At 45.0% G+C, this 70,124-nt stretch overlaps 3 protein-coding genes across 12 annotated transcripts in view; 2 read left to right on the forward strand and 1 right to left on the reverse strand.

The window, feature by feature from the left end:
- Positions 1-1,438: 1,438 nt before the first annotated feature.
- Positions 1,439-23,406, reverse strand: KLHL6 (kelch like family member 6). Its single transcript, XM_079315553.1, has 7 exons — positions 23,063-23,406; positions 18,633-18,798; positions 13,419-13,868; positions 10,846-11,083; positions 7,368-7,570; positions 6,238-6,451; positions 1,439-3,187 (listed from the first exon to the last, which is right to left on the reverse strand). Exons 1-7 carry the CDS (start codon positions 23,320-23,322, stop codon positions 2,886-2,888), a joined length of 1,833 nt encoding a protein of 610 aa, XP_079171679.1. The 5' UTR covers positions 23,323-23,406; the 3' UTR covers positions 1,439-2,885.
- Positions 23,407-41,061: 17,655 nt separating this feature from the next.
- On the forward strand, positions 41,062-62,484 carry KLHL24 (kelch like family member 24). Of its 3 annotated transcripts, none has more exons than XM_079315272.1 (8): positions 41,062-41,239; positions 42,920-43,008; positions 46,577-47,561; positions 52,438-52,622; positions 53,526-53,644; positions 54,708-54,896; positions 55,170-55,358; positions 56,515-62,484. In XM_079315272.1, the coding sequence occupies exons 3-8, from the start codon at positions 46,642-46,644 to the stop codon at positions 56,713-56,715; spliced, it is 1,803 nt and encodes a 600-aa protein (XP_079171398.1). In that variant the 5' UTR covers positions 41,062-41,239; positions 42,920-43,008; positions 46,577-46,641; the 3' UTR covers positions 56,716-62,484. The 3 variants fall into 3 exon arrangements, with proteins under 3 accessions (XP_079171398.1, XP_079171397.1, XP_079171399.1); XM_079315271.1 differs by having other exon boundaries at positions 41,062-41,233; positions 42,912-43,008; XM_079315273.1 differs by lacking the exons at positions 41,062-41,239; positions 42,920-43,008; positions 46,577-47,561 and adding an exon at positions 48,871-51,089.
- Positions 62,485-64,632: 2,148 nt separating this feature from the next.
- The window catches only part of YEATS2 (YEATS domain containing 2), a 48,280-nt gene continuing 42,788 nt past the window's right edge, over positions 64,633-70,124 (forward strand). For 6 of the 8 annotated variants that reach the window (XR_013775547.1, XR_013775548.1, XM_079315737.1 and 3 more), the window contains exons 1-4: positions 64,672-64,804; positions 65,939-66,051; positions 69,105-69,202; positions 69,302-69,394. Coding sequence is in view for 6 of the 8 variants with exons in the window: in XM_079315737.1 (XP_079171863.1) it covers positions 65,952-66,051; positions 69,105-69,202; positions 69,302-69,394 (291 nt within the window). In the remaining 2 variants the exon portion in view is untranslated. Of the gene's footprint in view, positions 64,817-64,894; positions 65,074-65,938; positions 66,052-69,104; positions 69,203-69,301; positions 69,395-70,124 lie in introns of those variants that run through there. The other 2 variants (XM_079315742.1, XM_079315738.1) reach the window with 2 other exon arrangements.

Genomic DNA, 70,124 nt, shown 5'->3' on the forward strand with positions numbered 1-70,124 from the left:
GCATACAGGAAACACACCGTGTGCCTGAACTGTTTGCCTTTGGGATTTTCCCCAATCTGTATGAATAGGATCAAAGGGCTCACCAGGAAAATGTCACAAGCACTTTGGTGTCCTGAGTTTTGTCTCTGCATTTTCCAGAACCTCATGGGTGTAATGATCACCAGCCTTGTAAGGATGTCTCCACATAAGCTCTGGAAATTCATACTGAGACTGTTTACCAGAGCCCAGTAATCGACCTCTCCCAGGTCACATAAGTGAACTTCTTGGACGTCACTGTGGCTGTCCCTCATTTTAATTTGAAGTGAAATGGAGAGCAGCTGGCTTTAACATGTGATTTGGCAGCTGGGGGCAGAAATACTTTAATGAATTGCAATAGCATGAATCACTAAAGGTATTTTAATTTATATCCTAAATATATTCCTGGTCAGTTTTTCCCCTCTTTTCTTGTGCCAGCACTGTCTCAACATTTACCTCTGCTCTCTTCCCTCTCCCAGCTGGATTTAGTGCAGCTTGCTGTCTGTAACCTGCAGACTGAAGGGAGTCAGACCTGCATTCCAGGGGCTGGGGCTGTGCCCATACATCACTGCAGACATAATTACATCAAAGATAGGTCTGTGCCTCAAATGAGATCAGTTTCACTGTCAGGAGGTACAGAGGATCTCTGTGCAGGTAAACAAGCACACAGCTTTGGATTTGAGGTACAGTTCATTACAAGCATTTGAGTAATTATTCAGTAAAACTAATTAACCTCCTGCAGTTTTAGTAATTACTATTGGAGTGTCTATTCCTGCTCCATCAGTTGGCTGTGTCATTTTGTACTGGAAGTGTGATATAGGAAGAGGGCAGAAGGAAAGTGGCTGTGCTCATTCCCTGCCAGAGGGGGCTATGCACAGCAGATGAGAAGGAGCCTGTAACAGCAAAAGGAAATTGCAGGATTTTAAAACATGATTTCTGTTGTCTCCAGTCCCACCCCCACTTCTCTGCTGGCAAATGAGTGTCCAGCACAGCTGGTTCTTGCTGTTTTTTTCACCAGCCTTGTGATTTTTGATGTCTGCATAAAACTACTGATTTGAATGGTTTTGTTTTTCAATATACTCCAAGTCCTTCGGATTGCAACATGAATCCAGAAGCTACAAAGAGCAGAGAGGCGAATAACCACAACCCTTCATGCACTGCTATTAAACGGAATTTGTGAGCGATTCACGAGTTAGGAGAGGGAAAGGAGCCAAGCTGTGGTTGCACTGTCCTGTGTTTCTCACTGAGGGTTGTTTTGGCTTATGATTGCCCAAGGTCTGCACATGTGACTAGGAAACCACCTTAGGACAGACAAGAAGCTGTTTTCTGCCTTTGAGATGTAGAGTTAAGAATCTGTATTAGGAAGTTTATTTGAACAGCTTTTTTCTAATTCAGTGGTTTATCTTTCTCAAGAAAAAAATTACAGAGATGAGTTCAAGGCATGGGGCAAATTGCAGAAGAAACAGGATTTCTTGCAGTCTTTCAGAGGGAAGGATGCAATGGAGACCTGTTGGAGGGCTGCACCCCACGGGCTGTGTCTGCCTGCCCTGCTCAGCCTGCACCTCACCTGCAGGCCCTGCCACACCACTGAGCACTCTGCCATTAGCATGATGAAATTCAGGAACACGGGATTTTTCTCAGCCCAACATGACAGCAATAATATTTTTAACACTGTATAAGGCAAAATCAGACATTATGGAGAGGAAAGGAAGTCTGGAAGGAGTCACTGCTCTCTGCTTGGAAAGCTGTGTTTTGCACTGTATTTTCTATCTTGATTTAATAGTGAGTTGGCTCTTTCCAGCAACCAGGCAGGGGAGGAGGGACGGGAATGTGTTCCCAGTCTTCAGCCAAGAGTGTCCCAGGGCGTCCCGGGTGTGACCTCTTCAATGTTTGTTTTTCTTTCCCTACAACTGACCCAGATGCTGGGACTTGAGACTGGACCCACCTGGCCCGATGAACATTTGCCCCTTGTGGTCCAGCATGTGACAGTCCCAGGAGCCAGGCAGGGAGCAGTACCTGGAGCAGTTTTTCTCTCCAGCAGACTGTTCTGGGAAAGCACAACCCGTGAGAAGAAGGCTGGGAGTGCACTGCCACCCAGTGGGATGGAGGCAGGGATGGAGCACCGGGCTCTGCCAGAGGAAACAGGCACAACAGCCCCACACACAACAGAGCAAAGGGAATCTACCTTTTGGTCTGTTTTATTTAGAAAACAGCCGCCGTGAATGGTCAGTGGAAACAAAGCAGCATTGACTTACATTTGAAGCCTGTGCAGTCTCCTTGGGAATGACAGCAAGGTTTGCAAACTCAGATGGATTTTCTTTCTTTTTTTTTTTTTTTTTTTGGTCATGCAGAACTAAAAAAAACAACAAAGTGTCTTCAAACAAACAAACTGGCTCAAACTTAATCTAATGTGCCAAACACTAGGGGGGAAAAGCACAGCTTTGGAAGACAAATCATTATGTTCCACCAAAATTACAAATATTTAATTCCAAAAGCAACTGCTCTTTTTTTCACTAGTAGGTATTTCAAATCCAACTTAACACAATAAATAATTGACCAAACTCTGGGACCAGACTGAGTCACTTCAAGCACATTCCAGGGCAGATATAGCTGGGAAGCAAATTTCCCACCTACATTTCTTTGCCTGTCTCGAGATATTCCGTTGCCAGGAGTAAACAACAGCTTGTCCCTTTGTTTTTCTGTGGAGGGAAGGAATTAAGATAATTTAAGGATACAATGTACAGAGGAATCCCGAGGATGGGCATGTGTACAATATCCCCCGGAGGAGCCGTGGCTGTTTCCATGCATCCATCCTGAATCCCAAGCCCATGCTCAGCGCAGTCTGTGCCGGGAGGCAGCGGGCTCCTTTGTCACACAGAAACTGCCCCGGGCACAATCTTACGGACGGGCGTGTAGGACTTCCTGAGGGTAACGCTGCCGTGGTGAGACACCCCCCGAGGCAGGACACACTCCTCTGTCAGCTTCTGGCTTTCAGGGTCCCAGCAGAGCACTGTCGCAATGACTTCGTTCCTTTCATCCCGGCCGCCGGTGATGAAGAGCTTGTTGTTGCAGGGAGAAATGCCACAGCTGGCTCTCTCGTGGCTGAACTGAGTCACCAGGCACCATGTGTCCTCCTGGGGGCTGTAGGAGTACAGAGCTTTCATTGCCCCACCTGGGAAAGAAATGGATATTGGTTTGCACTGGCCATTCCTGGAAAGGATTTTAATTAAACCACTTCAACGAGGCTCTGTTCCTGACATTCCTAAGAAGGGTTTCTGACCCAAAGCCAAGAAAAAAACAGGATACTTTATTGTTCCGAAAGCCTGATCTGCAGAATGCCACTTATTATTCATAAGGCTGTGGAATTTAGGGCCAGAACAAACTGCTGTGATCCTTCAGTGTGCACCTAGCAACAGATCTTTCTCATACCTGCTGCTCCAGCTAAGGATATAGCTTTGGAAAGACTCTATTTTGTTTAAAAGAGCTTAGATCATGGAGAACCAGCTGTGGTAAACCATCACTGTTAGAAATGGGTTCAGGATTTTTCCACTCACTCCTCCAACTTCATTGTCTATCTGTCCATCAAACCTTCTTCCTGGAGCTGGCTGCTTTCAAAAACCCTTCCTTGTTTAGACTGAATCAATAATCTTTCTATGGGTTTGTTAAACAAAGAGTGACCTGCAATTTCTGTTTCCCAAAACTGAAGTTATTAATTAAACTTTTAGTGCACCTTTTCAATCTTGCAGTGCCCTTTTCTCTTGAAAAAAATGGTCTACTTCAATTCTCAAGAAAGGCTATGAAATTATATTCCCTCCTGAGACTGCCAACAGCTAAATGGTTATTATTCTGAAATTTGCAGGCACTGAATGTGTCTTCTGTAGTAGCTGTACAGAATCACAGAGTTGTTAGGGCTGGAAGAGATCTCAGGAGACTATCCAGTCCAAGGCTGGGTCACCTGGAGCAGGTTACACCGGAATGCATCCAGGTGGGTTTGCTATGTCTCCAGAGAGGGAGACTCCACAACCTCACTGGGCAGCTGTTCCAGTGCTCTGCCACCCTCAACACAAAGAAGTCCTTCCTCAAGCTGAGGTGGAACTTCTTATGTTGTAGTTATGGTCACTGTTCCTTGCCCTGTCCCTGGCCACCACTGGAATGAGTCTGGCACCGTCCTTCTGGACAGGGTGGGGGAAACCTTGAAGCCATGGTCTTATTGATAAGGTGCAACAATGCCTGGGATCCTCCCTGCTGGCAAAGTGAGCATTTGTCTGTGCTACTTATAATGCATGCTGAGTTTGACAATACAAGTGCAGGGGGTGATCAAGTCATTCAGAGGTGACTTAATTGGAACAGACTGCAAACAGACATTGTTAGTTGTAGGATTCACCTGGCAGTTGGTAATTCATCAGTCTGGGTAATTTAATTGTTTTGGATGCAGTAACCAAATGTACTTTTGATTTACACTTCAGATGGGGCTGATTTCTATCCAATTGGAATAGATTTGCTTCTCAGATAGATAAACAAGACATTTATTAGTGGATGATGCTAGCTGGAAGATGCTGAATGAATGTGACTGGAGTATCATGTCCATTTTATCAGGAGTTATATCAGCTAGCCCATAAGTCATGTGCCTTCTCTCTTGTCATCCTGTACAAATAGGCTGAGGTCAACTCCACTGCTGAGGACAAGCATGAGGTATTTATGTTCACAGAAGGGGTGTGTGTATATGTATATGTGCACACACACACAGATAATAAATCTCCCTCCAGAGCACCACTAATTATTTGGTGAATACCCAGCTCTATGGCAGCTATCAGCACCATATTGATTACACTGCAAGTGAGAAATTCCCTGCAACAAGGCTGAGAGAGGGAGGGGAAACTTTTCAGAGCTCCTGTTTCGTAAACAAATGTTCTTTTGTTTTTCCTGGTAAAATCTGGAGATGTGTGCAGGCCCCCTCCTCCCCTATAGTTCAGATCACCACCATCAAACTCTTGTTTTTCACTTTTTCTTATAGTTCTGGTGAATTACTGAATTATCCCCAAGTGCAATGTAGTGAAAAGCTCTGGATCTTGAATTAACCCCAAGTGCAATCTAGTGAAGAGCTCTGGGTCTTTGGGTTTCAGTGCTCTGCTCCTCTGACCTGCTCCTGGTACTCTTACCCCTGCATAAACCCTGTATGCAGTGGGTTGTGTAATGCCCCTGGAGAGGAGAGGACACATGATGTAGCCATGAGATCATGCCTCTGCCACTATGAACACATCTTTGGATGGCTTTAAGCTGACTCAGGGCTAGCTCCAGCTTTCCAAGACAGCTCCCATGCTAACAGGGGTTTTGACTTGGTGACTTTTCACTGCTGTTTGTGAAGGTGCTGGATTCCCACCCCTCACTAAACTCAGTGGGAAGAGCCCCCTGACCATCTGATCACACTCTGTGGAGTGTGTGGGTAAAACTGACAAAAGCACAGGAACCAGCCCTGCTGGGGGCAGGCAAGGAGAGCCACAGGACCTTCACTTACTGTGTTGAGATGATGTGGCCAGCAATGTGTATTCTGTCCCCATCTGTTGAGCTGGGTGGGGCAGTGACCCTGATCTCCTGGCACATATTATCTGCTAATGGGCCAGCTCTAAACCAGCTGGGCAATCATCTTTATCTTTCCATAGCCCATCCTCCCTCCAGAAGATATCTCCTGTTCATGGCCATTGAGTCCCAGTGCATGACTGATAAAATTACATCATCCCATGGGAGATGCTCCACCCAGGGGAGGAGCCAAGCCTTTCCTACCCAGATAAAAACTGAGATTTTGGACTGCAAGGTACCTTCTTTCCACTGGATTCCAGAGGAAAGCCAGACCTTTCCACATCATCCCTGGACCTTCAGAGGAAACTGCACCTTCTCCAGGAGCACTGCTCCAGCTGAACCACATCTGCCCCTGCAGGAGGATGCAGCCACCATTGAATGGGGCTGCTGCCAACACCCTGACTGACTGACGGGTGTCAGCTTGGATTCTGACTCTGGCAGGGTTGGGATTGTTCTTTGTAATACTGCATTTCTATTTTAATTTTCCTAGTAAAGAACTGTTATTCCAATTCCCATATCTTTGCCTGAGAGCCCCTTAATTTCAAAATTATAAAAATTTGGAGGGAGGGGGTTTACATTCTCTATTTCAAAGAGAAACTTCTGCCTTTATTGGCAGACACCTGTGCTCCAAACCAGGGCACTTACCCACCACATAGATGTGGTCCCTGAAGCTGGCAGCATTGATGCACTTGGCCTCCACGGGCATGGGGGCCCTGAGGCTCCACGAGTTGGTGGCAGGGTCGTAGCACTGAGTCTTGTCCGTGGCCAGCTTCCCGTTGGGGCCCCCCCCAATCACATACAGCCTCTTCTTGTAGCTGGCTGCTGCAAAGGAGCTCACGTTGACCATCAGGGGAGCAGCCTGGGCACCAAAAGGAGTCATTAGTAACCAGTGAAGAAGTCAGACTGATGCCTGTGGGGAGGGAGCCTGAAGAATTTTAAGTCAGGCATCCCTTTTTAAGCAGGGTTCAGAAGATGAGGTTTCTAAGGATAAAGGAGAAGTATGTTTCAGCTTTTTCTTAAGACTGCCAAAACCCTTAAGAAAAATATGCTCTGTTCAAATGCTGAAATTAAAATTATTTTATCAATAACTCAAAAGCTAGGAAATTTCAGAAGTGCCAAAAATCTCCTTTACCTACTTACATATATTGCAAAAAAGCACAAGAGATTCGTTCATACTGATCTTTCTACTTGCAGCTGTGACTGGTAGAGTCATCCACATTGCTTTGTATAATCTAGAGACAATGGGTTGTATCTGCTGTTATGATACCTAATCTCATTATTGTCATGGATTAATTGGTTGCCTAATTCTCTTCTCCCATGGCTTGAAGTACAATGAGTAGAACTGGAGGGGGGGATTTCCTGTTTACTTTCAAATCTGTACTTTCAACTTAAATGTATAACCATATATAATGTACAGCTTGACAGACATATTTATATACATATAAAATGTGTCAGAGCAGCAGTTTTCAGCCTGTGTTCTGGCTTGTGTGTACTATATTCTTACTCCTTGATTTATGGACTACTAGCTTTAAAAGACAGCTTAAAAAAGGGAGGTTGAGTATTAGATGTCTCACAGGAAATTGTTGGCTGGCAATCTGGGGATTTTTACTTTCTAAAGGATATGCATTTCTATAGAAACAAAAATTATTTAGGATTTTTAAAGACCAGAGATACTTAAATGAATTATACAAGATCACTTTTATGAATCCAAGCCCTAAGATTTTCTGATTAAAATGTTCCAAATGATTAAAATGTTACCTGATGCAGCCTCTTACCTCTGACCAGCAGTTATGAAAGGGATCATATGCTTCCATGCTGTTGATTCTCTGCATGCCATCAAACCCCCCAATGACATAGACTTTGCCACCCAGCACTGCCATTTTGTGTCTCCAGCGCCCAATATTGAGATACTCAATTTGTATCCACTTGTTGATGGAGGCATTGTATTTCCAGACATCATGCTTTGTTTCTTTGCCACCTGTAGTGAACATGGCATACATAAATAGGATAGCACAGCTTGTATTTACTTCAAAACTCCAATATGTTTAAATTTGTTTTCTTTCACAATGGAAAGTAAGTCATTATTACTGATTGTTAACTGGTCCTGTTACAACAGAAGAAAAATTCTGCATTTAGTTTACTTAATAGTGAAGGAAACAGAACCATTTCTACAGCCAAATATTCAGTGAAGATAAATCACTGCTCCTCACTTTAGCAGACCACAGCTACTTTCATTTCAATACTGAATGCACAACCGACCACCCAGCAGGGTGACAGGCAGGAATTTTGGTGCAGCACCAGGGCTTTGCAGGACTGCTCCAAGGGATAAATAAACAAATATGACTTAAGTAAGGTAGTGGAGGATGCTGCAGTTGGTAGTACCAAATCCCTTGAAGACATGCTTGCACTGGAGAACTGCCAGGTTGTGCAGGGCAGATCCAGCCAACCCTGTGGTTTGCTTCATAAAGCAAAAGACCTGACTGAACTCCTACCAATAGTCCTGCAGGACTTGGAAATTTCACTATTCAACCATGGAACCATATGGCTGGGATTTCATTTTTGTTCTTTTCCTTCTGGTCTCTCTCTTTCTACAGACTTGAATCTGCTTTGTATTTATAGCTTGAAGATCAAAACTGGACCCTGCAGACTCATTCTAGAGCTGACCTGGATCTTTTGCAGTGTTTTAAACAAGAGCTGTTGTTTACCTAGTTTCTGGTGTAGCTGTAATACAAACGGATCTGGTTAAGCCTGAAACCACATTTACAGACTGAGTAGCTTATTCCATCATCTGCAACCTGATTAAACATTTGCTTCACTGTTGAATATACTGAAAAGAGAATTCATATTCCATTGAGAAAGTGTCTGCCTTCATTGGTATTCTGTACTGCAGACAGATCACTGCTAACTGATGGAGCCTATCTCTGGGCCAAATAGCAGATTGAATGGGAGATAATTAGCATGCTAGAAAGAGTCGTTTGTAATGCTTTTGTCCCTGTATTTTTCACATGTATGTGCTGAATTTTATTCACACTCAAATAGCTGGAGTGGCCAAAGAGCCTGAATGCAGCATTCATGGCTACAAAGGGGCTGAGAGACTGCAGGTGTTCCCCTTACTCTCCCTTGAAATTTCCCTTTGACATGAGCTTCTGCTTTCCTCCACAGCCTGAAACTCATGAAACTCATGTAGTAGCTTGAGCTGGAGTGAGTGAATTTTCTGCACATCAGGGGATAGGAAGAGATTTTTGAGAGGATTGTAGGTTTATTTTGATTCCATTTTTCCCCTGGATAACAATTCTTTCTAATTTAAGAGAAATTGTACCTAAATTAGTAAAAGCATCAGAATGCTGAATGATAATTCATGTCATTTTCAGATATGCTACAAATGCAGTGTTTCAGGACATCCAGTCAAAACATTTAAACTGTTTTGGGGAAATCATTATCATAATAGTCATAATCTTGTGCCAAGGGCTTTCCTATTTTTCAGATGCTAAAGGAGCAGGGAAGGCTCCAGACTGTAGCAAGCTCAGGAGGGAAACGAGCACATGAGAAATCAAGTTAGGAAAAATGAAAGTCAAGTTAAAAAATAAGCAAATTACAAGAGCTAAAGAAAGAAAACAAAAGTTGAAAGATATGCAGGAGGAAGCAGCTGTCTAATCAGGATTGAGACACTAATAATTGGTTTAGCTGAGAAAAAAATGATAATGGCTTTGGTCCACTCAGCCTTTTATTTGTGTGCAAGGACAAAAAGGTGAAAGGCAAAGAAGGAATGGAGAGAGGGACTCAGAGATATGAAAGTGAGAAGAAAATGAAGAAAGAGAAGCTGTGAGAACAGAAGCAAAGGGAAAGCCAGCTTAGACTCACCACAGCAGGGAATGTGTTAGCCTGGCCTGGGGGGAGCCTGGATAGAACATAAAATATAAGTGGAGAAGGGACATTGGAAAAGATCTCAGGAATAAAAGAATGCAAAAAGCCTTGAAAAAGAGGGAAGGGTAACAAATTGAAGGCAAATGGAGAAAAGACCTCTCAAGTCAAGAGTGTGAAGGTGAGGGGAATATTCCCTAGTTAGACTATTTGACTTAGATTCCTCTCTACAACTACCTTTTAACAGAGGGACTAATGCCAGAAACTCTTTATGGTGCACTTAAAGGAAAAACTTTCTTTATTTTTACTTATGGGAAAAGTAATCTAATTCTGATCCCAGGACAAAGCTTTAATAACTGTTGAATTGGAATGAAGTATTAAAAATACGTGGATTCCCAAAACAAAGAATGCAATGGAAGATATTTGAATAAAGGCAGTGGACCACTATTGACATTTTGGCCTATTCTTCTCCTTTCTATTCTTCTGATTTAATAGAATTTGGTGACCAGTTTTGCAGAAAGGAAGACTTCTACCTTCCTATGAAGGCCGTGCTCTGTATCACAGTCTGTAATGCCACAGTGATGAAAAGCTTGCTGTCACTTTTCCTCTGGGAGCAGAACAAGATCATCAAACTCATTTTTCTGACAGGCCATCAAAAGCAGCTGTCAAACTGGCTAACAAGCTTGATTTTAACATTTTGATTATCAGAGTAATACCTCTGTAGCTCTGGGATCAAACCCCTGTGTGGGGCTCAGCTGCATTTGTGTGGGAAGTTAAATACACCTCCTGAAGCTCTTGGGATGATGGATCAGCACATGAGTTGCTCAGACTCACCCTGGGTGTCTGGACCATGGGATTTCATCTGGCTTTGAGTTTATACTGCCAAGTTAACAACTGTGGGTGGGCAGTTATAGAGTCCCCTGTGATGGCAGCTTCCAGAGGGCAGCCAAACATCAGTGACAGCTCCCTGCAGGTTCTTGACTGACTTTGGCAGAATGACTCAGTTTCAGGCAGGATTTTGCTTATGCATGTGGACCTTCAAATGGACTTGTCATGAGAAGATGCTGAAGAAATTTGTCATTTTTTGTTTGGTAAAACTGTTCCCAAGAACCCTTCTGTAGTCTTGGTCACTATTTTTAGGGTGTTGCACACAAATACTCATGCATATAGATTAACACTGTTTAAAAAGGAATCCTGTGCCCAAATCAGAGCAAGACAGTGTCCTTACACATCTAGTGCTCTCTGGAGCATGTCTAAAGCCAAAGCATTAAAATAGCTGTAGTGCTTAATTTTTCTACAGCTGTCTCAAGCATGGTCTTGATAAAAGCTGGAAAGAATTGTGAGAGTCCTTTGCTCCCCTCTTGCACTCCCAATCAATGTCTTGTTCCTTACCTGATATGTAGACTTCATTTTTTAGAGTAATGCATGCAAACTCCACCCATTTCTTATTCTCATTCTCAGTCTCCTGCTCTGTGATTGGTAATTTTGCTACTTCCAGACGGCTTCGCCTCAAAGGGTCCAGGCAAGTCACTTCTGCTACAAACTTTTCATCTTTTGTACAGCCCCCTATGATCATGAACACCTCAGACTGGAACTCGTGCATCCTGGGCTTGGTCCTTTCTGTAATGATCTAAATGCAATGAGATAGAGTGAGTACACAGAGCACTTACACTTGCAGTTACAGAAAGGCCAGGTGAGCTTTGCTTTGATTACCTGGTTTTCAAATCACAGCAGGCTTACATCAACTGAGCCAATCAGCCAACACTTTCTAAGCTGAAAGCCTGAAAAGCATTCTATAAGCATTCAGTAGAGGTTGCTGTATCCTTATTTCAGCAGGATTTTTTCAACTCTGGAAACTCTTAGTTGTTTTTGCCTACTTATTAGAATCCTTTTAGGAATTACCAGGATGGTACCAAGAGCTATGCAGGTGAGCAGTAGTCAAAAGCCTGGGTGCCTGTCAGGTAGCTGAAAAGGACAGGTTTTATTTGGGCTGACAGACTGAGAGTAAAGTAGGGGGACCTCAAGTTTTGTGTATGCCTTGGGGAGCTTGGGGAGAGCAAGACTGCAGTCAGTGCTAGCAGAAAATAAGTGCTCTCGTTATTTGTCCTGAAGAGATATGTCAGTGTCAGAACAGTAACAGCTCTCAACTACGGTTGGGTTATTTTTATTTGTTTCTTTGTGTATAAGCTCTTATTTCAAGCCAAAGTTAGAAGATTTACTTAAAGCCAGCACCAAGTTGAAATGTGGCTAGCTCTAATTTACTGCTTGTTGGCTCAGTTTATTGAGCAGGTCTTTGTTTCAGGGACACTGGAAAAGGTCATATTCAAGATAGGTGTTCACTAGGAGCAAAGAATGCAAGGGGTGCTTGGAAACTTGTGTTCTGCTTGGAGGAAAGGCTTGCAAACAAAACCCACAGGTTAAATGCTGTGTCAGGAGGCAACTTGCTTAAAGTTTTAGTTCTCTGTTGGAGTCAGTGAGTTAGGGGATTCTCTGAATTCTTCAGAGAGAAATCAGAATGCAGGTATCGAATTAAAGCCTTTGGATGGGTTGAAGGATATTAAGCCTCTCACACATAAAGCAGACATTTAAGTAGAAGTAAGTTAGTAATTTTAGGATGAGTTCTAATGCTTTTAGTAAGTGAAAGGTTTCAAATGCCAGAGTAGCAGAGTGAGTTCTAGTGAAGGTTAAAACATACTGATATCTTCAGTGGAGACTCCAGGCCCACAGTTGTAGACAGTACGTGGTCACAATAGAGCCATAGTAAGAATATTGCTTACATTTCTTAGATAGAACAAGATAAATTGTATGTGTAGTTCTGGTGTGCTAAGAAACTGGCATTCTAATAGGTTAAGGAATGGTAGTCCAAGTTTGCATCTTAACTTGTTGGAAAAATCCTATATAAGAGTTTGTATTGGGGAGAGTTGGTGCTTTTAACTATTCTGGCTTCTAGACATTTGCTTATTTCCACTGCATTTGCTAGCTGCTTTGCCATTGCTTTTTGCCACTGCTTTTTGAGACTGATGTGCTTTGTAATAACCTTTTTAACTATTATCTGCTTTTGCTTATTTGAGATAACCTGATGAAGTAGGAGCCTAAGAGCTCTGGAGTTGGTGCCACAGAGCACTGGAGGTCTAAGAACCTCACACTTCTCTTTGTGTTTTTAACATGTTTCTATAAATTGGTATAATTTATCCATTACTAAAAGATATTATCTACACAGACATGACTGTGACACAGGTGACACATCCACAGCACCCTCCTGCTCCCCTCTGACTCTGGCTGAGCAGGGACATGTTTCCTCACACACTCACATACCTTGCTCCTGTTGTGAAATCTGACCTCTTGGTTGCTCTCCCCTCTCCCCCATATTTTGGCCAAGGAGATGTGACACCTAACTTTCCACAGCCTGCACTGAGCAGGCAGGATAGGACTCAGCTGCATATTTGGATTAGTCTGTCTCTTTGGATGCAGGGACCTCTGCAAACAGCAGACTGTCTTCTTCAAGGGAGGAAGAACATTTCCTTTATGAAACATTTCCCCCCATAAGTAACAGGGAAGATGTTACATATTGACATTTGAAAGAGCCATTTCAGATTGTGGCACTGTTTGGTGGGAAAATTATTCTTCTTTTCATAGGCTTAAAGTAATATCTGAGAGGGTGAGGTGTTGGGGCTAACACCATTTGCCTTTTTACCAGGGAAGCTGCCTGGGGTCTTCGTTTAGCAAGAGTGTGTATGAAGGGTCAAGCCCAGATGTTCATAAACAGGAAGCTGTGCACTTTGTTTTAAACAACCCACCAAAAGATTCTGGGCTCTCTAAGACAGCAGGATAAATTCTAAGGCCCATTTTGACATTTCAGTAGCACCAGTTAGTGAAATTCAGTGCCTTTTTCTGTCCCATGGCACTGCTCCTTCAAGTCATGAGACATTTACAAAGAGTGGCCAATACCTCCCTGATTCACTCACCTCATTGCCTGACAGATGGTACATTCTCGCTTCTTGGAGCAAAGGAAAGACATCTGGACACTGTCTAATGAGTTTATCAGCTTCAACAGTCTCTACAAAATACCAAGGGTCCAAGAGGGGCAGCCGGACATTCTCCATCACGTATGGCATGAGAGAAAACCTTTCTGACTCCTTGTAGCGGACCCAGTTCATGACAGTCTCAAACACCTGTGCCTCCTCCGTGACATAAAGCTCATCACTCTTGAGCGTGCTGCACAGGATGTCTGCTGGCAGCTCCAGGAACTCCTCGTAGTTCAGCACCTGGGTGAAGTTCTGGATGATGTAGTTCTGCACTTGCTGCTTGAGGCTGTGCAGGGAGTGGGCATCGGCCAGCCTCAGGATGCCAACGCAGTTCTCGGGCTGGAGCGCCTCGGTGAGGAAACTGGCACAGGCATCCACCATGCGCAGGAACTGCGGGCACAGAGACCGCCATGAGCACGGGGGGCTTTGTGACTGTGCCACAGGAGAGCTCTGGAGCGCCCAGCCGTGCCCAACACAGCAAAGAGCTGGGGCAGACAAGGATTAGACCATCTGAGCACAGGCATCTCCCAAGATCTGCAGTCTGAAATGAGAATTCCTTCCTCCCAGTGTTTTTATTCCCTCTGCTCCTTTCCCGTGCTGCAGGATGCAGAAGACCTGTGACAGTCATGATTTTATTTGCTTCCTAAAAGGGTTTCCTACTATTCCCTTTTCCTCCAGGAGGTCTTGGAGTTACAAAGCACAGATAAGGACCCCAGGCATCCAATTTGCTCCCCTGTTTCAACCTGAATGTCAGCCCAGACCAACCAGAACAGAATCTGGTTTTAGAGTGAAATGGCCCCGCTGTCTGCATTTATGCTCCACCATCCAAACTCCAGATGTATCTGAGGCCTTGTGAGAGTGGTGGGAAATGAGCAGGGAGGTGTGGGAGGTTTGGAGCAGCATGCTGCCACAGAAGGAATGGCTAGCAGTCCCAGGCTGGGGTGAGTGGCAGCATGAGATGGGCCATCAGCAATTCTCTTGAGCTTCCTGACAGACAGGGCTTTCTAGCAAGAATCTGTTGTGGGAGAGACCTTCAGAGGGTCTAGTGACCTTTGCCATCACCATTGGCTAGAAAAATATATTGATGTGCATTTTACACACAGAGTCTCCTTAATCAGAGAACTGTCTGTGTTTGCATTCAGTAAGGCATCACAACTACTCTCATAAATTTCCTAGGCAAAATAACCCCACCTTAGAGTTCCAAATGCACCTGAATCAATAATCTTTCTATGGGTTTGTTGGGCCACAGGTGTCTGTGGTGTGTTTTTAAAAACTGTGATCTGAGCTGGATTGCTGATAATTATTCAGGAATTGAGAACTAGTTTTGGGTAGAATTGACCAGTGACAGTGCTTCACCCTAATGGATTTTCTGTCACCTCTGTGACAATATAACAAAGATGGCTCAGAGCTAATGCTGTGCATTTCCATCTGTGCTTTTTGGGTCTTTTTTTCCATCCAGTATCAGCAATCAAACCGTTTTAACTCCTGTTTTCTCACTGGGGAAAGTTGCACAACAGTAATTGAGGGGCAAAGAGGAAGCAAAACATTTTTAAACACTGTAGTACGTAGATTTGTTTCAGTAATCAGGGTAGAATCTTCCAGACCCGCCGGTGTCGTGTTGACATATTTAGACTGTTTATCAGAGCTGAGTGATCACAGAGGCTGTGTACAGACTGCCTGGTTCCTGTTTTGCATTTAGATGTGGTCAAAAGTTTAGAGAAATGCAACTGACTGATGAACAAGGCTATGTGAGGTCTCAGAATGTGTTGCTGCCATTGTGATAAAAATATGTCAGTGGCTCTGAACTCACCAGGGCATTTCCTTGAAGATCTGAAGGGACTTTGCCACCAGGTAGGCTTCAGACCTGAGGCAGGTTAAGCATCAGCCTTATTAAGCTTATTAAGCATAAGCATTCAAAGTTGTCAGTAATGAGATACAAAAAAATCAAAGCAGGGATTTGCAAAGGTCATTCATCGAGTCATCTGTGAGGCTGGGAATAGACCCCAAAAAATCATTCCCACCAGCCTGCAGCAAACCTCTGCAGAGTTCTCTAATTATTTATACATGGCTCATTAAGAGCAATACTGACAGCTGAGGTTTTCTCAAGGCAGTGCACATTGCTGTCAGGGCCAGCAGGCCCCAGTCCCTCCCTGCATGGCTGTTTGTGGCCAGCAGAATGCAGAACTGTGAGGTGTGGGTGTGAGAAATGGCCCTGCTGAGGGCTGCACCACAGAGGCTGGGCTGCTGGGAGAGAATCGAGGCAGGACTTTCCCTGCTCCTGCTCCTCATCTCTGCCTGCACTGTCTCCACACCACTGCCTTCATTCAGACACTAAATTCCCCCCAAAACTCCCCCAAAACTTGCTGGGTATATGTCAGTCAGTCCCAGGAGAGCAGGTGGTGACTCAGGAGAGCATCAGAAGGAAGACACCCCTGAGCCTTTGCTTCATCTGCTCTGATTATTCTGGCAGAGCTCTGAATTTTCTGCTTGTCCAGTGTGGGTAGCCATCCTAATGCCACTCCAAGCACTGTAAAAGCCCTGTTCCCTGAGAACAGTTTCTTCAATAAGTTAGTCCTTCTCCTGATAGCCACTTGAATCCAGGTTCTTCCTTGCTAGAACATCCCATATGCTTATTTGGCCTCCAGCTGGCCTTCACTCTGAATAGTAAAATTTATTCTCCCCATACAAGTCCTGGCTTGCCCCAGCTTTGATTCAATGGTGAGTGCAAGCAGTGCCAGCAGCTCTGCTCTGGCTAGAGCCCCCAGGAAGGGAAGGGAATGGACTGAAAGGTCTCTCATTCATAACCCCTCTCTGTGTGCAGCACATTGGGCAGATCCTGCAGCCTGCTGTGGCTCAGCAGAGACACCTGCACCCCAAGGAGCACAGCTGAGGGCACAGACCCTGCAGGGCTGCTCCCCAGGGACTGGGGCTCTCTGAACCTGTGAGCCCTCTCCCAGCAGGAGTTGCCCTGCAGGCACTGGACAGGTCTGGAGGTTGTTGCTGGGCTCTGGTGAGGCAAGCAGGGCTCCCTGCCATGGCCCTGGGCAGCAGCTGGCATCCCAGAGCTGTTAGGATGAGCAGCTCTGCAGGCAGTGTGGGTGGCAGAGGCTGCTGGGCAGGATCCAGGGTGGGCACCAGCCTTGCAAGTGCAGTGGCTGGGCAGCCACCAGCCCAGACAGAGGAGGTGACTACTGAACTCATGTTGCAACTGGGCTTGAGGTGGAAAAAATTTGTCTGGGTCACTTGAGGGTGAGGCTTAGCTGTTCAGCAGCTCCCTGTTCCAGGCCCTTCACCTGCTTCCCCCACTGGGACAGGGACACCAGTTCCCTCCAAACAGCCCTCCACCTCTTCCTGCTGTCAGCTTTGGCTGCATTTTTCAAAACTTACTAGAAGGGAGTAAAAGAAGGCATTAATTACATAAAACTTTCAAAAACAGTTTCTAGAAAAAAGTAGACAATTCATGCTACATTGCAATATATATATATATATATATATATATATATATACTGCAATATCTAGAGCTGTGCAAGGTATTTCTTCTTTGCTTCTTTGCCAAGCCTGCAGGGTTAAAAAGACACACTGCCACAAGTTATTGCTAGTCAGATAAAAAGGTTCTATTTTGAATTTGGATTTCTCTAATGAAATGTCACTAATTTGAAAGAATTTATCGAATAAAATTGTTGGAATAAATTGCAGAAAGAAATTTTTCACATGTTGATATATCCAAATGAAACATTTGAGTCTTTCAACTCTGTTCTTCAGCATAAATAGCACTGACAAGCTGGCAGAACTTTAGCTCTGTAAGCTTGATATAGTAGATTATTAAAGATTTAGTAGTTATTAAATCTTTTTTGCAATAAACACATTTTCAGCCCAAACTCTCACATTTATAATGTGAGTCTTTAAAATATTATAAAACTTGATCGTGTCCAAGATAATCACTATTTTTAGCTGAACATTCCTGGTGCTCTTGGTTTATCTAGCTGGTTTTAGTTTCCCATTCTTACTTATGGTACCCTCACAATTTTATCATTATTCTAACAGAGTGTGATGGCTTTCTTAAAGTACCAGCCTTGGGAATCAAATTTAATCTTAATGAAAAATAGGGAAAATACATGAAGAAAGCTAAGTCTGTATTTTTGGTAGGGAAAAAAAAGCAACAAAAAAACCCCAAAAAGCTGAGGAATGATCCTAAGGAAAAAAGGTTCAAAAGAAAACAAAAACAAGACAGACAAGTGTCCTGAAAATGAACCAAATGTAGCCATTGAATGCTAGTGTTGGTGTGTTGAAAATGTCAGTGAGTTACTGCACTGCATGCTCAGGTGATACTAACATTACCTTGGTGAAACTTTTCCTAATATCCAGTCTAAATCTCTCTTGGTACAAGCTCCCCTTGAGCCTCCTTTTCTTCAGACTGATCCCCCCCAGCTCCCTCAGCCACTCCTCACAGGATGGGTGCTCTAGAAAGCAGAATTCCACAGCTCCAGAGCAAAATTTCCATGTTAATTCAAGAACTGAATTCCTTCAAGACCCAGGATGATCACAGGGTCGGGTGTTTCTTGCCCTCCTTAATGAGAGCACCGGACACACACACACATTGGCACTTGGCAGCTCGTGTTGGTTACAATTTGTTAGCAATTTGCAGCCTGCTACCAGACTCTGCAATTTGTAGACCTCACAGGTGATTTACAGGACACGTGAATCCCTCGTGGACCAAAGGCTGAGTAACACTGCCCAAACCTCCAGGTCCCAGGTGATGAGTAAAACCCCTTACATCACCAGTACTGCAAAGGAGGATGCTAACTCTGGCTGGCAAGCCTCCATCTCAAGGCTGGGGAGATGGAGAGGAAAAGCAGCTGCTGCCCACTAACCCTGCTGACTGCCCTGAATTTTGGGGAGCACTGCCAGACACACAGCACAAGGGAGAAGCTCTTGGAGGCACAGCCTGGCTCTTTTGCTGTTTGCATGGCACCCAGCACAGCAAAATTCCAGTACATGGCTGCCACTGCCATTTTTTACCTTAGTGTAAGTAAATAGGAAGCAAAATGCTTCCAGAACCCAGGAAATCAGAGAAGTTTGCAGTGTGCTAACCTGAGTAAGACACAGTGTTGCCAGAGCAGTGACATTGGGACAGTGCATTTGAGTTTTCTGTACCTGAAAGAGGCTGGCAGCTTCCAAGACTTTCTGTACATTTTGCTTTGTGATGAGCATCTTGCTGGTGTAGGTGTAGTCCAAGAGTATATTCATGGTTTCTGCATCAACTCCTTTTAGTATGATCTTCTCCTCATATTTCTCTCTTAAATCATTGCAGAACATGGCCCTGGAAAGAAAGACATTTATCTTTTACTGTGTTCCAATCAAGATGAGGCATTCTGAAAACATTGGGCTATTTAGATTTCAACACAGAATCCTCTGATTGCTTCACATTTTATGCAATTACTCCTGCCAAAAGAAACTAGGAGATATCTTTTTGCTATTCTTCTACCTCTGTACTACCTCCCAGCATAGCTTTGACCACATTAATACAACTGGTGGGCCAGGAGAGAATGAATGGCTTATGGATTTTCTTCTAATTAAGATTCTGGCTTTTCCTCTGCTAAATTTTGGGATTGCAGAGTTGGTAGCTCTTGGCTAGAGAGGCAATTGAATTTGCATGAATTGGAACTACTGCTAGACAGAAAGTGCAATGATTTCATACATGAAGATAGCAACTTTTCTTTGGTGGATAACACTGCATTTGAAAGGTGACCACCAGGCATACCTTTGGCACTAGGCAGATATTTAATGTGGAGTATAAATCAGAAATTCTCTAATGTTTAAATCCATTTTGCATTGTTACTGCTGCAAGACCAACACATGCATCTTCCTCTGCATTTTCAATTCATAGATTTAACTACTTCTTCAAATGCTTTTTGCTTTTACTTAGGATTTTGATCAGCCCCTTTTTGTTCACTGCATTCAGAGAATGAGATGTCACATCATTTGGAATCTGTCTCAACAGATCAGAATTACATGAGTCCACTTGTAACTGCACTGGTGAAAAACATGTGCAGATCTAAAGTGTAATTATAAGTGCTCTTTACCCTGCATTCCAAGCCCTTCTTTATTAGTCATATACAATGTTGACAGGACAATGCAACCTGGGAAATGGCTAGAGGTCCCAAGTCTTAGGCCATGCTTTACTTGTAAAAGAAGTGCCTGAATTAAGCTGTGTGATTGACACATCTTACTGGAACCAAGATGTAAACAGATTTTATTGCAAAGCAGCTAGGCACGATGAATGGCAAATGGATGGAAGATACTAGCTGCTGCTTGCTCTGAGAACTACCTGTTCCTTACCTCAGCAGAAATTTTATAGCAAGGTCTTAGTTACCTCAGTGTGCAAAACTGCCTCTGGATAGAGAGGCCTAACTTTTGAGCAGGAAATTTGGGCAGTTACTCGTCGGAAAAGTGGTTCAGCCAAAATTCTCATTTTTCCTTTCACTGGTCTCAGCTCAGGAGAGCAGCCCTCAGTTCCCATTGTCCCTGGGAATGGCATCAGCAGGAGAGGGAGGCTGGCACAGACAGACAGACAGACAGACAGCTGTCAGCCGTGCGGGATTGGCGGGTGCCGGACGCTCTCGGGTGAGAGCAGCCCATGGAGCTGCAGGTGCTGTCTGCTCCTCTTCCTCCCATCTCTTCAGCTGGTGGCTCCAGACTCACACCCAGCCATCCCTGCCGGGGTGTGAGTGTCACTCCTGTCCCACAGAGCAGTGTTTGGCAGGGTCACTCAGACAGCCAGGGTCTGTGCAGGGCTGCTCAGAAACTCAGCATCCTGCTGCTGCCCTTGCACAGGGCTCTGCTCACAGGGCTTTGGCCTCTCTGTCTCCTGGCCTTTTAATTGGTTTAGAGCTGCCATCCCCTCCCAGTTTCTTAGGGTGAGGATTCATGTAACGTGGCTGCTCAAATGGAGTGGTTCTTATTCCCAGCCTGTGTGCTGGCAGAGGGAGCACCTGACTCCACTCAGGCTGATCAGGCTGAGCTTCTCTCCTAGGGACTGAAACACTGCCTCTGAATCTTTGTGAACTTACCTTCAGGAGGCTCTAAGTCCTCCAGATGTGGCTGATAATTCTGTTGTATGTTTCCCTGGTTCTTGTCCCTGTTTAATTCTAAACTGCACCTTTGAACCAACATGTACTTTAAGAAATGCACATCTGAAGTGAGGTCTCAGTGCCAAATTTAGATACCCAAAAATGGCTAACTTTAGAAAAAAATCTATTTTTTTCTAATTTGAAATTAGAGAAATCTCAATCAAATAAAGGAGGGGTTCAAGTTTGTGAAGTGCTTTTTAAGCACCCACCCACATTGGAATGCTTGTGCTTGGAATTATGACCCTGATTTCAAACAGCCATGCTGGAGCTCAAGGATACTCTGGAAAATGCCTTCAACTTCTCCCAACCCCATTCTCCCACTACTCTTGGGCAGTGCAGGATTAAAGAACTACTGCTCCACCTTAGTCAGTGGTATTTCTCTTCTCTGCTTTGTCACCATCATGGAGGTAAATGGAGAGTTAATGTTTTTATATCTACATGTGAATGATGTCACAAGAATTAGTCTATCTACTCTCTGGAGTAGGAAGGTGAAGAAGGTGCTGAGGAAGGACTAGAAGTGATTAGCTGTGTTTAACCGTGCTTCAGTCAGCTGCTGTGGGTGTCTGCACTGTGGCACCCAATGTTCAGGAAGGGGATTGTGTAACTTGAAGGGGAATGAAGCCCATGAGCCACTGGGTCCCTTTGCTTTGCTCCCATGCATAGCTGTTAGAGGTCCTGGGATAGCATGGGAAATAACTCACAGGAACAGTGTGATTTAAGAATTCCTTCTTTCTCTGGGGCCATGCAGCTTCAGTGAAGTATGGCAAGATGAATGAAGCCTCCTTGTGAGCAGCAGAACCAGTGAAGCTCAGTTCCCTGCAGACTTGTGCCCTTTCCCTCCTCACAGCAACCTCAGCCTCCCCTCCCTGAGCCCTCCATTCTCCCTCACTATTCCTCACACACTTCAGGTGCCTCCAGGAGCTCAGCAGGGCAGTGTTGTGGGCACTGTGTGCCAGGACTCCCTGCTCATTACCCTGCAGAGCACCAAGGGTGCCAGCCCAGCATCTCTCCTCTCCCAGCTGCACATTTACATCAAACTCGTGGCAACTTCAGCTCTGAGATTTCCATCCTGTGCCAAATGTGACTGAAACCAACCCAAAGAGTCATGACAAAAGGCACTGGGAGGCAGACTGACAGTGATGTGTAATAAATCCCAACTCTGTGGGAAGCCAAGCCAAACAGAAGCACCTGCCCACGTCTGCAGCTGCCTTGGGATGAGGTGAGATGACTTCCAGCCAGGTATCCCTCCTCCTTCCAAGGGACAGGCTCAGGAAAAGATCAGTGGAAAGCTGGCCAACAGCTGCTATCATAAAACTATCTTGCCTGGTTTTAACTGGGAAATCCTTCTGGTTGCAGCACCTTTACTTATAATGAAATTGGAATTTTTTGTTGAAGTATCATTCTGATAATTTTGATTTTAATTTGTGCATCTGCTGTCAATTGTGCCCACAATGCTGGTAAGAAATATTTGGGCATTTCTGCTTTTAGCTGTATATTTTCTATATGCAACAAATACAGTCTCTCTGTAGAAATAATACCTGTCTCCAAACATTCACAGACACAATCTCTATTCTAGATTAGAAAAGCAGAACTGTTTGTCCAGGCTCAACCAGCAAAGCTTACTGGACTCCATTAAAATTAGCTTTCTGCTCATGACACAAGTGGTCACAGGTTCTTTTTTCTCGTGTTTCCTCTGTAGCTGTTCAGTCATCTGATCACTTCAGCAGTAAAAGAAAGAAAGAAAAAAATCCCAGCCATGCAAATGTGGTTGTCTAAATGATGTTGTCTAAATGATAATGGAAAATCTGTGCTAAAACTGATACCAAGTTCCCCTGTGTGTCTAAAATTTGTTCTTGTTGGCCAGTAGTGTCATATAGAATATCTATTGTACTGAAAGAATGAAAAATTCAAGTGGACCAGAAGATGAATGACAAAACTGCTTTCAAGGAGATATTTCCCATTGCAACTGATTCCTAGTAATCCTAGATGGAAAATTCCTTGTCTTTCCCCCTCAACAATTAAATGAAAGATATATATTTTACCCCAGAATGCTAATAGGAAAAATTAGTATGTTCCAGAAACCCACTCTTATTTTAATAGATATATCCTGCTCTCTGAATGGGTATTCCTCTATGCCCAGGTCCCAAAGAGACAAGAGACAAGTCCTTAAGATAGTTGGTTCAAACACCCTTTTCTCATGCCCTTCACTGCCAATATTCTGTCTTCCCTTGCATGCCTCCAGCGGACTTTTTGATGCTTGTATCAGAACTCCTGCAAACACACAAGTTGGCACCTGCCTTATTTAAGTCTCCAACTTTAAAAAAAAAGCTGAAAGATGTAAGGAATTAGAGGCTTGCTGATTTGCAGAATTACCACCACGTTTGCACTCCTTGACCTACAGCTCAAGTCTAAGAAGCAAAACAAGTTTTTGGCTTTGTATGTTACAAACCTTACCTGAAATAATTGCTTGCTGCAGCAAGGACCACTCTGTGACAGGAGAACTCCCTGCTGTCCACACACAGGATAACATCAGTCAGGGAGTTTTCCAGGCGAAGGTTCTCCAGGCCGTTCTGCAGCATCAGAGACAGACCCGTGTCGTCAAACTTCACCTTCTCCCCGCTGGAGACTTCCACCAGCTCCCCCATTTTGGTGGAGCACTCCTTGTCCAAAGCCACCTCGGGCTCCTCAGAGCTGTTCTCCAGCGTGTCCCCCATTTTGTGGCCAGCCCCGTGTCATTGGGGCTGGTGCTTCGTTCTGAAAAGGGCTCCTCAGCTTTGGGCAAATCACACTGCAGAAGTTGGGCGGATTTCCTGTCGAGGGGTTTCTGCTTATCTCTAGCTGTCACACACACATAACAGGAAGCCTTGCACTTTCTCACCCTGTTAACACAAACAAAGGGTGGGGTTTTTTCAGTGATTTTCAGGCAGTATCAACGTGTTTAGAAAGGCCTTAAGATGCCTCTGGATGTGAGAAGATTACAAGTGACAGGGTCAGCCTGCTTCCCACCCTCCAGTCAGCCCCTCACTGTTATCTGCTGGTTGTATTGATAGGTGCACCACATGCCTATCAAGTGCTCCTGGTGGACTGAGTTGCTGAGGGATAAAGTGTTATATTTTGTATTTCTTTTTCCAGGTATGTGGTTATTAGTAATTGAGCTGGTTTGGGGTTTGGTTATGTTTTTAGTAATATTCTTGCATATTCAGAGTGCCCTCCAAGTGGATGTCTCTGTCCCTCAGGACTTGTCAGCTGGCAACCATTGCAAGGCTTTTCTTTAAGGCTAAAACGGGCACAACTCTCTCAAGGACATGGAGCAGTGTCAAAGATCTCAGAGCTGATGGTCTTCAGGCTCCACAGCTGGGCACAGGGATGTGGTGCATGCAGCCAGTGTCCTGCCATCAGCTCTGACTAGCAGTGAGAGCTCAGGGAGAGAGCCTGGGGAGCAGTGCACCCATGCTCATCCTCATCATCCTCACTGATGGACACAGCCTGAGGCACAGCTGCATCTCACCTGTCCCCAAGACAGACATGGACAGTGGTGGGACCAAGGCTGCACACCTGGCAGTGGGGACACTGCAGGGCAGCTCTGGGGCTGGACCTGCAGCACGACAGGAGCACCAGAGCTCAGTGCTGAAGGTTTCCCTTTCTCCTAAGGATGGACCAGATCTGCTTGGACATCACCTGGATGGGAACCTGATCCAAGCTGAGTTAATAAGCAACACAGCCCACTGAGAGTAACAGAGCAAATCCCTGGCTTGCTTAGGAAACTCTCACACTGGGAAGTAGCAGAGCAGACCTCTATCTCCTCCTGAGAGCAATGTAGGGCCAATCCTCACCTTGGCAGCTTGAGTGCTAACCAACCTTGCCTTTGTGATGATTACTTCTAGGAATCCTTATTTGGCCAATCCACAGGTTGTTACTGTGCTTTTGATTTCCTCTTTTGTCTCCAGCTGGTATAGCTGAGCTCACAGTGTTATGGGAAACTTGGCTTCCCCCTCTTCTAGAAGGAGGTGAAAGCAGGATCTGAGACAAACAGATTGGAAGATGAAGAGGAAGGAAAGCAAAAAATATCCTTCCTGCTTTCCTCTACCTCCTTGTAATGGGGCTTTCTTCATTTTGTGTAGCAAAATGTGCAGCCCTTTGGATTTTTCCTTTCCCAGCTGATTTAAATGTTTTCCTGCTGCCTTTTGTGCTAAATTTTACTAATGAATGCTTCCTTTTCTAAAGCCAGTCCCTTCCTTCCCAAACCCTCCTGTAGGAATACAATGAGAAAATTAAGGAAACCTTTCAAAAGTACTAGATGTGCTTTAAAAATCACAATACTTTAACCCTATCTTGGGCTAGGTTCTCCTTGTTTATCACCACAACTTCTGACCTTTGGGAATTCATCTTATCAGGCTCTTCTCTGACGGTGAGAAGCTTCACATTGTGCTTATCTTCCAGCAAAAGCTGAGACTCCCCAGCAGTCACTGGATTCCAGTTGCTGCACTTTAAGCAGAGCAGTAGTAATTGTGAAATTGAAGTCAGTCAGTGCTGGCTGTGAGTGCTGGGAACGGAAGCCCTGCAGTAACTAGGTCGGTCTCTGGCTGTGGTATTGTCAGTGACTGCACTGCAGGAAGGACCTCAGCAGCTCAAGGGGCTGCTGACTATTAGTAGCAGTGATCATTACCCAGTCTGTCTCTTTTGTGCCATTGCTAACCCATATGGTGTGTTTTTAACCCCTAAACATGTTTTTTTCTTTTTCCTTGACAAGCACCTCACCTCTTTTCTTCTTGCAGCTTGCCCACTCCCTCACCAGCAGGACCAGGGAGAGAATTAGGAGGACAAAAGATGGAAAACATGGGTTGAGATAAAGACAGTGCAATAGGCAAAGCAAAAGCCACACACAAGCAAAGCAAGGGCTCAATTCACTGCTTCCCATGGGCAGGTGGGTGTTCAGCACCTCCAGGAGAGCAGGGCCCATTGCACATGATGGTTATTTGGGAAGACAAACCCCATCAAACATCCTCTCTTCCTCCTTCTTCCCCCCATATCACATACTGAGCATGATGTCACACAGTTTGGAATATCCCTTTTAGCAGTTGGGGTCCCCTGTCCTGGCTGTGTCTCCTCTCAGCTTCCATGTACTCCCAGCCTTCCCACTGGTGGGGCAGCACAAAAAGCAGAACAGGCCTTTGGTCCTGTGTGAGCCCTGCTCAGCAATGACAAAAACACTTATGTATCATCAACCCTGTGTCCACAGAAACCCAAACCAAAGCCCCACGCTAGCCACTGTGATGAAAATCAACCCTACCCCAGACAAAATAAATACATTCCACCTGTACTCCATATAATCACATCATGCTCAGGACCCACACTACTCAGAACAGCCTCATTATCCCTCCCATTAACCACCTCCCCCCCTTGGATATAACACACACAGGTCATTCATTCCCTTAGTCTATGGACTACCCTTGCAAAATGTCCACAAATGTTCACAACATATTCACAAACATCCACAAAATGTCCTTTGAGTTAATTTAATTCATGGCTTTAGGCTCCATCTGTTCTGGTGGTTACTTGGGACAGGAAAGGTGCTGTGTAAGGTGGAGCTCCTGGGCATCAAGGCCAGCTTAGGTCAGGTCACTTCTGCACTGCAGCTGCTTCTTGAGGGGCTTTTCCTCCATTGACTAGGGTGGTTAATGTTATACTAATTCCTGTAACACACAACTCAAATCATGGTTTACAACAGAGGTGTACCCAGGTCCTTCAGGGCCAGGTTACTGGCTTTAACACTGCAATGAACTGCTGCCCTTGTCCCCAGCCTGGCTGGAACGAGGGGTTCCTGCTGTAGTCCATCAGCACAGTCCACATCACAATCCCCCACGGCTCCAGGGGCACAGCTAATCCATCAGTCTTCCCCATGGGCTGCAGGGGAATCACTGCCTCCCCTGTCCCAGCATGGGGTGCCACCCACAGGAGACAGTCCTTGAACTTCTCCAGCATGGGTCCTTCCACACAGGCACACAAACTGCTCCAGTGTGGGTCCCCTGTGGGGTCACAGGTGCTGCCACCAAACCTGCTCCAGCACAGGTTTCTTACGTGGTCACATCCTCCTTCAGGAATCCCCCTGCTCTGGCATGGGGTGCCCACAGGCTGAAGGGGGATCTCTGCTCCACTGTGGACTCCTCTGCAGGTCACAGTCCCCACTGGAGCTCCAGCCTGCCCAGGGCAGCAGCACAGGCACAGCAGTGATGCCACCTGCCAGCCCTGGCCCATCCCCATGGCAGTCACCAGAGTGCTCCCAGGCACCAGCAGTGAGGTGATCAGCAGCAGTGAGCACCAAGGAGCAATAGAGTGTGATTTACAGGCAGGCACAGCAGCCTGCTCATTACTAACTAAACTGCAATAACAGCTGTAAATTCAGTCCAGTACATCCCAATGAAAATCTGTGCTCTTTGTGTCCCACGTTGGGCTGCCTTGTATTCAAAGAACCCCTAGCTCTGGGATTAATCTGCAAAAGCAGTAGCCAGTTTCATTCTTTGGACAAGCACAAGGACAGTGCTGAGGTGGTGAGTGTTGTGTCTTTGCAGGGATAAGGGAATAACTAACCCAGCAACCAGGCAGCTGCTCTCCTGAGGTGCTCTATGGCCCAAGACTGCAGTAGCAACGTGCTATTTAATCCTGGGGCAAATCCAGCTTGTTACTTCATGGCAGAAGCTTCCAGATACATTCTTTTATTTGGCATTTAGAGACTTATTCTGTCTGCACTCATGTTGTTTAAAGAATTACCTGCTAGCTAAATGAACACTGAGCTGGTAAGAGCTGAAGGCTTGTCTGTTCATGACTTGTTTGTCTCTTGTCTTTACCTTAGGAATACTGAGCTGACCTATGCATTCTCTGTATCAGCTTGAGAGAACTGGCTAACTGGCTGGAATTACTGTGTCAATAATGTACATCTATCAGGTGTGTCAGAGCTTTGCACAGTACATTTGAGCTGAGCTCAGAGCTGCTTTCCATCCTGCCCTGACTTCCTCACCTCTGTGTCTTCTGCTCCCCTTCAACCATGCTCCCTGTTTAAATGTTGATCTGTAGCCAGCACCAGCTCATTTTCAACTGTCTGTTCCTGAATCCAGGATCTCATCACTGTGGCATTTCAGCACTCCAAAGTTTGACCTCGATGGATGAACTTGCCTGGACTCTCCAGGAGTCCTGGTTCCCATCTCATAAAGTGAAAGATTCAGGCAGTCCAGGAAAATGTCATGCACTTGGTGCCTTGAGTAAGAGGAGGGACAGAAGAAATCACACCCACCAACAATGGATCAAGAGCAGGGAGCCCAGGCATTCTTTAAACAAAGGCAGAAATATAGAAACCAATTTCTGACAGTTCTTGTTACTTGGTTTGCTTCCCATGTCCTTGTACTACAGCTAACAGGGCCCTTAGGGACCAGAGGAGTCTGAGAGGAGCCAGCTATGAAACACTGGAGTGTGTGGCTGCCTCAAGGAAGAGGCCAATAAAGACTGGCAGGAGGTTTTCTGGAGTAGGAAAGAAGATGCTCAGCCATCCTGGGATCACAGTGGGATCTGCAAACTCCCTATTGTGAGTAACGAGGAGGTTGCTGAACTTGCAGATGGCAATGACTTCATATTTCTTCATATTTCTGGTCCTTGCTGTGTTTTCTCCCCTTTATTCCAGACCACATTCATTTTGCTGCCACAAGTGATACTCCAAGTATGTGTTCTGTGACCAAGTGGCTTCTGTTCCAGGCTATCCCACCTTACACTTGTTGCACTCCAGACAGCTTTCAAAGCTGAAGCCACCCAACAGCACACTGACAGCTATGTCTCCAGGCCTCACCATGCTTCCTGATGACTGTGGAAAGCAGCATTCCTTCATCTGAGAGAGCCTTTTTAAAGGTTCTGGCCTCCAAGAGGGCAAGGACACAACAGCAGAAGAAAGGTCTTGGCAAGGTTTTGACTTCTTCAAGTAGAAGAACACTGCAATTGCTTCCACAGTGCATCCCAATAAGCAGTGCAGAAAACAGAGCACAGGGGACCCTGCTGGGTGGCAGAGACACTCCTTGGTGCAGAGGCAGGGGTGGGCACTGCAGCTGGACACGTATCAGGGCTCATCTTACCATCAGCTGTTTTCAAAGCAAGATAGCTGAGATAACCATGCCAACCCTGGAAAGCTGCTGGATTTTTGTCTGTGTTTTCAGTACATTGGGATAATGTTCACCAGCTCAAAATAGCACGTTCTTAATTTAGCTATGGGGGAACAAACGGGATTTCAGTATTTGAAAATACATACAGAACTTTTGGATCAGATTTTCTATAAACTGCAAACTGGAATCTTTGTTTCATTGCAGTTTACTTCCTCTGCTGAACCAGCACCACTTTCCATTTCAAAAAGTGCTGCTTGAGCCTTCTCACATCCCTCCCTCTGGGCAGCTTCAGCTGTTCAAAGTCAGCAAACAGCAGTGATTTTGTGAAGCTGACCTGTCTCATCCCCTCACTCTTCAAAATTACCTCTTATTTAGAGAGGATTGCAGTGTTACCCTGTTGTGTTGCACCTATTACATGCCCATCTATTGCTCTCAGACTGTTTTTGCATGTATTTTAAGTCACTGGGATGTTTCTGGAAAAACTGCTGCTTCCATGTATTGTTTTCTTCGGGATAGTCAGGCATTGTGCTAACAATCCAGATGAGTGACTCCAAACCATGCTTTCATCTTGTATAAAAGAGAGGTCCCAGCTGACCAAGCTGTAAATGCCAGATTATTTGGGTTCAGTATTTGAAGTCTGCTTGTTATATTTTCCCATGTGTGCTACAGGCCACAGAGGTCACTCTGACATGTGGATAGGCCAGCTGAGCTCGAGAATCTTTGATCCCCTGCTCATTAGCTTTTGAGGGAGTGGTGGAGGAAGGCTGCTATTTAAATAAGTGTTTGCTCTATTTGAAGCAGTTGAATTGCAATCTGGGGGTGCAGTATGGTCATTCCCAAAGCAGCAAGCAGAACAAGATGAGACACCACACAGGGCTGTATTTTAAGATTTTATAGTCCAAGATGAGATGTATCCAAATGAAACTGGAGGGGCTGAGGCCAGGAATGCTGCTGTAGGTAAAGAAATGCAGTAGGTGCCAGCCATGGCAGCTGGGAGAGCTGTAACAAGCCCTCTCCAGTCAGAACAGTCTTTTCCTTCTCCCTGGGAGAACTACTACTGCAGGTTTCTCAAGACAACAGACAAGTGCTCCTCCTTTTCTGTCCTCAGGATAATCAGTCTTTGAAACAAAATAGGAGCAGTTACTTCCATTTCTTGTTGTTTGTGAAGACAGAAAGAAGTTCCTAAAGTTAGCTTCTAGTAGGAAAGAAAAGTCTCACTTCCTTTTAACTTAGAGTTGAGTTATTCTCTAAAAGATCTTGCCAGTGTTACTCACAAAAAGGCTTTGTCATCCGCATCAGACTCCCTCTTGTTTCAGTTTATGTAACAATATGCTCAGGTCACCTGTGTACTGCTGTCTGCTCTGCCACCCATTAGAATTTATTAGCATCTTCTCTGTATTATTAACTACTGGCTGTTTATGCACAAATAATTCTTCCTCTAAGTAAATTATACCTTTGATCTCCATAATTGGACAGCAGGAACCAGGTCCATGCTAGAAGAAATAGAGGCCTGTTGTCCTGAGTGATATTTTGATCTTTTATTCTTCATGCACCTCAATCTGCTGCTGCCACCAGGCTCTGGCACCCAGCACACAAGGTAAGGAAGACAGAGCTCAGATACTTGTTCTACAGCTTTGCAAAACCTGACCAACAAAGCAGCTCTTGAAATGAAGGAGAGCCGTTCTGCTTGGCAGGAGCTGGGAAATGGAGGAAGCTGCAGTGAATTATGTGGAGGTCTGTGTTCTAGTGCCTGTTTGGTGTTAATGGGACACTGGTTGGACTGAAGTTTGAGTTCTTGAGTCTATCCATAATATTTGCTGAGTGGCCCTGCAAAAAGCTCAGAGTGTGACCCCAAACCATGGGAAATAAACCTAGTCTCTGATTGATGCCTAAAGCAATGCTGGTTTCTATTTCTCATGAGGCCTGTCAATCTCAGCCAGTTCTGTGCACACACCTAACAGATGAGTTCACACTCAGAGTGATGCTCCAGAGCTGTGACTGAATTTTGCTTTGGTTTTTTGCCAGCATGAAGCTTAGAAATGTTGGCCCCAAAATCAGTGTCCTTCCTTACCTTCCTTGTGGTGGGATTCTGCTAGTTAGCAACACAGATCACCTTCTTGGCTTGTAAAGGCTCTCAGCCTCTTACTTGGGAAGAGCTCAAGCAGAGTGGCACTGTGTGGTGCATTCAGCAGATCACAATCTGTCATTTATTTTGACCATCATATTGTACAGTTTCCACTGCTGGCTGACATGGGGTCATTTGCTAGCTTGTCTAATTATCAAAAAAAAAAAAAAAAAAAAAAAAAAAGGATGGCATTGGCAAATATTGCAACTCTTGGAACATAAGCTTATCTCTGGAAGTTTATCCCTGGGATAAATTTATCCCAAAGTTTCTGTGTTTCCTATTCTGACACAATAAAGGGGAGAATCAGCTGGTTCACTGACAAGTGGCTGCTGAAAGCTGAGCCTTGCTCAGTCTGCAGGAAAGAAGCAAACTGGAAAGTAATAGAAATCTACATGTTTTCAATAAACAAATACATAACTTTTGGTCAAAGTGCAATTTGATTTAATACATTCACACACAAATGCTCTCTTGTACAAAACCGCTACCTACGTCTATTTGATTTTTCTGTTGACTCTTTTCATCCACAGCAACTTATTTTAGCTAAAATCTGACATTTAAATTTACAATTTAACTGTGAAAAGAGAGTGAATGTCTGGTGAACCTGAATGTTAGTTTAAAAATGGATTATAGTTTTCAGTTAGTTCTACATCATTACAGCAACTGAAGCTTCATCAAGTTTTAAAATACTGTTTAAAAAATTGAACCTTTGCAGTTTTTCAGCAGAGTGTCTTAACCATCTCTTTTGCAAGAAGCTCAAACGTGTGAAACTGGTCTTTAGGTAGCATAGTTAGACAAGAGAATTCAGCATTACTTACAGAGGAAGGGTCTTTAATCTTAACTCTGCATGAATCATAGAATCCTAGAATGGCTTGGGTTGGAAGACCTTAAAGACCATCTCATTCCAACCCCTGCATGGATCCACTAGAACCATATGGTGTGATCCAGGGAGTTGGGGATGTGGATAAGCCCTGCTTCCCTGCTTTACATATGCAGCCTATGGAAGAACTGAGTTGGCAGAATGTTAGCTGAATGTTAGCTGAGCAGGTGGGAAAGTATTTATCTGGGCAGAAATCATGCTGTAGAAATGTACATTTTGCTAATTATTGCCACTTGCAAAAACCGTTACTGCGTTTTACGGAAGTGAATTATGAATGACCCCAAGTTAGAAACAGTGTAGGTGAGTTGTTACGATCCCTATGCAAATACAGGTCTGGTGTGAAGTGCTAAGATTTCAAATAGAAAAAGAGGAAGTGCTGAAAAAGTTGTAGTATTTCCTGTTGAGACAGGGAATTACGTGAGCGTGCTTTAACTACCTGTGAAGCAAATTTGAAGGAGTTCTGCTGTTAGGAGCCTGTGCCTTTGCTAGTTTGTTTTTTAAACTGATCAGAGTCATCTTATCCATAGCTGTGAGCAGCAGATCCCTGGCAGCAGTGGCCAGAAAAGCACAGTTTCCTCCTCCTCCTTCTGCAGGCTGGGCAGGACAGGACCCAGTGTGGACACTAGGCAAATTTCAGCCAAGCCTTTTCTCAAGTTCTGAGTTTCTTTCTCAGGCCATGACACTTTCTCAGCTCCAGCCAGCATTTTTCCCAGGGTGATGGCTTTCTTGCAAATAGAAAGGAATTAATAAACATAAGATTAGCACCTGGTGTTGACTGTGGGACAATGCGTGATGTACATGACATGGGATGTTTTCTCCTATTGCCCAATGAACTGCTGTCCCGTTTGAGATCCATGAACAGTCTTATCAATATAGGTCAGGTTTCAATAAAGTGCTTTATTCCTTCCACCCAAAAAGTGTGTTGCTATTATTTGCTGCTCGTAGCAAACAGTGACAGCCCAGGGCTGCCCATCCCAGTCCCTCTGCATCTCCCACCTGCTCGGGCATGGCACAGCAGCACTCCTGCCACCCTCCAGCAGGGACTCCAGGGGCTGGCACTGCCCCTGAGCTCTGCTTTTCTGCTGGGAAGGATGAATCAGGAAAACCTTATAAATATGATTGCCTAGCAAAAGATTTTGAGAATATGGAAACCATAAGCGATATTGAGATGAAAGCAGTTTTTGACTGTGTGGTTGAGAGCAACAATGTGGATGCCTGAAGGCCTCTTTCCTTTGTTAAGATAATGCCAGTTGCTGCAAACACCAGAGAGCCAGCAGAGACCCCCTCCTGGCATGACAGGAAGGGTCCAAGATAAAGTTTAGAGATAAGAAAGCAGTAAAACATGGTAATGTAGCAATTCCTATAGGTTGTTTGTAAATGTTAGAGAATTAAATATTAAATTGGTTAGTGGAAATTAGAATATTCAACATAGAAGAAGATTTACTGTGTTGCAAACAGAAAAATCACTCTCTTACCTCTCTTACTTTGCTTCCTTGCTTCATTCTCTTACCTCCCTCTCTTATCTCTTAGAACTCTTACTACCTTCCCCACTCTCTTTCTGCCATGCTCTGACCTGTGGCTGGCATCTCCCAGCAGGGCCCTTTATACCCACACCCTATGCAATAAACTTCAAGACCAGAATACAGAGAACACCTGAGTTTGTCCTGACCACTGTCCACCATTCCTGGCTCCCACACTTTGCTTCACAGGAGGGCCAGGGCAGCTCCAGGAGAGGAGGTGAGCTGTCCCACAGGCAGCACTGACATTCCCTGAGAGCCTGCAGGGTCAGTGCTGGCCCTGCTGGCACAGCCTGGGTGCTGCCAGGGCTCTGCCATCCATCAGCCAAGCTGTCTGCAATGTAGGGCATTGGGACAGCAGGAGCACCACGGCGCCTCCAGGCTGGAAACTGTGACAGATCCTGCACTGGCAGCGCCAGCACTGCAGGGAGGGAGGGAGCTGAGCCCAGCTGTGTGACATTCTGCAGCTGTGACACTGCAGAAACAGGAGGCCAAACCACCTCAGACTGGAGAAAGCAGGGAACTTTAAATAATTTGTGACCTGGTTTGAAGGACAGGTGTCTGCCAACAGAGGCAGAGGCTTCTCTTTGAAATGGAGAATGTAAACCCCCTCCCTCCAAATTATTATCATAATTTTGACATTAAGGGGCTCTCAGGCAAAGATATGGGACTTAGGAATAACAGTTCTTTACTAGGAAAATTAAAATAGAAATGCAGTATTACAAAGAACAATCCCAAAGCACTGCCAGAGTCAGAATCCAAGCTGACACCCATCAGTCAGTCAGGGTGTTGGCAGCAGCCCCATTCGATGGTGGCTGCATCCTCCTGCAGGGGCAGATGTGGTTCAGCTGGTGCAGTGCTCCTGGAGAAGGTGCAGTTTCCTCTGAAGGTCCAGGGATGATGTGGAAAGGTCTGGCTTTCCTCTGGAATCCAGTGGAAAGAAGGTACCTTGGTGTCCAAAATCTCAGTTTTTATCTAGGCTTGGCTGCTCCCCTGGCTGGAGCATCTCCCATGGGATGATGTAATTTTATCAGTCATGCACTGGGACTCAATGGCCATGAACAGGAGATATCTCCTGGAGGGAGGATGGGCTGTGGGAAGATAAAGATGATTGCCCCAGCTGGTTTAAAGATGGCCCATTAGCAGATAATATGTGCCAGGAGATCAGGGTCACTGCCCCACCCAGCTCCAACAGATGGTGACAGAATACACATTGCTGGTCACATCAACCCAACACAATTTGCCATTTCCAGTTATAGGGTTTTAACAAGAAGTGCCACTGTAATATTTTTCCACCAATCAATGCTAATTTGAGAAGTTACATTTCCTCGTAAAATTTTCTCTTAAATCAGAATGGAGAATTTGAATATTCCAGTGCTATTTCCATAATATCTGCCCTGGGGAAAGACAAAAGTTTTTCTGAACTTCAAATTCTTATTAGTGTTTTTCTGAGTTAAAGGGCATTATTAGGTTTATTTAATTTTAGAGGAAAAATATGAATAATGTAAATACAGCATACATCCAAAGAAATGAGACGTATTTGCCTTGTATTGCTTCCAGTAATGATCTGTTTCTCATGTTCCTCCTCTCCTTTCAAAATTACAAAATAGTGTATACTATACATAAAAATGTTAATTAAAAAGTCCAAGATAGCATATCCTACCATATGCAATATTTTACATAACCCATTTTTTCTTCAAGGTTCAGCACCATGTTAATGTATGCCAGCAGAGTCTAGCAGCCATCCATGATGTGACAAGTAAATTTCTTTTTTATCAGAAGCTCACTGACAAACCAATCTTAGTTTTACAATCATTTCTGCCTAATGATACTGCCTATGAAAAGATGGGTAGGGAAGGCTTAGGATCAAAGAGTAAACCACAGATTTCACAATGTTTTCTTGGCAAAGCAAGGTGCTGATTTAGCTGCTGCATTGGAATTTGCAAACCCTCATTATGTGTGTTTTTCCTGGGATTACTTTGGCTAACATTTTCTTTCCTGTCTTTGTGTGATAAATCTTTGTCCAAGACCAGTGATCTGAAGTTGCTTTAGTCTGGCTGAGCATTTTATTAGCACTGAGAGCTTTGTTTAGAGAAGCACATGACTCTTTTCCATAGGATTATTCCAGGTACAGAAACAGTCCCATTTTAGATCCCAGAACAGGTGCTCAAAAGCTTGTTTACAAAGGAAGAGTTGACCAGGGAGTTGCTCTGAGCTGGGGCTTTGGGTTTTGCTCCAAGGCAGATGGATGGGCACAGCAGCCATTCCACATCCCTCCCCAGCTGTCCCTGCCCAAGGCAGCCACCACTTTGAGACAAGGCAGCAGCATTCAGCCTGGGAATGCCAGGCTGGTGAGTCCAGACAGTGATTTCTGGGTAGTAGGGGGCTTTTTGCTCTGCTGCTTTCCTGGGTGCAGGAAGCAGGAAACATGGGATTTGAGGACAGAATCGTCAGTTGTCCTTCTGGCACCCATGATTCCTGCATCCTTAGAGAGCCAGCCTGGAGAGAGATTGCTTTACAGGTGTCTTAGAATGCAGGTGCTGAGCCATTCAGCAGCTCTGGCTGCAAGCAGAGGAGGAAGAAATCACAAGCTCCTGGTGAACTACCTCTTCTGGATTAACTTTACTGATGAAGCTTTGTTGATTAAAAATGTGAAGGGTTTGAAAAATAATAAGACAGCAGAAGTGATGTAGGTATTTGCCCAAGCACCAGCCAAAGGCACAGCAGCCCAGAGCAGTGTGAGGACCATGGCACGTAGAATGGCTGGTCCTGCAGCTGGAAACGTGCTGTCCACTGTCACTGTTTGGGGTAGCAAGGGTATCAGTCCAAGCTAACCAATTTCTAAACTTTCTATTGCTCAGCCTATTGCCAGAGGGGCACCAGAAGCAGGGGGTGGCAGGGATCTGCCAGCCTGGAGGTCTCTGATAGCCTTGGAAGTCTGAGATTCTCTATGTGGGGAAACTGGCATGCATATGCCCATTGCTTATTTGCAACCTGTCTGTTTTCTTCACTGTCAAAGCTTTTCATGGTTACTTGGATTGGAGAAAGGATTTACTTAACTTGTGAAATGCCTGAAGGTCTTGGAGATGAAGAGGTGCAATGCTCCTGCCTATTAATTGGTCCTGGCATTGGCAAATGGTTTGAGGAGAAAGCTGTTTATTGTGGCTGAAGGGCAGAGCTGGAGTTGTGCTGTAGGGTGTTCTGTGGCAGCATGGCATAAAGGGAAGGCCTGTGGCATTGGGATGTGTGAAAAAGTACTGTTGTGAGAGGGTATTTAATGCAAACAGTGGAATGTGCTTTGGCTTGAGGTTATGGAGCTGAGTGGGAACACAGTGGTAACACCACATAGGCTCAAGGAACTGTTTTTGTGGGTACCTATTACTCTATTGCTGGGTTAGTGGCTGTATGTGTCTGTCTGCCATTTCACAGGAACAACTCCCTTCAAGTCATCACCTGTGCGACCAACAAGAACTCAAGTATCTTTAATTTCTTTGTTTCTTACCTCTCCAGGAGAGGAACCAGACAAACACCAGCACAACAGACTCTATCTAGGCATTGGTTTCATGGTGTCTCGATACTCTGGGCTGTACAAAAAGAAATAGTTCAGTGTTTATGGAAGCAGTGATGCAATATTCATTCTTCTCAGCTCTGCAATTACACTCCCATAGTCATCTCCCAAGCTTGGAACATGGGAGATACTGGGTGGAAAGAATTAGACACATAATTTCTGCACAGGAGGATTGTTGGCATGAACCTTGTTTTGAGGTGCTCACAGCAGTGAATGAGTGGGAATCACCGGGATGAGTGGGTGAGGGGATTTGCATGAGACAGGAGCAGGGGCTGGCCTAGGACCAGGGTGTAGAGGGGGATAGGCAGTCCCAGTTGCAGTGCTGAATATCTAAACACTACTGATGTTTTACATGGTGGCTTTTGTGTGTACTGGAAGTAACCCAGTGTAATCTCAGACCTCCCTGGCTGGGCAGGAGTGAGCACTGAGCGTGCAGGCAGTGGGACAGCACCCAGCTGGGCATGGGGTGTGCAGGGCTGAGCACAGAGCCTGGCTCTAGAAAATGCCCCATTCCTTCCCCATCCTCCTGCCTTGCTGCAGCAGAGACTGCAGGAAGCACTGCCAGCCTGAGCAAAGGGCTATGATATGCAGCAAAAGTGTTCAAAGAAAAGGGGGATCTACAGAGGCAGAGAAAATGGCAAAAATAACTAGAGGAGGGGAGGATTTTTTTTGCCAGGGCCTTTCCTATGCAAGTGCCAGTGCAGCAACCCATGTTGCAGATGGCATTTCCTGGTGCAGGTGCCATTTCAAACAGGTGATGGGAAGAGGAAAGGCTGGAAGGGACTGGTCCTGGAAAAATGCCTTCCAGCCTAAATGGGTGTACCTGCTGACTATCCCAGCAGACCAACCCAAGTCAATGTGACCCAGGGGACTTTTGGCAGGATAGTGAAGGAGTCCAGAGTCATGGGAAGGATTTCAAAAAATTTTGGTGTTCTTTGTACTTCTGTGAGGTGTCTTTTATCACAGAATAACAGAATCATGGAATCATATAATGGTTTGTGTCGGAAGGAACTTTAAAGATCAACACAATCCAACTCCCCTGCACTGAGCCAGGACACCTTCCACTTGACCAGGTGGCTCAGGGCCCCCTGGAACATTGGGACAGCCACAGCTTCTCTGGGAAACCTGTTCCAGTGCCTCAGCCACCTCATAGGAAAGAATTTCTCCCGTATATCTAACCTAAATTTCCCCCCTTTCAGTTTGAACCCATTACTCCTTGTCCTATCACCATACAAATGTCAGAATCCATTCTCTGTCCTTGTACTGAAGGATTTGTTTCATCTCTACTCCATTTCAGCTCAGCTCTTCAATAAACTTGTGCTGGTTAGTACTTAACTCAAATGTCTAAACCCTCTCTTTTATCAAGTGATACCCTCCCTGTGTTGCATTCAGGGTTTTTAATGTCCAGGTTGCATGTTGCTCTCTTCTCTCTGATCAGTGATCAGGGTAAGGGATGTGGTGCTTAGGCTGTTCTCTCCCTTCCCATTCTTCCTCAGCCTCCTTCTCTGGTTGCTGTGGCTCACCTTCACCTCTCCCCTCATTCAGATCTAAGCCCTTCCTCAGACTGTGTTGTACAGATGCCCATGAGCAGTAATCATGGATTTTCTTTGGGTTTTCTCTGTTTATAAGCCACTTGAACACCTTCAGATTTTCCTCAGCTGTAGAAAAATCTGGTAAAGAACTACCACGCTCCCCACCACAGCAGAAGGAAGTTCCCAGGAGCATACTGGCATAAAAATTCCCCAAATATGTAATACCTTTATCTGGAGGAATGCACAAACCATTTGGGTGGCCCAGTACATGGATGAAATGTGTCTGAAGAGTGCCCAGCAGTGGTATTCAAATCAACACCACCAGAAAAACACATGAACGTTGGTGGATGCATGCCAGAATCTTCACGCAGGCTTCTAATTTTAGGTTTTAACCTTTCCAGTGCCCTGAAGAAGCCTTCAAAATCTCCAAAATCACCAACCTCTTTGGAAAACATTGGCCTAAATGCTTTACAAGTACTTTACATTGTTAAAAAAGTATTAACAAAGCTTTATAGAAATGAGTAACGTTTAATAATTGGTTTCAGCTTCTCAGGCAGCGTGCAACTGCTTATTTTGAGAGAAATGCTTGGCACAGCTGAAGAAAGAACAGCAAATGCCCCTGCTAGCACAGGAATGAAGAGCAATAGGATGTAGTGGCAACTCAAGTATCCTTAATTTCAGACATCCTCGGTGACGTTGGCTTTTAGAACTGGAAGTGCCTGGATGTGACCACATGCATACATGAGCACATTATGAAATGATTGATTGCTCAATGAGTATTTTTAATTAGTGTTTTCTTTTTAATACTCCGTTTACCCTCTTCACTCAAGATATTTTTGCCACGTGCAGTTTGTATTGGAGTAAACATAGTGCCTTCAGATAGCTCCTTCAAGCCAGTGCAGAGGTATCTTGATCCTGTTTTGATTTTTTCCTTCCTCTGACTCATTCCTTTAATCCCAGTTATGTTTTCTCAAGTGAACTCTACATGCTCATATTGACCCCAAGTGTTACAGACTCAAAGAACTGGGGCAGACAAGAGGATATAAAGGATAAGAAGTCTATTTTAAGCATAACATTTTTCTTAGGTCATATACTTTTAGATTTAATGTTTTTGTAACAAGTAGGATGTCAGGTTATTAATATTTCCTATATTCAGTGGGTGACATACGTTATTGCAACAGGCCTGTATTGTATGAGGTGAACTTGCTGCTGATTTTGTCTTTGCTGTCTGTGTTGTTTGGGATCTTCTTGCTTTTCCAGGCAGAGGATGAGAAATGGAGTGAAGGCTCTCACTTCTAATGAAGTCAAGCAGTTCTGAGTTTTAGCTCTGCAGGAAAATGGTTGAAGGTTAATATTGTTTAAGATGTGAAAACACTTTACATTTTGCAATTGCCTTTTAATTTTTAATTAACAATTCTAACTGTTTTGCAAAGCTGCAATTTACCTGACCCCAGGAGAAATCAGAGCTTGTTTAGCCTATGAAAACCTGAGCCCAGTTTGCTCCGGAGGGGGTCAGCCCTGGAGTCCTGAGCACACACTGATCCTCTTCAAGTTTCAGTGCAGAGCACAGCCAGCTACTGCCAAGAGCACACGCTGGTGCGCTTCCTGGGAATATCCTGGGTCAGACGACTGGGGAGTGTCACCAAAAGGTAAAGATATATAATGCCTGGGATTGACAGCCAACAGTTAGGGGAGTGAAGCAGGGGAGAGCTGATAGAACTTGTATTTCTTCCTTTCCCTTAGCAGTAAGGGGCTAGAGGGGGAGGTCATCCTTCTAGGAAGGAAAGCACAGCCAGTTACCTGCCCACATCAGCTCCACGCCGTTGCATAAAGCCTCATTTAGCACCAGGTAATGATCTTAATTTAAGCATGCACATCCCTGCCCTCGCCTTGCTGCTCTGCATTATGGGCTTGCAAGTTTGCTTATGCTAAAGGGCAGAACAAAAATAAATTTCCATACTCCCAGGCATGTTCCATCAGCCTGTGCTGGAGCGTGGGCCAGTGTCCAAATACTTTGGATATGAAGTGAATTTGGGCTCCAGGACAGGCTCAGACCTGCTCATGAAATTGCAGGGCGATGACACCAGGGTCCTGCTTTTATATTTGCAGTTGACTGGCTGCCACCCCCCGGACCCCCAGCTGTGACAGCAGAGCTCTCTCTTAAGCGTCCCAGCTTGAAGACGACCTTGGCTTTCCGTGGTCAGCAGGGACAGGGACACTCTGTCCTGCGTTATTGTTGAAGAGGAACTGGAAATTCTGAATTAATTGGGTGGAGCTGTAGCTCAGGTAGACAAAGATTCTATCTTGGTTAATATTTTTCATGCAATAGGTTTTGTTCTGGCCATGTCGGCCGAAGGCCCACCCCAGGACAGGGTCTGTTCGCAGTCTGGGAGCCGGCTCCTGCTGGAGGGCTCCGGTAGGGCCCTGAAGAGGGAACAAGGGCTGGAAGGAGCCCGGGGCGGGCGGGTCGGGTGTCCCTGTGGGGTAGCGGGGTGTGCTCGCCCCGGGGATCCCGGCCGAGGGCCGGCCATGGCGAGGGCTGGCAGCGACCGCCGAGCCTCCGTCGCCGCCGCCCGCCCCCGGCTGCCCCGGGCCGCTGAGGGAGCGGGGCCGCGTTCGGGCGGGGCGGCGGAACTACAGCTCCCAGGGCCGCGCGGAGCCGGTGACATCATGTGCGGTGGCTCGGAGGTCACATGCCCCGCCAGCCCCTTTGTTTTGAGCGGCGCTGGCAGCGCGACCGGCGGCGGAGAGGCCCGAGCGCGCTGCACCGCTGCGGATCGCTCCGTGCCCGCCCGCACGGCCCGAGCGAGCGAGCGGCCCCGGCGGCTCCCGCGGGCACAGCGCAGCGCGGCAGGGCGCGCTCCGGTGTGAGTTCGGGGCGGCCGGGAGGGAGCGGGGCGCGGTGCCCCACGGCGGCCGGGCAGCTGCGGGGAGGGCGCGGAGGCGCAGCCGGGGCGCGGGGCCGGGCCGGCCCGTTAGCCGCCGCGGAGGGGACAGCGCGTCCGGCGCGCTGCTGGCAGTGCGCGGCGGCGGTGCCACGTTGGGGAGGGCTGCGGGACCGCGGCGGTGCGTGCGCTGCGCGGTGCTGTTATTGTTGTTGTTGTTGTTTTTGTTGTTAGTGTTGTTGTTATTGTTGTTGCACTCGGCGGTCCTGGCGGGCACAGCGGGCGGGGGGCTCGCGCAGCCCCCGCGCCGCCCGCGGCCGTTTCGTAACGAGGGGCTGCGCGAGCCCCCCGAGCCCCCCGCGGGCGCGGATTGGCCGCCGGGCGGGCGGGGGCGGGGCCGCGGGCGCGGATTGGCCGGGGCGCGGGGGGGCCGCGGCGGGCCCGGGGTGAAGGTGAGCTGGAGGGCGGGACGGGAGGAGCCATTTTGTGCCGCCGCCTCCGGCTGCGCTTTCCTCGCCTGGGCTCGGTGTCCGCGCCGCGCTGTTGCCTGCGGGAGCGGCTCCCGCGCTCGGCTGTGGCGGGGCTGGGCGCGGCTGTCCGTTCTGCCCCGTTCCCCGCCGGGTTCCGGGTGGCTCGGCGGCCGGGCCGCGCTCCAGCCCGGCGGGCGCTGCCCGGTGTCGGGTGTGTTGGCATCTGGCTGAACCCCCGAGCCTGGGAACGCTGGGGCTCAGACTCGGCTTTGGTTTAGCAAAAGCTCAATCACGTGCAAGAACGACAGCGAAACCAAAGGGGAAGCATTGGGATTTTTTCACTGTTTCTTCCCCACGCAAATACTGTGCAGTGTGCTTTTTTTCCCTTTTTTTTCCCTCCACTTAAATTGTTTTTATCGGTTTGATGAACCTTTTCGTTTACAAAACGCTGCATAAAGGGTTCTGCAGTTTCAAGGTGTCCCTTTTCAGGGCTTGTTTTTGTGTTGCTTTACTTAGTAATCGTGACTCTCATGTCCAAATCAGTTCCTGTTTTTTTGCTGGGTGACTTTTGAGGGCACTTAAGGCTTTTGTGTGTGTGTGTGTGTCACTAGCTTGGATTACTGCTGAATTTTGACTTTTTTTAATCAAGATAGTCTTACATCGGAATAACAAAACTTCTGCAGCTCAGCTAGCTCTTACCATGTCAATCAGTTCGATTGAATTCTTGTTTACTAGTTAATCATTCTTAAAGACTTCATCGTCTTTTTCACATCCCAAGGACAGATGAAGGAAAACAGAATGCTGTGTTTGTTTTTTTGTCAGAGGGAAAGGTTATGCCCTTTTTCCCCACCCCCTGTTCCTTTCCAAACAAGAAGAGCACGTGCTGCGGTTCTGCAGGGTTGCTGCAGGGGGGAGTTTGTTCTCTGCTGGTGAGCACACACCTGAGCTGCAGCCTTATCTCTTATCTCCAACCACAGAACGCCCGGAACAGGCCAAACCTCAGCTGCAGTTCCCAGGCTCGGAGTGAAAACACCGTTCCCATAGCTGGGTTTCGTTTCTGGGTGTGCTGGGGTTACTCATTATCTGCGGGGTGCTGCTGCTCACACCTCAGCAGGTGACAGCACACAGGACCCACTGCTGCTCTGCCTTCCCCAGCCCTCCCCAGCGCCTCCTTTTCTCCCTTCACAGGTGGTCAGCGCTCCTGCCACGCCAGGTCCTGGGCACGGGCTGGACATCACCTCCTGTCACCTCCCCTGGCAGCCACAGCAGCCCAGCACAGCCTCAGGTACTCAGAAACTGCATCCCGAGGGTGAGGTCTGGGGCTCAGCACACCTGGGGACAAGGTGTCACTGCAGGGCTCTGGGGCTCAGCACACCTGGGGACAAGGTGTCACTGCAGGGCTCTGGGGCTCAGCACACCTGGGGACAAGGTGTCACTGCAGGGCTCTGGGGCTCAGCACACCTGGGGACAAGGTGTCACTGCAGGGCTCTGGGGCTCAGCACACCTGGGGACAAGGTGTCACTGCAGGGCTCTGGGGCTCAGCACACCTGGGGACAGGGTGTCACTGAAGGACTATGGGGCTCAGCACACCTGGGGACAAGGTGTCACTGCAGGGCTCTGGGGCTCAGCACACCTGGGGACAAGGTGTCACTGCAGGGCTCTCTGGGCTCAGTGTCACACAGGTGACAGAAAGGCAGCTGCTGGCACAGCTGTGGAGTGTTGCAGTAGAGGAAGGAGGAGTTTAGTGCAACATAGTTTGCATAGGAGGATTTACTGATAGAAGGTGTCAGGGCAAAACGTTTTATAGGTTTCCTATACCAGTCTCTGAATTGGGCTTGTAGGGTATTTCTGAGGAACAGCTGGTGTAGGTGAAGGAAATAGAGGAACCTGAACTTGTGGTGAACTCTTAACTCAGAAATATGTGTGTGTGAGGTAACATCCATGTCAGAGCTGTGTCTGTGTCTGGGAAATATTTTTAAAACCTGCTGATTGGAAGTGTGATTTGTTTATTCCTTTCCAGTGTTTCAAATGGGCAGACTCTGAATGCTCAAGATCCATTCTTGTTGACCCTTGCTCAGACAAGCAATCCAGTAGATTTTGTATTATTTTTTTCTCTTTGATGGAATAATTCCCAGTACTTGTCTTTGAGGGAAAAAATTTATTTTTCTTTTGCTTTGTTTAGACTTCCTGATGAGATCTGATAAATTCCCTGAATGAGTGGTGGTTTACAGTGCAGGGTCTGTCAGCAGATCAGGCATTAAGTACCTCTGCATACAGGTCTGTCCTTGCTGTGTTTCCCCCCCTTTGCACAACATCCAGCTCAGCCTCAGGCACTGATCCCCCTCTGCCTTTCCCACTTTGGCAGCTGGAAGGTGACATTTCAAAACTGCCAGTGAAAGATTTGCAGGAAGGCAACACGTATATGTGATAGAGCTGAACATGTGACACTGTTACTGATAGGCTTGTGAAATTGTTTTGCTGAAGCAAACCTGCAGAAGTAATTAACTGGACAGAAATTGAAGGAAAGTACATTTCAAAACAGTACATTCTGTAATGAAGTGGAGTTCTTTTTCCTTTTTAGTATATCTTATTTGTGAATTTACTATATTTATCCCCTTGATTAGTTCTTACTTTGTGGATTTTTTTTTTCATTTCCTTAAGCCATTAGGACATTAAAAAAAATTGCTGACCACTAACTTTGTGACATTTCAGGCATAAAGAAGATGTTGCTTTCTTCAGTGAGCAGTGTAACCCAGAGCCCTTGTTTCTGGTTATTAATGATTGCATAATACAGTGCTGTCTTAACTTCTCACATAATGAGAAAGATACCATCTTGAAGAATTTTTACTTGGTTGCTGTGCTTTGCCCTTTCATGCAGCATCAGGCTCTTGCTTCTCATTTCAGGCTAGCTTCCTTTGGAAAAGATCCATTAGCTTTTGTGAAATTCACCTGATTTAAATCTGCCATGCTGAAATTCAGCCTTTAGTGTTTATATTGTTATATTGTTATATTTCCCTTTGCTGCTGCTGCTGCTCTGTTTCTGCCCACTTTCTCATGCTAGTAGTAGTAGGTAGTTGCAGATGAAATTCAGTGTAGGGGGTAGGATTTTGGCAGCAGAGCTGGTTGTTGGTGTTGTTTTGTACCGGGCCTGTGTCATTCCAGGGTGAAGTGATTGTGCAATACATGGGATAGAATGTCAGCTACAGATCAGATTGTCCATTTGTGCCTTGTTAGTCTCTCTGAAGCAATCAGTTATTAGATAGGCTTGTTCCAGCTGTGTTTTTCAGGCATCAAAGTGACAACTGGTCCTGTTTTAAGTCAAATTAAAACTGAGTATTTTGTAGGGTAAATGAGCCCCAGACCAAGAATCTACCTTGTAAATTTGTGTAAAAAATTTTATTGAGAACGTGATAGTTTTAGAAACTCTTTTCTCAATGAGTGAAGATACAGCCTGCATTCTTTCCTTGCTGATTGTCCAGATGGTGCCCTTTTAAAGGTGCTGGGTAAAAAGGCTGTTTAAAAAAAGCACATTCATTTTGTTCTATATTAAGTGATGACGTGGCCGGTCTGGGACTGGATAATTGCAGCTCTGAGGATGGGAGCTCATCAGGAAATGAAGTTGCCATGAGGAGTTGGTGTTTCCTGGCTGTGCATTCAGGGAAACTGAATAAAACCTTGGGAGGCACGAAAAAAATTTTCATAAGCTTCAAAATAATTCAGCTTGTGGCCTTGTAGACGTACAAAAAACTATTACAAGCATTTGGAATTGTACCAGTGCCAGGCCTGAGAGGGTGCTTTGCCAGCCTCTTGCTGTGTCTTGGTGTACATTCATCCAGGTCATTTTTAAGCTCAGGAGAGGCAAAAAGCCCTGCTGTGCTAGATTGGTTCCTTTTACTACCTCTAACATGCACTATTTGCAAAGTCAGCTGCATTTTCTTCACCTACACACTCTAATATTGGCATATGCAAACGTCTGAGTATTTGATTTTTGCAACTTCAGTGCTCTGATAATGTGAGTGTGTGTTTGTATGCTGGGAGGAACCTTTACACTTGTACTTGAAACTGGAAAGTGTTCAAGCAAAAACTTCTGTTAGTAATTATTTCCAGTAGTGCTTTGGAAACAGAAAATCTCCCTGTCCTCAGCAAGCTGCCCTTGTTCATATTTCCAGTAGTTTTACACAATAAAAATATAGTTAATCTTTTATTCTCTTTTGTGTGCTAGCAGTTAACATTAATTTTTAATTGAATCATTGATTATCAGTGAACTAATTTTTAGATGTTAGGAATGAAGAGTAAAAATTTACAGTCAAAGTTACTTGTTGAGATCAGAGGTTGTTATTTAACCACTGGTGTTTTAAGACTTCATTATGAAAATTGAGTGGTTGGTTATTCGATTAAATTCTTGCTTTTAAAATTTCAGTATTCTCCCTCCACACCCCTTTTTTGACTAGTGCTGTTACATTGGCAACTTTGGAGGCTCCAGCTGAAGTGAGGATCACATAAAAAAGGGAAAAGTTTAAGCTCTGGATCATTATCCAGGTCATCTTTGGCTTTTGTCGGCCAGGTGATTTGCTGGAGCCAAGATCTCGAGATGTTTTTTTTTCTCTTACACACTAATGCAGTACCAGTGATGCTGGAACAATCAGAAATTGCCACCTACAGCAGCTGTTTTCTGGGTGTATTTTGCAGTTAACACTTGGCAGTGCTGCACTGCCCTGGGCAAGGTGCACACTAATTTGCCCCGTGCCACCTCCAAGAAACGTCAAAGAGTGAGCAAACAAGTATCTTGTGTCATCCCTGTGATGCAGCTAAGAGTGTGCCAGACTGAATACTGAAGTGTTTTAATTTTTCAGACCGTTGCAGCGAGGAGACCCTCGGCAAGTTTTTCTCAATGACTCTATAGCCAACTGATGTAACAATGGTACTAATATTGGGACGCAGACTGAATAGAGAGGATAGCGGGATACGAGACTCCCCTGCAACCAAGCGGAAAGTTTTTGAAATGGACCCGAAATCCTTGTCAGGCCCGGAGTTTTTTGACTTCTCCTCGGGATCATCCCACGCAGAAAGCATTCTGCAGATCTTCAATGAGTTCCGAGACAGCCGGCTCTTCACGGACGTCATCATCTGCGTGGAGGGCCGCGAGTTCCCGTGCCACCGCGCCGTGCTCTCGGCCTGCAGCAGCTACTTCAGAGCCATGTTCTGCAACGACCACAGGGAGAGCAGGGAGATGCTGGTGGAGATCAACGGCATCTTTGCCGAAGCCATGGATTGCTTTCTGCAGTACGTGTACACGGGCAAGGTGAAAATCACCACGGAGAACGTGCAGTACCTCTTTGAAACGTCCAGCCTGTTCCAGATCAGCGTTCTGCGCGACGCCTGCGCCAAGTTCCTGGAGGAGCAGCTGGACCCCTGCAACTGCCTGGGCATCCAGCGCTTCGCCGACACGCACTCGCTCAAGACGCTCTTCACCAAGTGCAGGAACTTCGCGCTGCAGACCTTCGAGGACGTGTCCCAGCACGAAGAGTTCCTGGAGCTGGGCAAGGACGAGCTCATCGATTACATTTGCAGCGACGAGCTGGTGATCAGTAAGGAGGAGATGGTGTTTGAGGCCGTGATGCGCTGGGTGTACCGCGCCGTCGAGCTGCGCCGGCCCGTGCTCCACGAGCTCCTGACGCACGTCAGGCTCCCCCTCCTGCACCCCAACTACTTTGTTCAGACTGTGGAAGTGGACCAGCTGATTCAGAATTCCCCAGAGTGCTATCAGCTGCTGCACGAAGCCAGGCGATACCACATCCTTGGAAACGAGATGATGTCTCCCAGAACTAGGCCACGCAGGTGAGGAAACGCTTTTAACTCTTTTTCTGCAGAAGGACGTCATTTGATGTACAGATGTTTGATAGATGCATGCCTGGAGAAAAATCTCTTGCAGATTATTTTACTTTGCTAAATTCTGGAGCTGCTGCAGTTACACTTCTGTACTTCCCCACATGCATGAAGCTCACGTGTCACTTGAGAATGTGCATAAGTGAGTCCTTTTGCATAGAGCGCTTCATTGCTCTGAAAAAAGGTAAGTGAAGTTGCATTACCTTGCTAGTTAAGTACTTTCTTAAGGGTAGTGTTTGCTAGGGGAGATCTTAAGGTACTTCATATAATAGCAGTGTCTGGGAGAGAGCTCACTATGCTGTGGCAGGTAAACCACTCCATTTTCCCAGCTTTCTTTTTGTAACAAACTAATGTAAATGGTCAGCACACCACAAAGGATGTGGATGGGGTATTATGTATTCAGAGCATTTCCTTGCTACATCACAAATACTTTACAGATGGAGTAGTACATGTGTTTGTAATAGACAGCAAAACAACAGGTTCTTAACTGTAGAGAAACCAAATATTGTATTTTTAAAGAATCATGAAACAGTTCCTGAAGTATTTTGTGCTCATTTGGTGACATTTTAATAATTCAGAATTACTGCCACTTAATAATGTGTTACACAAATAGGTGACTGAGGTTTCAGGAAGAAATGAGGAAGAATCTATTAGTGGCATTTATGAGCAATGGCTATTATGATTCTTTTTTTTTCCTGAAAAATATTTTCCCAGCTTTATGCCAGTGATAGTAGAGATGGTAGTTTATAGTTAACTCCAGCTGCTTTGAGCAGTATTTTATAAAACCATACGTTACATTAAGGTGATACAGTGATGGTCTAGACAAACAGGTTTGTTAGGAGTTACTTCTCTTTGTTTACTCTTACTCATATGTGGTTGCTCTACAGTGACTGTGCAGGGAACCCTTATTTTTTGGCAGATGTTAAAGGCTTGCTTGAGGGGAAGAAAACACTTGGCAGTGTTTGCCCCATTAGTGGCTTTCCAGTCTTCAGTCCTGCCTTGACAGAAGAAGCTCATCTTAACCCTGCAGCCCTGCTCCCACCCAGGCTTCCTAAGCTGTGCACTGCCCAGGGGGTCTTTGGAAGCCTTTGGGTCATGGCAGTTTGGGAATTTGCTGCTGTGATCATTTCTGGGAGGGAGGAACCAGGGAATTCAGACAGAGTGGGCTGCAAGCTCCAGTGTTTGGTTTGGTGTTTGTTCTGCTTTTTTTCTCAGTTGGGTAAGGAAGGCAAATACAGAAATTTTGTCAGTGTGTGGTGTGTCTTTGCTTGAGAGTCTGGGCATCCCCAGAGTGGGGCTGTAGTTTGTAAATGAGGCACCTTGCCTGATACAGGTGATTCCTGAAGCAGTGGGGTTTGTTGGTTTTACTGCTGAGTATATTAAACTGCAGTGGGAGTTGGAGTAGGCAGCAACAAGAGAAGTCATTTACAAAGAGAGAAACTGGCTGGCTTCCCAGCAGGAATTTTTTCCCCTTTTCTATATTACATTCATGGAGTAGTTCTTTGTCATGTGTTTCTGTTGTTTGTTTGATTCTGTTGCCTATAGCAAAATGATTGTGTTTTAAAATAGTTGCCAGGTGCCCCTTCCCTCACGTTTTCATCACACCTTTTCTGGGCATTTGGGGGGGGCTTTGGGGAGGGGAGGGCAATAGAGAGCTCTTTGCCTTTTTTTCATGCCTGCCTCCTAATATAAACTGTTGCTAAAAGGAGGCTACAGAATGAACAATTGCCACACCAGTGCTTTTACTGAAACTTTGGGAAATAAATTGTGCTTGGTTATATTAATATGGATGCACCTATGGGTGAAATGGGTTCTACTTGTATTTTCAAAGAACAGACTACATTACAATTTACAAGTTGATTTTTTCTTTTTTTTCTTTTTGAAGCTAGTGAAGAGTTACCTGAAGTAAATAAAAGTTTAAAGTGTGGCATAGCTGTTCTCTTTGCCACTAAGGCATGGTTGGCAAATGCAGGTCCTTCTGAGAGAGCCTTGCAGTTATGGACTTGCAATGGCACAGTGACATCTTGAGGCTGTCCCTCCTGCTCCTGTAAGCCTGTCCTGTCCCTCGTGGTTGTGTTGCACACCAAATCTCCCAGCTGAGACCAAGCTGTGAGCAGTAGCACACTTCCATATCCAAAACTGCAGGGGCTCTTCCTGCTGTGAGTTATCTCTGAGTTATCTTCAGACTTTCATCAAAGCTGCTGTTCAGCTGTCTGGGAGCAATACACGAGCGTGTTCTTTAACCAGAGTTAGGATGTTTACAGATTTTAATGTGTCCTTTTCAGTTGCCTTTGGAAAGCTTTAATGTAGTCCCTTATTCTTCCCACTTGGAGATGGGTTTCTGTTTCACTTTACATTTTGTCTGCTACCTCATTTACTACCCAAAATTGATTTAACAGTGACAAAGAAAAAAGTAGTGATTTACTGGAATTTCTGTGATTTGTTTTCTGAACTTACCATGGTTTTGAATGTGATCTGTCTGAACTACCTCAAGTTTTTCTTGCTCAGATCATACTGTGCTGTTTGGTGTTTTTATCTCATCAAGAGGTGTGTGTGGAGCTCAGGAGCCCTGGAAAGCCTGTACTTGGGAATGCATGGAATTGTATGACACTGTTATTGTCGTCCCCTCCCTCTTTTCTATTTAATGTGGGATAGTGTCTCCTGGAATCTTTACAGTCTGTTTTAACACCTCTCTTACTTTGCTCACGCTGTTTCTTCCAAGGGCTACAAGAAGAGCTTCCTGTACCACTGGTTGAAGTCACAGCTTTTTCTGACTTTCATTTAAATATATCCTTGGTTCTTTTCTGGAATTAGCCTTTGCCTCAATGTTCTTTTTGTGTATTCCTACCACATTTTACTTTTTTTTTAAATGGGTGTGCATTCTGTCATTTGAAAAAAAAATTGGAACTAACCATAAAATCTGCACAGTGCAAGACTTGTTCAAGAAAATACAATGGAGAAAATTTCTCTTACCTGAAGAAAGAATATTGTCATGTAGGTACTAAAATGTTAGGAAATTTTTTGGTCTCTTTGTATTTGAAATACTGTGCTAAATGAATATTTTCTTGGAAAATTCCATTATAGTAATTCATAAAGAACTCTCTCTGAGCAGTTTTTTTGTTCATTTAGTTTTAAACCAAAGTTTGATAATGTATCACAGTCATCTTTTCAGTGTGTGAATGGAGACCTTCATTCTGATCTAGAAACTAATGCACAGACAAACTTCTTAGTACACAGCTGCTGTCTTTGGGCTTGTTTCTAAGGCAAATTATGAGATGAGCATCTTGCTTTTATGGAAATTCTTTTCCTGGGTAACACTTTGTTGGCACAGGAACTTCCCCTCTCTTACCCTTTGAGAGATTCTTTTCAGAGTTGTTCCTCAAAAAAGCAAAAGCCAGTAAAGAGTAAATCCATAGAAACCAGGAGGGATCATGACCTCAAAGCTGAGCAGCTGAGAAGAGTTTCTTCTGACAGGTCCAGGTGTGTAAGTGCCATTTCTCAGGCACCTCTCATTTATCTCATCCTGGAGCATGTTAGCATTGAGCACTGCCTTTGCCTCTTCACAGTAATCTGGATAGAAACAGAAGTGGAATATTTCAGTTTGATGTGTGGTGACAGGAGATAGAAGGATCCCTACTTTTATTCATGATGTTTCAAGACAGGGAAAGCCTCATTTAGAGGTGAATATGTGCACAAGCTCATGTTAGGAACTTCAGGGACAGATCATGCAACTTTTACCTCAAATCTAGTCATAAATCTTTTTTTCTTTATTTTTGAGAGGAGACTGCAATACTCAGCAATGACATGAATGTCTGTTCTATGAGATGCCTCTTCACAGTGGGATCATACAAAGCACAACACAACAAAAAGGCTCATCAAAAATAAAATGAATCTTGCATTCAGTTTTGCTTAACTGACAGCAGTCCTTGAAATACCTATGTTGTGCAAAGTGCTTTAATTTTAAAATGCCCTGAAAAGAAAGGAGTTTGACAAATGCTGACAAGAAATTATAAGTCTGAGAGGAGGAATAAAGGTGGTCACAGTTTAATTTGTACATCAAAGATAGTTAATTTATTCTCTACACTCAAATATGGATTCATTTTTGTTAGGTAAGTTTTGTTACTGCTGTGAATATAGAATATGTGTAATGCAGAAGCATCTGGTTAGTAGAAGGATAATCAGTATAGAATTTAAAGGTCTATTTGGGTATATTTCAGGCTGTCTAATGCCTCATTTATTGCCACTGAGTTTTAGCTTTTGATTTTAGGTCTGAATTTTTATTTCAGTGTTCCTTAATGTTTCCTCCTGTCACTCCTGTTTTCTCTTTTACTGTGCATTGGCACTAAGGTCTTTTTGATTTTCCTTATTTTGGTGACTACAGTCCTTCTGCTTTTAAACACATGGAATATTTAGGTACTGTAAAGTATACAGCTCAGGAAGGGCACTGAAGACTGATTTCATTGTGAAACAGATTGTTCAGCTCATTGTCTCCAGCCTGGCTTGAGCTCTGTTTCTGATCTGTGTGACAGTCAAAGAAAAAATATAATAAGAGCTTTCTGTGTTATTTAATTGCATGGTTTTTACATGAACTTTGTGCAGTACCACTCCACCATTTACATAGGACTCCTGTTGTGTTTTGAGACAGCTGAAAACAGTGAAAACCTGTTTGCAAAATGACTCTTTCTTCTATTTCCTTTTTTCACTGTTGTGAAAGTTAAAATTCAATAGTATTTTTTCTGATTTTTGCAGTTTTGAAGATAGTGTTGTTTGGCCTCCATGTACTAATAAGTGTGTCCTACATCTTAATTTTCTGTGTTCACTTTTTTAGATCAACTGGTTATTCTGAGGTGATAGTTGTTGTTGGAGGCTGTGAACGAGTTGGAGGGTTTAATTTGCCATACACGGAGTGCTATGACCCTGTGACAGGAGAGTGGAAATCACTGGCTAAACTTCCAGAGTTTACCAAGTCTGAGTATGCAGTGTGTGCTCTGCGGAATGATATTCTTGTTTCAGGTGAATAATCTTAAAAAATTCAAGAGTTCTTTCTTTGCTTGTTTGTTTTTTCTTGTGTCCTGTTTGTGGGGTGTGTTTGTTTTGGTTTGCTTTGTAAGTACTGGGGCAGATCTTTGTACTGTGAACTTCCAGAAGCTCAGCTGAAAGTCACTTTGCTGCTGTGAACACCAGCCCCAGCGCAATCTTACTGTAAACAAAAGTGTTTTCTGGAGTTCTTGTTTGGCATGAATCTGCAGTTTTTTACAGCTGATTCCAGGACATCAATTGTATTTAAAAAGACCAGCTAATGGCTGCTTTGAAATACAGCAGGAGCCTGTGTGCAGCAACAGCTGGGGAAACCACAGATAAAAAAAATCCCAAGCAGGTTTTTCCCAGCAACACATTCAGTCCTTCAGCAAGGGAAAACTTCGGGGTGCAGCTGATGGTTCAGACAGCAGGCTCTGTGTGTTGATTTAACCAAAGAAAAGTCTCCCCAGGTGTGTGTGCCTCTGTCATTTGAACAAAGTGAAACCAAGGAGATGCTCACAGAGCAGGCAGGGGAGGGGGTGGCAGGGCTGTGCCATGGGCAGGGGGTTTCGAGGGTCTCATCTGGGTAGTGACACTACAGGAAATCTGGAGAGCTTGGGCAAAAGCCATTAAAATGCAGTCTAACTTCAAGAAATAATCTAGTGTGATCTCAGCATTGTGGGAAAGGAAAGCATGAGGAAAACAACTTACTTTGTGATTTCATCTTTGAAATTCACTGCAAATTACTTTTTCAATGTAATGTATAAATACTGGTAGATCCTTATTGCATCCCAAAAGGGGATAAAAAGTTTTCATTGCCCCCTCTAGAAGGGCATGTTAATAGGTAGCATTACCCATTCAATAATTATTCAAATTGGCATATGTTTCATTTTAAAGGTGGAAGAATCAATAGCCGGGATGTCTGGATTTATAACTCTCAACTTAACATTTGGATCAGAGTTGCCTCTTTAAATAAAGGCAGATGGAGACATAAAATGGCTGTTCTACTGGGTAAAGTAAGAGAAGTATCTTTTAATTTTTTTATAGTTGGAATGTTTGCTGTATATAAGAAAACAGTGGGGAAAATATTTCAGTTTTACTTTGTATTTAATATAAAATAATTTTTAAAATGCATATTTTCAAATAAAATACTTTAAACAACTAGGCTCTTCTTCAGGCAGACACTACCTGTGGACTTGAAAATCAGATGGATCTTACTGCTCATTTATTTTTTTGGGGTTTTGTTTGTTTTCATCATTGAAGTGGCTTATTTCCAAGAAGCAATTTTTGGGAACCAAAGCAGCTTCTGGATTTGCCTGTGCTTCAAAAGTGCTGTCTAACAATTCATGTAGTTATTACTAGAGGCTGATACTACTCTGAATGTCAGCAGTTTTATTTGATGTTTTAGATTGAAATTAAGCAAACACATGGAGTGTGGAAATGGGAGGGTTTGCTTTATTTTAAAGGCAAATATGCCTGAACATAAAACCACTAGTTGGGACTCCCTTAGTGAAAGTTAGAAAAGATGTGCATGTGGTGTCACGAGATCTTCTTAGAGATGAAACATGCAGCTAAGCAAGCAGAGGGAAGAAGGTAATCACAAAATAATGAGGAGCTCTGCTTCCTAAAGATGAAAGAAGATACAAGAAAATAGAGTGTACAAACTGAGAGGAGGAAAAACTTCAATAAGCAAGTAGGGAAAAAGCAAAATGCCAACAAAGCAAAGGTAATCTCAGATGGGTGTTTGCTGCCGCTGTTGTTGAATGTTATCTAATAAAAGAGAAATACAGAGGAATGCCTTTTCTAACAAATGCTATTCAAATAAGAAGTTTCTACTGCAGTATTAATAATACTGTGCTTTGGCATGTGTTTGCAGTGTCATTCCACATGTGACTGAGTGGAACTCTCCAGGGAGTCTTTTTAGACCATATTCTTCTCCTCCTGTGTATAAATAAAAAATGTGAGGAACGTATCCCTTGACAAACGTAGCAGATCATCTTTCAGTTAATTGGAGGTGATATGTGAGTGTGATAGCTGCAGCAAACACGAAGTGATGGCAGTTTTCCCCTCTGTGTGCAGGTGTACGTGGTGGGAGGGTACGACGGGCAGAACCGGCTGAGCAGCGTGGAGTGCTACGACTCCTTCTCCAACCGCTGGAGCGAGGTGGCGCCCCTGAAGGAGGCTGTGAGCTCCCCGGCTGTCACCAGCTGTGTGGGCAAGCTCTTTGTCATTGGGGGTGGCCCTGATGACAACACCTGTTCTGACAAGGTCAGTTAGCTCTTCTGTGCACAGCAAACTGGATTGCTGGTTTAAAGCCAGGTCCTTCGGGAGATCTGCTTGAAGTGTTTTTTGCTGGATGGGGGGTGGAGTTACTCTAATACAAAAAAATACAGAGTAGAAAATGTTAATTGAGTGATACACTGTTACTGCATTTCCGTTGGGGAGGTTCTGCTGCTTTGTGTGTCCGTGTGTAAGCTGTGTGGGCTGCCAGGCTGTCCTTCAGTTGTGCGTTCAGTCTGACAGGCCTGTCCTTGTGTCCAGGTGCAGTCGTACGATCCTGACACGAACTCCTGGTTGCTCCGTGCCACCATCCCCATTGCCAAGAGGTGCATCACGGCCGTGTCCCTGAACAACCTCATCTATGTTGCTGGCGGGCTCACCAAAGCCATTTACTGCTATGACCCCATTGAGGACTACTGGATGCATGTACAGAATACATTCAGCAGACAGGTAACTACCAATCAAAAGTCCATAGACAGCTGAAAGGTACTTTTTGACATTGTCTTGGCATTAAATAAGTGTACATTTGCTTAACCCTGACAAAATTGCTTCTCTGATTCCATTCTTGCTTTTCCTCTTCATCTGTGTAACTCAAAACCTCACAGAAGAGAAAGTTTCTAAAGCAGTAGCTTTTCAGCTGGGTGTCACTGTTAGGCAGGCCAGGCTTTGCTCAAGAGCTGTTACTGTTGAAGAACAGTATAGTGGATGATGATTTCATTGTATAAAAAATTACCTTCTGTTGCATGTTTTCATTTAGACTGAAGGGGCAATTTCCTTTAATTGATTAAAGCCTTTCAGTGTGACAGGAACTACTGAAGGCTGTTTTTACAGTGTGGAGAAGTCCCACTGTATAGGATAGAAAGTGTCTGACTTCAGCAGTGAAAGCTCTGTCACTTCCACACATGGGACACTGAGCAGGATTTGGACGTGTCCCCTCAGCAGTAGTATGTGTGCTGCAGTTACATTTCCCCATGTGTTAAAAGCACCAATCACATACTCTATAGTACTACCTTAAGAAATATTTGTTCTTTTTCCCCAGCCTTCCCTATGTTCTTCTGTTTTAGTCTGTGTTCTCTATTTAACTGAGTATTTTTTCCATGCCTGCTGTTGAGGAAGAAATAAAATCCTCTCTCTGTTTCAAGTAAGACATAGCATTGTCTTTTCTTGTGCACTCTTTTTAGTGCCTTTTTTTCTCTCCCCACTTACATCCCTCTTCATTATCTGTTACTCCTCTAAGATGCTTCTCCTTGTTCCCACTTTTTGCATTGATAGTACCCACTGTGGTCCCTCCTCTGAAATCCTCTGTTCTCTCCTCCTTTCCCTATCTCAGATCTTTCAATGGTAAGTACAGTGTTCAGTTGCGTTCCATTGTTCTCTTTATCTGGGAACATGCACTAAAGGCTTAGACCTGAAATAGTCTTTTCTGTAGGCTTGTGCTGCTACTTTCCCTAATTTTTGTGCTTTCTGCACTGCCCCTTTCAGGAGGGAACATTATGGGCCAGGCTGTTTACAAAAGGCAGTCACAGTGCTGCCCTCCTGCACTGGGGCATTAATCAAGTCTTTCTTTTTAAATAACTGTGTATTCCCTTGTGTTTTCTTGCAACAGGAGAATTGTGGCATGTCTGTGTGTAATGGGAAAATCTATATCCTTGGTGGAAGACGGGAGAACGGTGAAGCCACAGACACTATTCTTTGTTATGACCCTGCAACGGGCATTATCACAGGAGTGGCAGCCATGCCCAGGCCAGTATCATATCATGGCTGTGTGACCATTCATAGATATAATGAAAAAGGCTTTAAACTGTAACTTATTTTTTTCTTGAAAAAAGAAGAAGAATGAATCCAGTGGTCTGCTGCAAGACAGGCTTTTTAAAGATTCCTGAAGTGGGAATTCCCTGCCTAAGTGTCATATGAAAATTATATCTTGTGCCTTTAGAAAAAGGGTTAATTTAACTTACCAAACAAGTCTACAAAGCTATCCTGTAACCAGAGTTCAGTTATATCTGCTGTGGGCTCTGATATGGGAGCAGGATGTTGCACAGGCATCAGAAAGTTTGCCCTGTGTGTGATTAGTAATTAAAATCTTGAAAGATTTTTGGGGAAAGTGCCTTCAGCATTTGTGCCTATGTCTTTAAAAGCAATATCTTCAAGGTGTTTCTGGTTCTGCTAATTGGAAAAATGCATAGGCAAATAAATCCCAAAGAATCATCTAGGATAATTATCTGTAATTTATAAAGCTCAGTTAAAATCCATATGCATCATTCTTACAAGCAGATGAACCAAGTAGAATTTTTTGTTAGATCATGCATGGATTGGAATGTAAGAAAAAAAAGCCCACAAAACCACCAAACCAATCCACCTACAAAACAAGCTACATTGGACAAAACAAGAATCTGTGAGGAATGCTTTATTCTGAAGGAGAAACTGGTTGTTTGGTGAGCCACTACAACACACTGCAGTGATGACTCTGTACCTGAACCTGTGGAACTTATTCATAGTGTTGATAAATGTCCAGCAAAGAAGGCTACATGACATGGAAAACCAGTGGGTTCAGGCATGCATTTGTGAGGTAAAGTTTGAATCCCAATTTTTACCTTTTTGAATAGTATGGGTGAAGGCTGAAAATTACTGGGTTCACTCTCTTCTCTCTGCAATGTCTAAAACTATTTCAGAAATAAAAGGATGTTGAATTCTGGATTCTCCCAGTTTTCTGAATCACATTATAAATTACCTGGTGATAGATGTGGGGACTTGAGTTTGTGCCCTACAGCTTGTAAATTGCTCTTTTGGATGCCTCATCTGCAGAGATGGCAGAGTATCCAGTAAGTATTTCTTGGCCTTTCTTCAGACAATCACTTATTGTAGCACACTTAAACTACTGTATAAACTGCTTGGCCACAGATAAAAGAAGTTCTGGAAAGGTCCCTCCTTTCACCAGAAGAATATCTGTGGACCTGTCCATGTAGCCATATGACATGTTTTGGATAATTTTGAAGCCTAGGAAGCACCTGTATTTTGATACACCACCATTATTGACTTCGGGTTTTTTCAGTAAAGGTATTTTTTTTAAGTCCTCCCTAGATGTCTGTACTAGGACTCCTTATTTCCAGTATACAGTTGAGGCACAAACTTCATAAAAACTGAAATAGCACTTGGGAGTTGGAAAATTAATGCAATTGTCAGTGTACCAATTTCCTGTAAAACACCAAAAACCTCAGAACTGCCTTTCAAAGGAATTCTGAGGACAGCAGCCAGTAGGGAAGTTGGTCAGTGCCAGGGCAGAAAAAACCCCATAAAATCCCTGCAGAACCAAGCCCTGGCCTCAGGGTTCTGGTCTATGTGCTTGCTCAGGAGGGTGAAAACAAGCACCATCTCTGGAACGTTGTTTGTTCCACTGGACTTCCCTCATCTGTTTTCCCAGAGTATTTCTTCATGAGATGGAAATTCTGACCCTCAGTGAAGTTATGCCAAACTGGGAGTCACCATTTTCAGTAACAAGGTCATGAGTTTTAAAGAGCACTGGGAGCTGCACTTTGAGATGCATTAACTTGTAACCTCAGGAAAGGACACAAATTTCAGTTTCTGGCTGAATACCAAACACTGCTTTGGATACAGTAAGAATACTGATAAAATATAAATCATTGCATATCAGTGATGTAATCAGGATGTCAGTCTCTGAGCATGCACCTTCACATTGCCCTAAAAAGAAAATCCCTTGGTAATGTAAGACAAATGAATCAGGTAAATTAATCCTTTTCTAAGTTTCATCTGTTTCTGCTCACCAAGTTTTACTTTGAAATGGCAATTTCAGTACCTGTGAAGAAGGTCTGTTGATTGCAATGGTAATTGCCCTGTAACTGATTCTGTGTACTAACAGTGTATATAGCTTGTGCCATCATTGTAAATGGAAATGTCAAAGACTATAGGAGCACTTCATTAGAGATGCAATTTGAAAAATATCCTCCTTTCCTTTGATTTCCTCTTGTTTGTATTCAGACTTGTAATGTTGTCATGCTATACTGTTTTTTAACAGTGCTTTTTCTGTAGGTGTAGAACAGTGTCATTTAATCTGTTTATAATACTGCACTACTCTGTAAATAACAAGATACTGCTTTCCATGGTTTTGAAGATTAATTTTATAGTTTAGTTGTCTTTTCTTAACAATTTATGTACTGTTACCTATTTTTGAAAATGACAGTGTTTAATGAACCAGTAAATGCAGAAACCTAGATGCAGAAAACCTCTGCTTACAGTTCTTGAGAACCTGTATCAAAGCTAACAGTTACAGGTATGGAGCACTGGTAAATGGCAGTTACTTATGCAATGATTTCTTTAAAACAGGCAGTGAGTTTTCTTCTTGCTTGTTTAATTTGTAAATAATTTGCACTTATGGCCTGCTCTGTTACAACAGTTACTTTTAGATGTCCTAGAAAAGAACAAATTGACCTTGATTTAATGAAAATGTACCATTTTTCTAGAAGGATGCATTAATTTGGAATTTGTATTCCTGAGCCACTTGTTCTCCAATGCATTTCACTTAGGTATAGATGGATTCAAAGATTTAACCTCTCACTCCTATGCATATCTAGATGCTTGCAGTTTATGGGCTTGAGCTACACGTTGGTTTTAGTTTTTTCCTTTATCTCAGCTAGGAGAGAAAATTATTAATGTCATCTACCATAATCAAAATATTTCCATCATAAATGGTAGTAGGTTGGGTAGCTCTAGAGCACTTGCACAAAGATGTAACTTCAGTCCAGCCATACCTATGAGGGCTCAAGCATCTCCAGGTCAGACCTAAAAAATAAATTCTAAGCATTATCTTCACTGCTAAACAGAAGTGAGTAAATAGTTTTCTCCTCTATTTTGATGTTCACTTCTGTTCTTAGCAGTGTGATGTTAATTGAAAAGACAGTTGATGCCTTCTTGCAGCCAGGCTTCTGGAAGGTTCTGAATCCCTGATCACATGCAGCCTCTAGCCCTTGTGGCTGAAGCATTCTCCTTTTACAGCCACAGAACATTGCCTGGTGATCATGTAGTTGTAGCTGTAGACTCCCTCTTTGGGAGTGGTTAAGTGGGCATAATTTGTGGAATCTCTTCCATTTTATACTGTATGTCTGGTATGCTTTTGGGGGATTGGCACTGTGCTTTCCCCTCCAGCACCAAGGGGTCCAGATTGTACTGTTATTTTTTTTTTCTTTTGATTGGCACCAATGCAGTTCTCATCAAAGATAGCTTTGTTTGTACTCCATTGAAGCAGAGATATTAATGCAGGTTATGTTGATATGGACCCTGATTTACTGAAGCTTTTTAAACAATATTTTTAACATGGCAAAGTTTTGAGAGAGGCTGTTGATGGAAGAAGAGGAAATGCTCACCTGGACAGATTCAGAGGAAGCTTTGGTCAGCTGTGCTTGAGAGAAAGGATGCTCCTGCCTGTTCAGTTTCTTCCTCAAAGTAGCTGGGTTCAGCTCATTATCTTAGGTAAACACTTAGAACAAGAAGCAGGCCTGCTCACTGCCTGTGAGTTGATGTTTCCCCCTGCCCGAGGCACAGGGGAGGTGCTGGTCAGCAGAGCCCCAGCTGAGTGCAGCTCCAGAGAGCAGAGACAGGAGAAACACATTGGAGCATCCAGGCTCAGAGGTGGCAGGGGCAGACCTCTGTGTTTGGTGTTGTGATTTGGCTGGGCTTGCTGAAATCAAGGTGTTCAGGATACTCAAAGGTTGTAATTCCAGATGCTGAAACTCAGGTGGTAAAAATGGTTCACATTTGTCAACTCACTGAACTCTGCTGGAGCAATAAAAAGGCAGATATGCTCAAGGTCTGCTAGTGGCAATGCTCAGGAAAGTCCGGGGTTCATTTTTCTGAATTGCCCAAATAGGCAAGTAGCTGTGGGATTCCTTTTTACTACTGCAGATGGCACAACTTAATTCAAGAGCTTTAAGAATCTCACAAGACTTGATCACTATGAGGCACAACGAATATTTTCATCTGAATGTAGTCTTGTGTACACAAGAAATTACTTGTTGAAATGAAGTTATTTGTTGTGCCTGGTTAAAAAAATTGAACACCATATACTCAGAAAAGGAGCCTAGAGGGTAAGATGAACTTTCTCAGCAGAAACCTGCTATCTGGTTGGGGGCCAAGCAGTGCTTTGGGTTTAGTAAAATACGTTTAGCACACAAGTTTCCTCAGTATGGAATTATTTCAAATGGCATTAATTAAAATGGATCACAAGTGTGTCAGTGCTGTGAGCATTGCCATAAAGCAGCAGCCTCCCACCAAGCCCAGACCAGCTGTGACTGTTCTCTGCTCGCTGCCTTTGTGTCACACACAAGTTCATGATAATGCTGCTCTCTAAGAACTGTAAGCTATTTGCAGGAATATTTCTTTTTTTCTACTGTAGAGATCCAGTCTATGCTGATATTTTATGTATGCACATCTGTATGTGAATTATTTTGTGGTCATTCTCTGATAGTGCTGTTACAAGTGATGCACATAAAGGCCCTGTGTACAACTTGTTAATAGTATACTTAGGGCTTAGTTTGTATGATTAGCTCCAAAGAAAATAACGTGCGTTAATTTTGAAAATACCTGTGCCTTGAATTCACCTATATTTTTATCTATTGTGAAAAAGAGCTTGGCTTACTCCTTCCAGTTTATTACTTTTATTATGATTGGTCTTACTGTCCAGACTGTTAATGTCCTCCTAGGAGAAATAAATCTTGCCATTCATTAATCTGAACAGTTAAACTTCTTGTTTAGAACATGCCTAGAATGCTTCCATTATTACAGTACCATGGCAGATTTAATCTAGAGAAATCAGTATTTGTATTTTTCTATTTTTTTGTTTCCAGCACGCCTCAGTGACAAAGGACTGAGTTTAGTCTTTGACTTCCTGTCCTTAATATGTAGTTTCTTGTATTTATTAGTCAGTAGCCTCTGCGATATTTCTGAACTCTCTGAAGTCATCAACCTCTTGTTCAAGATACAAAATATGAAGCAATAATGTGGTGCAGCATGGCAATAAGCAAATCAAGAGACTTGAATGTAATGTACTGTTACTAATTTCATCTGTGTAAATGCTGGACCTATGAGTCATTCTCCTTTTGGTGCACCTGTAGCCTTTGGAGTTGGATTAATAGGAACTACTTGGCCATGGAAAGAGAGTTTACCTCCTCAACTATTACTCATATGATATTTTCGCCTGAAATCATATTTTGATTTTCCTTTATTTGCTAAGGAAAACAGCAGTTCTTGTTATTCCCTGCCAGTTCCTTTATTTACTGAAATATAGAAGCTGTAGTTCCATGATCTTGCCCTCAAGAACAGCCTGGTGCAGCACAAATGACATTTGAACAGGAAAGCTCAGACCACTTACTGTGTGCCAGAGTCAATGTAATGGATCTCACAAATAACATTAAGGTCTTCAGATTGTGCTGACAGTAGAAAAGTGATTTTGTAATGTAGCACAATTGCAATAACACCTGTTATATTTAAATATATTTCTTGCATAATTCTTTGAAAGTTTTTTAAAGTTCCGTGTATCTAATAAACATTTGCCTTTTGAATAGTTCACTGGTTTTGGTTTTTTTTTAGTTTGAGATGATCCAGGGTGGGGCTTGGTGGTACAAGGAGGAAAGTCCCTCCTGGGTTTTTTGGGTCATGTAACTTGTTGGATTCTGCCCCTTGCAGTCTCTCTCCTTTGATCTGCCTGCCTGCCAGTCTAGGCGTTTTCCCTGCTCATCTTTCTGTCCTACTGAGGGGAATAAAGGTAAGCTGGAGGCTGCAGTAGAGTAATAATAAATAATAATAATAAAAGAGGAATAAACTTGAAGAGTGAGCTTGAAAGAAAACTGGAAGAAGTAAAAAGTGTGGGGGTGGAATGTGAAATATTGGTTAGTCCTGGGTATTGTGATGACACGAGAACATGAATGGACTCAGAAGGCAAAACCAGCACTGGAAATTGGGAAAAGGTAGCAAAACATTGAGAAGGTGACTGGCAAAACATGGGTTGGAAAGAATCCCCTAGGTTCATTCTCCTGAAATTAGAGGCTTGGCCATCTCAGGATCTCTCTCAAACACACGCACGTGGCAGAGCAGAGGGCAAGACTGGTAGAGCCCTATGGAAAATGTGGCAGTGCCTGCTGCAGCTCTACAGCGTGGCCAGGCTCAGGCACAGCTACAGCGGCTCTTGCTGCAGTGCCAAAACATCTTCTAGTCAAATTCACTGCTTGCAGAAGCTCAGCTTACTGCAGAAAGAAGTAATCTGGGGAAAAAAAGAAGAATCCCCACAGACTGCAAAGCAGTGGAAATATTTTTGAGAGCTGAAAGTCCACCTTAAGATATTTCAAGTCTTAAACACAGTCAGCTGGTGGCAGCATTCTAACAACAGCTTATTTCTCTTTCCATTAAGCAGAAACAAGGAAGAAAATAAAACTGGACTACATTACAGCCATTCCTGGTGAGCAGGACATGAATTTGAGTTTAAGAATAGTCTCCATCCATCTGCCATACTTCACATCTGTTGCTTGGCAGAAAGAAAGACTACTAGTATCAGAAAGGATAGTAGTGATGCTGAAATAGGAAGAAAAGAGGACTTTGAGGGCTAAGCTTTGAACATTCAGCACAGACTTGCTAATCAGTGGCCTCGTAAGTAAGTTGCATATCCATGAGTGAACAGGATGTCAATTTGTGCATGAAGCATGAGACTGCCACAGACCATAGCTTTGATGCCATTAGCTGCACCTGACAGGCACTGCACAGAACCAAACACAAACCACAGCACTCACTGACTGCACTGCTTTAGCTCTGATTTGACAATATGAAGTATGATAAGCACTAAGTATGGCATAAGGGTTTTTTGAAGCATATCTAAGGGTAGGCCATCCTGTGAGCTCCTGCTATCCTGCACCGACATCAGCCCAGGTCTCCTCTCTTGGAGTCCTTTTCTTGTGCTAATCACAGAACACATCAGGCTGAAAAGACCTCAGAGATCGAGTCCAACCTATGACTAAACATCACCTTGACAACTAGATCACAGCAATAAGAGCCGCATTCACTTCTTCCTTAAATACCTCCAGGGAAGGTGACTCCACCAGCTCTAGGGGCAGCCCATTACAATGTCTAATCACCCTTTCTGTGAGGAATTCCTTCCTAATGTCCAACCTGACCGTCCCCTGGCGCAGATAAGCTTATCTCCTCTCATCCGGTCCCTTTTTCCCTGGGAGCAGAGCTCGACCCCCACCTCCCTACAGTCTCGTAGAGAGCGATAAGGTTTCCCTGAGCCTCCTTTTCTCCATCCAGGCTAAACACCCCCATCTCCCTCAGCTGTTCTCACAGGACTTGTGCTCCAGCCCCTTCCCAAAATTTACTGCCATTCTCTGGACACACTGCAGCACCTCGAAATACCTTCCATATTAAAAAGTCTTCCTCAGATATTTTTACACGTTAAAACACGGTTGTTCCAAGCAGCAAATCACTGCATTCGTATCTACGTACAGGAACCCGACGGCGTTGCCACACTCGGTTTACTCCGCTGCACAGGCTGTGGGCAGGCGGGCCTGGGGCTCTGGGGCTCCAGGGACACTCGGTCCCGCTCCGCCCTGAGGGAGCCCGAGCCCCCGCCCGAGCCCGAGCTCCTCCCGGCTGTGCGGCCCCGGCCGTGAGGCGGCACCTGCCCGCCCCGCCCCGCCCCGCGCGCGCTGCCCGCCTGCGCGGGCCCGCCCCGGCCGTGACGGGCGGCGCTCGGCCCTGCGCTCATGGCGGCGGCGGCGGCGGCGGGACGGCCCGGCGGGGGGCCGGCGCTGAGCGCCCCGGGCGGCGCGGCGAGCGGGGGCGGCCGGTGCGGGCGGCGGGGCGGGGCCGGACCGGGCCGAGCCGGGCGGCGGAGCGCGGTGAGCGGCGGGGTGGGCGGAGCGCGGGGAAGGAGCGCGGCGGCGGCTTTGTGTGCGCGGCGGGGGAGGGGAGCGGCGCCGCCGCACGTGGGACCGGCCGCGGGCAGCGCTCCGCCCTCCGCGCCCGGGGCGGCACCGACACCGGCACCCCGCCACCGCCCCCCGCCACCTCCGCGCCGCCTCGGGGTGCTCCTCCCTCAGGGGGACTCGCTGCCCCCTCACGGCAGGGTCGCGGCTCGGGCTGAGCGGTGCTGGCCGAGGCATGGCCGGTGTGTGACCCCGCAGCGGGAGCCCCGGGCTGGTGCCGGGACACTCGGCCCGTCCGTCGGCCCCACGCACCTGGGTGCGCAGCGTCCCCCCTAACACGGCGGCGGTGCCGTGTGTGGAGAGAGCCCCGCTCTCCGGGGGCCACCGGCCTGACGGTGCCGTGTGTGGAGAGAGAGCCCCTCTCTCCGGGGGCCACCGGCCTGACGGTGCCTGTGTGTGGAGAGAGAGCCCGGCTCTCCGGGGGCCACCGGCTTGGCGGTGCTGTGTGTGGAGAGAGAGCCCCGCTCTCCGGGGGCCACCGGCCTGACGGTGCCTGTGTGTGGAGAGAGAGCCCGGCTCTCCGGGGGCCACCGGCTTGGCGGTGCTGTGTGTGGAGAGAGAGCCCCGCTCTCCGGGGGCCACCGGCCTGACGGTGCCGTGTGTGGAGAGAGAGCCCGGCTCTCCGGGGGCCACCGGCTTGGCGGTGCCGTGTGTGGAGAGAGAGCCCGGCTCTCCGGGGGTCACCGGCCTGACGGTGCCGTGTGTGGAGAGAGAGCCCCGCTCTCCGGGGGTCACCGGCTTGGCGGTGCCTGTGTGGGGAGAGCCCCGCTCTCCGGGGGCCACCCACTCACCCCGGGTGGTTCCCGAGCGTCGCTCCCGGGACACGGGCTCTGCTCAGCCACAGGCGTCAGGAGGCATTTGAAGCTCCTGGACTATCAGAACAGAACCAGCTCCCGGCTCTGAACCTGTGCCATGATCACTGCCTCCCGCTAGAGAGGTGCCCCTGATTTTGTGGGAGGTGCACCACAGGCTACCCCATGGTGAGAGGTTGAAGCCTGGCCAGAAAGTCACTGTGGGAAACGTTAATGCTTTTATTTTTCCTCTCAGTGGAGTAGAGATCATGTCTGGGATCAAGAGAGTGATCGCAGAGAAGGACCCTGACTATGAGGAGATCACCATCACACATCCCAACAAGCGGCACAAAGCAGCTGAACAGTCAGGTAGGAGCTGTGGAATTGGAAATTCTGTGGGTGTGCATGCTGTCTGTAAACTAGTCAGCAAAAAGCTGGGGTAGAAGTTAAGGAGTGAAAGACAAATGTTGAGTAAGGCAGGTAGTGATACCTCTGTGTAGCCAAAGGAAGATGTATCTTTGTGGACTTACCCCTCCCTGCTATCTGGACCATAAGTAGGGCATGAGGATGCAGCCTTTGGTGCAAGGTAGGAGATGGAACACAAGTTGTCCACAGCACCACCACTTTGGTTTCTGTTGCTTCCTAAAGTATTTACAGTCCACCTTCCCCTGCTGAATTATGCTTGTCAGTTATGCTTGTCAGCCTGTGCATTTGTTCTGAGGCTGAAGTCTGCTTGGGAGAGATTGGCAGATTGTTTACATTTGGGGGATAGAGGTCACAGTACACCATGGGGAGGAGAAAAAAATCCAAGACCCTGCAGGGTGAAAGAAATGCACAACCCTGCAGTACATGCACTGGCTGTTGGAAGGTGACAAATGTTTGCAAGAGCTGGCAGATGAAGCAGGAAGGAGCTTTGATGAAGTGTAGAAAGGATAATTTAGGCAGAAGGAAGGGGCTTTGAAACATGCAGGAGAGGAGGAAGAGGAGCACAACTGAAGAAGCAAAGGTGGATAAAGAAGTGTAGTGGAGCAAGTGGCTGGATGAGTAGGTTTGCATTTGGCAGGCTTGGCTGTGCTTGCTTTGGGAACCAGCCTGTTGGCAGAGTGCCTGGGACAGGTTGCAGTCTCTGGGCAAATGAGAGTAGAGCTGCTTGCCCCGGGGACAGGGAGTAGGCTAGTGAATTTTGGCATAGCACAGCTAGTGAGAGAGGATCGTGATGGGAAGAGCTGACAAACAGGGAGGTGAGAAAACTGAGGCTGGCTGTGGATTCTGAAAAGGATCCAGGAATAGAGCCGGAGCTGCCAGTTGGAGAGGGACAGAGGATGGCTTTGTGGGGGATGTTTTGGGGAATGCTGCACAGCTGGACAAGTCTGAGGAGACTGAACTCTGAGTTGAATGTGTTGCTGGGCAGGTCCACGTGAGGCAGGGGCCCTGCCAGTGGAGGCCTGGTGCAGCTGTGCTGGAGCTGGCCATGTCACCACTCCCAGCTGCCTACCCTGCCTGGCTTCCAGAAGTCACCACCCTCTCTTCTGGCAGGTTTTTTATCTGCTTCTGAAGCAACTTTTCTGAAGGTCTTGGTGATGAGCAGGCAGTCTCAGGGCCTTGGAAAACTGTCCTTGCCAAAGTGAACTTTGCTTTCAGAAGATTCCTCCAAATTTGCTTCTTTTAATGGAAAATCTCCAGCTTTCAATACTAGAATCCCTTAAGTACACAAGTTTCACTAACATGATCTTAATGAGAGACTGTGGTTGACACTAAGCTGGGAAAAATGAATATAAAGTGTTCTTAAAAGCCTCTGTAATATAACCACAAATCCTAAAGTGCTTAAATCATCCTGATGCTGCCATGGCATGGCATCAGCCTTGTAAAGAGATGCAGTTGTCCCTCTCTGAACCATACCTCTCATGCCTTCATCTGTTCAGGTTTATTTTAAGTCTATAGCCTTACATGAGAATTTCTTCATCATAGTGTTCATGGCTGGAGGTAAATTATATCCTTCTGGTTTTAAATTTTGGCTTACTCATACAGATTCAACCACAATTGAGTTTTAATGCAGGCTTGAACTATTTCTGGTTCTAAAATATGTGTAATATATATATACAGAAGCATTCATATATTTACATATATGTGTTTGGGTGTATATATGTATGTGGAAAGAAAGAAAATTATTTAGGATATCCCTGTTGCATATAGAGGCATCAGTTGCCTCACTCCTGTTGTAGCTGCCTGATCAGACAGTAAAATTATCTGTGCTGTCCTCAAGATGCCAGCAAAGCTTTGACTTGCTTTTCTTTCCCTTTTCTGTGGTGATATTCGAGACCTCTTCAAACAGATATATATTTTTTAGGAAGACAAACACTTCATCTGAAGCTTGAGCCAAAGTCTTGGTGCTGTTGTCTCCTCTTTCATGTAGAAACAATGTGAGATTTTTTTAGGCAAAACCAGACTCTTCTGCTGATCTGCTTGATAGTGGGGTCACTCTACTACTGACACAGGTTAGAGCACCTTTTCCAGGCTTTCTTCTAGAAGTGCAATTTCTGCTTTGCCAGATTCTGACTTAGAATTTGCTAAAACCATAAGTTGTTTGAAACCCCTTGATGTAATGAAGGTGATTTAAATGAAGGGTGATATTAAAATCTACAGTAGCTGTAGACCAAAAAGAATAGTTCTTATGTTTATATATGTCCTAGAAAAATATAATAACATACCAATTCCATTCTTAGCCATTAATTTGCTGTAAGGTATTTGCACAGTTTGAAGTCCTAAACTACATACTTTCCACCAAGGTCAGTAAACTCCTGCTGAAGGGCTAAATTTTTTTGACTGCTGTGCTGGAAGCGAATTTTGTAAGAGGTGGATCAGCTTTTGGTAATGTAGTTTCCTTTGTGAGTAATAAACAGCTTGTAGGCACTCCAGAGCAGGCTGCACTTCTTGCCAGGGCTGTATAAATATGAGTTTGCTTTATTCTTGCTGCATGAGGTGGTGTAAATTTCCTGGATGTGGCTCTGGCCAAGGAGAGCAGGAGAATGTCCGTGGTGTTCCAGCGCAATCGCAGCAGTGGCTGTGCTGGGCCAGCACCGTGGAGTTTTCCTTTTACTGTTTACAGCTTTTCTGAGGCAGAAATAAACAAACTGGCCCTGTTCTTCCCCTTTTCTCTTATTTGTCATCTCAGACCTAAAAAGGGAAAAGTAGCTCTCCACATAAGCTGGCTTTTAAAGATACATGTGGTTTTTGTTAAGACATACTTTTTTTTTTGAGGAAAATGATCCATCTCTTTATGTGTGTATGTGTGTGCTGTACTTATTATCCCTTCACTTCTTGCTCTGTAGTGATTTCTGATCTTTTTGGTTTCGAATGGGGCCTCCAAAACAGAAATGTAAATACTTCCTCCTTCTTTATTTTCCATGTGTGGCCTTGTACAGCTCGAGATGTTACTGTGCAGAAGATTGAGACCATTATAAAAGAACAGTTTGCTGTCGAAATGAAGAGTAAAGAACATGAAATTGAAGTTATAGATCAGGTATAAAAGTTTTGTTCTTATAAATACCTAAGGTCTTGGTGTTTGGGGTGTCAGGGATTGCTGCAGTGCTTACCCTCACTCTGTGTTTCCTTTCTGCAGCGCCTGATTGAAGCCAGGAGGATGATGGACAAGCTGCGTGCCTGCATTGTGGCTAATTATTATGCCTCTGCTGGTCTCCTCAAAGCTGGAGAGGTAAAAACTACTTTGGGAATAACAAGACTTCAGGGAGTCTTTGCAAAGGAAGGTCTGGAGTCCAGTGGCTGTTCAGCTGATGTTTGGTGTTAAAATGTGATTTAATGAAACAGTGGAATACAAAGTGCAGATGGGGTGGCAGTGGGAGAGGAGACCTTTTCATCATCTGCTGAGCCTCAGGTACTCAGCAAAGGAGTACTCAGCAAAGGTACTCTTCAAGGAGCAGTTGCAAAGTTGTGCAGCAGCCCCTGGTTCTGATTTCTGAAATACTCTGCATTTTTTTTCATCATCAGTTTTTCAATGAGAGCACCTTATTTCTCAGACACTGCACTAGTTGTCTTTGCAAAGCCTTGAAAAGTGTGGAATGTTTTCCCATTTCATAGGAGAGTGGCAACAGATGTCTTTGGGAAAGTTTTAGGAAATAAAGAAAAATAATAAAGATTTCAAGATTTTTTGAGTCTTGGGCAGTGCTGTGAAACCATCTTCTCTTTGCCCTGGCAATCAGTCTGTTAATGGGTTGGTGAACAGACTGATGGCAGCAGTAAAGCAGGAGATAAATCAAGGACATACCACAGCATGATTAAAAACTCACAAGTTTAAAAAAACCTCAAACCCTATTAGTTAAACCCCAGTTGTGAACACTCTGTCCTTAATGACTACTAATTGCAGATATTCATGACTCCCAGATTACATGTAGTTCATTACCAATGTAGACATTTTATTACCATCT

Source organism: Erithacus rubecula (assembly GCF_903797595.1).
Source record: "Erithacus rubecula genome assembly, chromosome: 11".
Classification (NCBI taxonomy): domain Eukaryota; kingdom Metazoa; phylum Chordata; class Aves; order Passeriformes; family Muscicapidae; genus Erithacus; species Erithacus rubecula.

Bases quoted from the DNA above. Each gene is read 5' to 3' on its own strand.
- KLHL24 (XM_079315272.1), top strand. From the start codon at position 46,642: ATGGTACTAATATTGGGACGCAGACTGAATAGAGAGGATAGCGGGATA. The intron at 52,623-53,525 runs GTGAATAATCTT...TTCATTTTAAAG, and splicing joins GAATGATATTCTTGTTTCAG to GTGGAAGAATCAATAGCCGG. The intron at 54,897-55,169 runs GTCAGTTAGCTC...CCTTGTGTCCAG, and splicing joins ACAACACCTGTTCTGACAAG to GTGCAGTCGTACGATCCTGA.
- KLHL6 (XM_079315553.1), bottom strand. From the start codon at position 23,322: ATGGGGGACACGCTGGAGAACAGCTCTGAGGAGCCCGAGGTGGCTTTG. The intron at 18,799-23,062 runs GTAAGGTTTGTA...CTTTCTTTCCAG, and splicing joins GCAGCAAGCAATTATTTCAG to GGCCATGTTCTGCAATGATT. The intron at 6,452-7,367 runs GTAAGAGGCTGC...TTTGGTGCCCAG, and splicing joins TTCATAACTGCTGGTCAGAG to GCTGCTCCCCTGATGGTCAA.